This window comes from Lactuca serriola, chromosome 1, assembly GCF_051521515.1.
Source record: "Lactuca serriola cultivar US96UC23 chromosome 1, Lser_US96UC23_V15, whole genome shotgun sequence".
NCBI lineage: Eukaryota > Viridiplantae > Streptophyta > Magnoliopsida > Asterales > Asteraceae > Lactuca > Lactuca serriola.
In genome coordinates, this window is record NC_136408.1 from 54,543,620 (window position 1) to 54,603,752 (window position 60,133).

The 60,133-nt window shown below is 37.5% G+C and overlaps 2 protein-coding genes and 1 long non-coding RNA gene across 3 annotated transcripts in view; all 3 read right to left on the reverse strand.

The window, feature by feature from the left end:
• LOC145088832 (importin subunit alpha-2-like) overlaps positions 1-2,726 on the reverse strand; it is a 3,377-nt gene extending 651 nt beyond the window's left edge. Inside the window, exons 1-10 of the mRNA XM_079027247.1 lie at positions 2,574-2,726; positions 2,170-2,426; positions 1,734-1,830; positions 1,554-1,645; positions 1,337-1,468; positions 1,070-1,255; positions 826-989; positions 659-737; positions 321-577; positions 1-246 (exon numbers count right to left, since the gene is read on the reverse strand). The exon at positions 1-246 is cut by the window's left edge and continues 136 nt beyond it. Of these exons, the coding sequence (XP_078883373.1) occupies positions 1-246; positions 321-577; positions 659-737; positions 826-989; positions 1,070-1,255; positions 1,337-1,468; positions 1,554-1,645; positions 1,734-1,830; positions 2,170-2,385 (1,469 nt within the window). The 5' untranslated portion in view covers positions 2,386-2,426; positions 2,574-2,726. The remainder of the gene's footprint in view (positions 247-320; positions 578-658; positions 738-825; positions 990-1,069; positions 1,256-1,336; positions 1,469-1,553; positions 1,646-1,733; positions 1,831-2,169; positions 2,427-2,573) is intronic.
• Positions 2,727-31,087: 28,361 nt separating this feature from the next.
• LOC145055160 (UDP-URONIC ACID TRANSPORTER 1-like) lies at positions 31,088-32,522 on the reverse strand. The gene is made up of 5 exons (XM_079003460.1): positions 32,475-32,522; positions 32,355-32,375; positions 31,749-31,873; positions 31,401-31,629; positions 31,088-31,273 (listed from the first exon to the last, which is right to left on the reverse strand). Exons 1-5 carry the CDS (start codon positions 32,520-32,522, stop codon positions 31,088-31,090), a joined length of 609 nt encoding a protein of 202 aa, XP_078859586.1.
• A 353-nt stretch (positions 32,523-32,875) lies between these two features.
• Positions 32,876-33,287, reverse strand: LOC145068691 (uncharacterized). The gene is made up of 3 exons (XR_013689072.1): positions 33,227-33,287; positions 33,054-33,128; positions 32,876-32,970 (listed from the first exon to the last, which is right to left on the reverse strand). It is a non-coding gene; the product is annotated as an uncharacterized LOC145068691 (long non-coding RNA).
• Positions 33,288-60,133: the final 26,846 nt, after the last annotated feature.

Below are 60,133 nucleotides of genomic sequence, written 5' to 3' on the forward strand. Positions count from 1 at the left end.
TTAACAGCTTTCTCATAAATCTCATTATTATCATGACTTTGCAAATTCTCAATCTTTTCCAACCCTTCAGCATCATCAATCAATTGAGCATAGTAATTAACATCACCAGAATTTCCAGCATTCTTCTCAACCTCACCCACTTTCAGAATATTCTCAAGCCCTTCTAAGGAAACAGTCACAATCCTTGGATCAGGGCACACTAGAAGATCACACAATGGCTTTATACACCCTTGACTCACCAAATACCTATAAAAATATAAATCATTTTTAACATTTAACATTTCAATTCATATGACATATAAGTTTTAAAAAGAACATACTTGATTTGCTCATTGGTTCCACCAGAAGTGGCGTTTGAAATAGCCCATGCAGCTTCTTTTTTAATATCGAATTCAGCTGTTTGAAGAAGGTTGACTAATGGAGCAATTAATCCAGCTTCAATTACAGTTTGTATTTGTTCTTTGTTTCCAGCTGTGATGTTTGAAATTGTCCAGCATGCTTCTTTCTTGATGCTCTTCTTGTGGTTATGTGTCAACAAGCTTAGTAAACATGGAAGTGCACCTCGCTCGATAATATGCTACAAAATTGGAAAATTACATCATTTTTTATATACTTTTATTATGTAAGAAAATAAAAGCATGAGTACAAAATGTAATACCTGAGTTTGGATATCATCGCCTGTAACAATGTTGCCAACAGTTCGAAGTGCAGGGATGAGAACTGAAGGAGATGGATGACTAGAGAAAAGAGATATGATAATTTTTTTTTATTAAAATGTTTAAATAAGAAAAAAAAATTTAAAAATAATAATAAAGTGGGCCGTACAGGAGAAGCTCAACAAGGCGTTGACAAACACCAGCATCAATAACAGCTTGAATTTTGTCATTCGTTCCATCAGAGAGATAAGAGAGAGCCCAACATGCATCTGTTAACACCTCTTCATCATTTGAATGAACAAGTCTCTCAAGTGCTGGAAGAGCTGGCCTTGTCTACAAACAAATAAAAAGAAATCAAATATGAGAACAAAATAAAAATGTATAAAAATATATAACAATAAAGATAAAGATACCTGTTCAAATGGAGGCTGAGGTTTTCCCCTACAAAAGTTAGACAAAGTCCAGGTGGCGTTTCTAAGCATGGAGAGCTTAGCGTTCTCATTTAACTGAGAAAGCAAAGGAATCAAAGCACCTTGGCCAAGAACAAGGTCACGACATCTAGGAGAATCACCTGCAACATTTCCTAAAGCCCAAACAGCCTGCAAAAGAATGTTGTGAGAATGATTAAAGAGAAATGATATTTTTGCAGATTCTTTAAGATCCATGTGTGTTGCTTTTACCTGTTCGCGAACATCATCACTTGGAGAAGCTAGAAGCTTGACAAAGATTGGAACTGCTCCATAATCGATTACAACTTTTGTGTTTTCAGATGTTCCTGAGGCAATGTTTGTAAGTGCCCAAGCAGCTTCAAACTGTTGCGAAATGAATAATGATGTTAAAGAAGAAAGGATAAAGGAAGAAGATGAAGGAATGAGTGAAATTGAATAGCATTTTTACCTGAAGCTGTGGGAAATCTTCCCTCATTAAGAACTCGACAAAACGAGGTACAACTCCAGATTGTATAACTTCCTCAATTGGTGGGCTTCTTTCTGTGAAACCAAATTTAGGTCAAATTTAGTTCTTGCATTAGGATATAAACGTAGAGTACAGAAGATTGTATATATATGTAAAATGTACCTATGGAAAGCAGTTTACGAAACTGAGTAGTTGCCTCCAGCTGCAGATTGTTATCATTGGAGTAAACTCCAGCAACCATGGAAGGAAGACTTTCTAACTGCAATTCGATCAGAATTAAGTATTCTATTAGTCAAAAGGATCAGTTGTTTAGATTCATATGTGATAAATATATATAAAAAATTTAGATCTATTCGATTGCATACGCATGAAAGCTTGATAATCATAAACCTAGACTCATATGTAATCATGTACATATAATAATACAGGTCCCAAATGATGATATTTTCGTGTACGCAAGTATTTTAAGGGATCAACAAGTAAAGGTAATGATTAAAGGTAAACAGTTACACGAATACATCGATTCCTGAACTGGTAACAGTCAATTTACTAGAATCAAATAAGCTGCAACTCGAATTCAATCGAAAAATTAACAAACCTTTTTCTCAACGGTTGATGTTTGGACCGGAACACCACTAGACAGCGGCTGAGACGACGAAAGTACTTGACGCTTCTTAAGCAAGTTCTCTTCCCTCTTGTTCTTACGGATCTCAACCATGTTGTCCTCCCTACGCCGCCTTCCTTCCTCCGCATCGACAGCCACCTTGTAACGGTTCCGACGAACCTCGGTCCTTGCGCTTGGCCTCAGAGACATGATTGATGGCTAATTGATATTTGACACCACTAGCGAAAACCCTAGAGATGCAAAACACAGATTTAAAACAAAGTAATCAATAAAAATTCGCTGATTTATATAAAGATCCAAACAATATGATGAAAACATATGAGTGAATTAGCTAGATCAATACAAAGTCGATGATTTACGGAAAATCAGAAACATACTTGTAGAGAGAGAGGGACGAAATGGAGATGAGAGAGATAGAGAGAGAAGAGGGGGGATCGATTTGTTAAGCGAAGTTTCAAAGTTTAAACGAAAGACTTTTCATTAATTTGATGTTGCAGTCCTTGTATTTTGTTAACGTTTTCATTATCTGCGAATTATGAGATCGAGTTAGGTTAGATATTCTATGTTTCTTTTTTTCTTAAAACAATAAAATAGTGTATAAATTTATGAATATATATGTGCATAAATGTCAATAATTATATTATTATTTGTGTAATATGAATATCTACTACATTATTATAAACGTTTTAAAAACCTTTTTTGTGATTAAGCATATTGATTGTATCTATCAAAAATATTATATAACCTCTCTTTCAACTTGTTTTTTATAAAAATAAAAATAATTCATATTATTATATATAACTATAAAATATTATATCATCGTTATATGTTATAATATTAGATACTTATGTCAATTTGACAAATACTTTTAATGAGATAACTCTAAATAAAATTTTATTTTTATTTAATTATACTTATTTAAACTTCATAAATTTTTAACTTTTTTTAAAATTAATATATATTAAACTCTTTACATTCTAATTTCAATTTTAAATTTTCGTTTTTTAAGCTAATACATTTAGTTTGTTATTTCTTTTTTTATTTAAATATAGTGTTAAATTCAAAATAAAAATTAAATATACTTAATTTGTTTAATTTAAATTATCTATAACTATTATGTAATACATGTAATTTGTTAACTTAACTATGATGTCGAGTTTTTAGTTTTAGAACAAAAACTCTTTTTTCTCAAAAATATTTAACTTTTACATGTAGCCTAGAAGTAGATGTCACCATGTAAATTAATTATATTCCATAAAGACCCTATATTTTATATTTTTTTGCTTTATATCTAAATGTTTTTTTTTTCAAAATAAACATAATTTTGACTTATTCTTTTTTATTTCATTAATTGAACCCGTTAACAACAAAAAATTAGGTTTATTCCATAAAAAAATATCATTTCATCATTTCTTACATTGTTTATGCTCCTCGTGTTTAAAGATGAAACGAATTCATGAGAACAATAAGTTGTACAAGAAAAAGAATAAGCAAAAATATGGCATAGGGTTACAGAATAGTTTATTATTTTAGGTGATCAATGCTTAAAACATATGTAAGTTACAATGATATATGGTTATATGTTGATAATCATCTCTATTAAGAAATAAAAATGAATACGTTAAAATTGAGTTTATTTAAAAAAAAAATCAAACGGTAAAAATATAAAATATAGAGTCTTTATATAACAACCTCGATTTATATGTTGGTAAAGTTTGACATTTTTTGAAAATAAGTTTTAGGTATAAAACCAAGAAAATATAAAGATAATCTTACGTGGAATAAACCATAAATTCAAAATATCGAATAAACTTAAAAAATATCTAAAAGTTATTTTTAGAAAATAATTGAAAATTTTAAATATGATGTTAAATATAAACTTAAATCGAAATGTCAAATTAACATAAAAAAATTTGATCAAAAACTAGATTTTATATAATAATAATATTTTTCAAAAGAAATATTTTTTAATTAATTAAAAATAATAAAATTTTAAATATAACACTAAATATAAAATCAAAATCAAAATATCAAATTCACACGGAAATACTATTAAATGATAAGACCACGAAAATATATTAATATATATTGATTAGCTTTTGATAGTTAAAAGTAACTATAAATAAAAAATTATTTTTATTTTCTTGCATAACCCCACCTATTGAGGTAATTTGGTTTTAAAATATGTGTATATATTTAAAATAATTGAAATGTTTGAAACAAATTATTGATAGATTTATTAATTCAAATTTAATAATAACAATATAATTGCTTTTAATAATATATATTTATCAATATTTTAATTATATTATTATATTACCAGCAATTAAATTCTCCTATACGTCTAATAACACAATTTTGTACTCCATAGCTTAACATAATGGACATTTTATGCCCCATAATAACTTGACCACTCATGTACGTTTTTATCTTGGTTATTACTTAATATGTGTTCTACATAGATAACATATTTTGGATATTTTCAAAAGTATATGTCATGTGTATGTATGCAGAAATATAAAAAAGAAGAAAAAAAATCTACACGGATATAATCTCTCTTTTAGGAATAGGTTACTTTGATAGAAATAAAGTTGAATGTTGTTCGATTGATATGAATGTAAAGTACATGAATGAAAATGCAAATGGAGGCCAAATTAGAAGGACCAAAGAGTACATTCAGCTGAAACAACGAGGTATTTACGTTTGTACCCTCCCCGTGTCTATTCGAATTTGAAAATGGCAACCACTTGAAAGTAGGTCGATGCCAGGCAATGTTAACATTTGCCACCTCATTGTTATAATAAGACAGGATCCAACCCTTTTGTTGATAACAGATCACGTATCTATACCTTAACGTATTATTAATGCATTCATGATTAAAAAGGATAAACATAGATAAAATTATACAAGTGATCTATGTGGTTTTTAAATGAGGCAACATAGCTCTTAAGGAAATTCTTTTACACCTTTGGTCCTTAAGTTTGGAAAATATTACATTGTGAGTTCTTATGGCTAACCATAAATGATATTAATTGCTTGTCAAATAATATGTTTTTTATTGGGTCGGTTATGTGTTAAGTGGTTGTTCCTGACTCGATCAGATTCAAACTGTTTGATATCATACTTAGAAGTCTCTGACTCGGTCATGACTAATCTGATGTGTTTCTTAGTCTGTTTAGGACTGTTTGATTGAGTTAGATCTTTACTCAATCAACAATTATCAAACAACCTATAATTTAACATAATTTATTTATTTTTAAATTTTTTACTATGATTTTCTTTAAAGCCACACACTACACTCACCATTTCACCTTCATCCCCTTCTCGTTTCATCGGTTATATAAGAAAGAAACAAAACCTTCGACTCTATTTTTTGTATTCAAGAAAATTAATAAAGCTAAAAAGTTTGTATTGAACTCCATTTTTGTATTCAAAGAGGGAAAACCAAGTCCTTGTCTTCAACTCCACTTTGACATAATTTGGAGTTGGGTATTTGTCATTTTAATGTTGTGGGGAGTGGTTACATCTAAACCACCGAAAAAACATTGACACCTCTGCGTCACGTCAGTTTCACCATCAACTCACTAAACATTGTAAATAATTACCACTCTACAAACTCCTTTTTTTATTTATTTATTTATTTTAACATTATATTAAATAAAAAACATAATTTATAACATAAATTATTTTTTTTAAAACATAAAAAAATAAAACCTAGTTTCATTAACTAAAAACTTAGAAATTTAAAACTTAAATTACTAAAATTAAACATTACATTGTCTAAATAAAATAAAAGTTATAAAACATAGAAAAATTATACTCATCGTCATTGTCATCACCAGCATCATCCGTCTCGTCGTCACCGTCCTCATCCCCCTCGTCGTCACCGTCCTCACCTCCTTGTCTTCATTGTCATTTTGCCCTTGGAATTGTCTTTCTCATATGTATTCGATCAAATCATTTCGTAGATTGTGATGTGTTTCACGGTTTTGTATTTCCAAAACCCTTGAGAAGTATGTTGGGCTGCCAACTTGTATTACTACAGGTGGATTAAGTATATCGTTTGTGGTATATGAACAAATAACTCTACCCTCTTCTTTTATTATCATGTTATGTAAAATAGCACAAGCAGTCAACACTGTCGTCAATTTTGTCATGTCCCATGTTCGTGTCAGGTGTTTGATTATGTGTCATTTTTGTTTGAGGAATCCAAACACTCGTTCTACATCCTTCCTTGCAGATTCTTGTGCTAACTTGAATAATTTTCGTTTATGGTCGGCCGAAAATGTGTATGACTTGACAAATGTAGCGTATTTTGGATATATCCCATCACCTAGGTAATACTCATACTTATATTCATTTCCATTTGACAACGTATGGCATGTTTGATGCTTTACCTTGTAAAATATCGTTAAATATCGAAGACGCTTGGAGCACATTCATGTCATTGTTTAACCCGCCATACCAAATAATGCATGTGAAAACCATAGGTCATGTGAAACAACCACCTCCAATATAACAGTCGGCACCCCAAGATCACCTCGCGTGAATTGACCACGCCACGTGTTGGGACAATTTGCCCACTCCCAATGTGTACAATCAATGCTACCAAGCATCCATAGAAAACCATGTTTAGCTTGATGTGCGACATACAACTGTTCGACATCGCTTTTAGTCGGATGTCGCAAATATATGTCATGGTAAAGCTCTATAACATACTCACAAAATAGATACGTACACTATCGGCCCGTCCTTTTAGATATTTTCAAATACTCATATGATGTGTCTGCGGCGATGTTGTATGCCAATTGTCTAAGAGCGGCCATACATTTTTGTATTGTAGTAAAACCACGTTTACCTCTAGCATCCCATCGTAATTGGAAAAACTCATAATTACGTGTCAAATCTCTAGCTATACGTAAAAATAAATTTCTACTAATACGAAAACATTCTTCGAATTTCAATAGATCATATAAACTATCAACGACAAAATAATTACGTACCAAAAGTTCATGTGCCGCCTCTCGATCCCGGTCGATCCATTTTCTATGCTTCTTCTCGACGTTTGAACTTTTGTCTCTCTCACGTACCATGTCTTGTGTTGCGGACAACAACGTATGCAAAATCAAATCCCCATCAAAATTATCATCATTGGATGACAAAACAATTGAATCTGGAAAATTATCCATTTTTTGGTTGAATGTGTGTGTTTGTTTTGAAATAATATGGGCGTATTTTAGTGAAAATTATGTGTAAAATGAATGTATATATAGAGAGAGTTTAAAAAAATAGTAAAAATATTTTTTTAATTCATAAACGGTCGAAACAGGAGTAGCAACGGTCCGAAATTAAATTGGCCAATGACAACGTCCATCTTCACCCGTCTCCCCCCCCCCCAAGTCACGCGCAACCCACCCACCCCTGGGGCGGTGTTCACGCGTCTCTAGGAGGGTCCACGTCAGCCCCCACTCGTCCTTCTTGGACCATACCGGAAAGCCTAAGTTTGTTTTACTTTTTGTTTTTCTTTGTGTTTGGGTACCATTTTGGAGATGTTAATAATGAAGGGTTAGATGAAACTTCAATAATAAAGATTCGGAGATGAAAAATGGTGGGTATAGTTTATGAACAACTGTTTTTTTTTTCTTTTTTGCAAAACTAAAAGAACAAATGAAAGTCAATTTACTTAAAAAATGTATTCCCTCGTCCGGCTCTTTTTGCTTGATTTCTTTTAGAGCTTTGCTCGAAATCTAGAGCTCCCCTCACTATGAAGACTTTATGTGTTTTGTTTGTGTATGGCTTCATCAAAGTATGAAGCTTAGGTGTACATGGGTTTTGACCAGGGGCGGACCTTAGTGGAGCCCGGGGGTCTCGAACCACTGCTCCGATTCCGACACGTAGTGTATTTTTTTTTTTTTTATGTTTTTTTATTAGATGCATTTGCTTAAAATACGAGTGCTACTACTAATTTAGATTTTTTCTGAAATTTTTTAGTGCCACCCCTACTAAAACGTTATACGTCCGCCACTGGTTCTAACTAAGATCAATACTCGTAGAAATTTGGAACTTCAAAAACATTTAGGAAGACTTATGAAAAAACAATTAAAATTAGATTGAATTAATATACATACTAAAAGTAAGGATTCTAATGTTCCATAGACATGTCTTGAAGACGAAGCAATGAGAAAATATGTTGTTCCTCGTCTCGGTCAAATTTGTGTTTGTGTTCGTGTCTTTAGCATTAGCCATAAACCTATAACACCCACCGTGCAATTAGGTTGTACAAAACTAAATTAGAAAATTAGACAATTCCGGACTATTTAGTTTAGATTCTTGGATATTTGCATTATTTTTCAACAAAAACTGTATTATTATTATGAATTTTGGATTTTGGATTGGTTTGAGCTTATAAAATAAAAACCAAATAATGATTTATTATTTTTTTAATTAAATTAGAATATTTCATCTAATATAATATATTATTATGTATTTCTATTCAAAAAAAAATTCTTGTCTATCAAATATTAAGTTATAATATTTTATTAGAAGTTGTTTATAAATTTTAATTCAAAGATAAACAATTTGTTTTAGTTTCTATTATATAGTCGGCTAATATTCAAATTATATATTTTAAAATGTATTGGCTTTTGAAAATGGAATTGTAAAAACTGATTCAATCAAATTATAATTTAGATAGGTCAAATTGGGTTTGAATTGAGTTTTAGCTATTTAGATTAATGTTTTGAATATAAAAATCAATTTGGATTCATTTGATCGAATATAATCAAACTAGGTGTGAGGTTAGTGTAATACATAGGTTGATTAAAAAAATTATATATAAGGTGTAAATATTAAGTATATTTTAAAATAAATACAAATAAAATGCTAAATAATTAAATAATTCAATATATTAAGGTGTAAAAATTAAACATTTTTAAAGTAAATTTTCGAAATATATGCAATAAAAACTTGAATAAGTTGGTAATTGAATCTATACTAATAAAAAAACTATTGATATGTTGTAAATAATTGTTATGAATCATAAGTTTCAAAAAAATTCTTTGAATACAACATTACATGTCATGTTTCTAAGTTACTTCAATTATCTAAAATTAATATTTTTAATAAGTCTTTGTTTTTAACTATTGACAATATAACATACAGTTACCTATGATGAATATTGGTTGTCTTAAAAACAACACCCACTAACAACTGTCATTGATTCTTGTTTATTGTTATCGCAAAACATACAGTCAATGTAAATTGTCTTATTTGAAATGTGATGGGACATTTAATAGGTGTAATCTGAATAAAAAATAAAAAAATACCAAAATGACAAGTGGAAAAAAAATCTAAAATTGTTTTCTTTGAAATGTGAAATGAATCATTTTATTTGAAAAGGTCAAAGACATTATTAGAGTAAACGTGTGGTTTCCTATATATTACTTTCAGAAATCATTTATGTTTCTATAACATGATTACCAATTTTATAACATGTAACCTCATTATTTTTGGTTCATGATTATTTTTTTACGATTTGACGTAATTTTTATCAATACAATTGTTAATACTTTGAAACGTAAAAAAATAAGCATTATAACATAAAAAGAATTACGCCAAGACATAGACGGACTCAAATTTATATCAACAATACATAAATAACAAGTAAGTTTTTTGTAAGCTAATGAACGAAAGTTATAAATTTACAAAAAAACGTTAATCACCTTGAATTTATATCGATACATACATATATAATAAGCAGATAAAAATTAATTTTTTTAAGTTAACGAACGAAATTTTTTATAGGTGACCCGACTCATACAAAGGAAAAGTACATAAAATTAAGTACGGAAATGTAAAAAAAAGTTACGTCGAAACGTAGATAAACTCAAATATAATAAATTTTTTAAGTTAACAAATGAAAGTTATTATATGTGAACCACTTATACGTAAGAAACATATATAAAATTAAGCACAAAAATGTAAAAAAAAATTACATTACGTAGAGAAACTCGAATTTAAACCAACATTTGCATAAAGAAAAAGCGAGTTTTTTTAATTAACGAATGATCGTTCTAAATTCACGTCGAAACGTTGATCACATTGAATATATACCGACACACATATATAAAAATATGCACGTAAAAATAGTTTTTTGGTTAACGAACGAAAGTTATTAAAGAAAATCAAATTATAAATATCACGGAGGATAAACACGAAAGTTTAAAAAATAAATGGTGAAAGTACTATTTTACAAAGTTCAAATTGAAGGGGTCAAAATGTCATTTTAAAAAGTAAATAAATAGAAAAGACATAAACTCATAACCATGAAACATAGACAAAATTACATAATTGATCCCTATTGTTTACTCATAGTCATAAACTCAGTCTTTTTTAACATCAATAAAATTCATGAAAATTTAAAACTTTTTCAAGCATTCAAAAAGCATTATTTATTACAAAATGTTTTCAAAATAGTTTCATATCAAATTATCCCAGAAATCAAAATCATAAAATGTGAGAAGGTGCACGATCACGCCTTCGCCTTCCCACGATCATCTCAAGTACCTAAAACAAAATCCAAAACTATAAGGCCGAAGCTTAGTGGGTTCCCCCAAAATACCAACGTCGTACAAACATAGCCATATCGTAGCAAACAAACAACATGCATACTGACCCATCAACCTAATTGGACCGCCTTGCAGGGCCATCAACCTATTTGGACCACTCTCTGAGCCATCGACATGTCTGGACCGCCTCGTGGGCCTTCAGCCTATCTGAACCGCTCGTCGGGCCTCCGGTTTGACTAGTACGCCCTTACCGGTTTTGCAGTCTATCTGGTCTGCCCTAGGTTTATTGGCCTTCAGCACAAAGCAAGTCCGCCTCAACTCATCCCCAATCACACAATCAATACATAATATCAAATGCTAGCATATACAAATAGTCAGACCGCTCTAACAGATCACTAATCATATCATCATCCTATATACCAGGATACCGACCTAACAGGTCACTAACATAACATCATCTTATATTCCAGGATACCGACCTAACAGGTCCCTAAGGATATCAACATTTAATAAACCCGTATACAAATTCGAAAAGGACCAACATTGGTTCCTTCGACCCTGTTAGTATAGTGAGGACAACTCACCTCGAACGGCAGATAAATCCCACAATTGCTGCAGCTGCTACGAATCGGCTTCCACGAACTGAACCAACAACCACACCATTCTTTAATAGTTGCCCATGACAAAACCACCAAGTACTACTCCTATAAATGGTCCAACTAACCAAGCCCACAATTTTCCCAAGCCCATTAGGCCCAAAAAAGCCCAACTTTATTGGGCCCGCTAAGGCCCAATTCACTATCCAAGGCCCATTAGGTCAAGCTTAGCAAGACAAGCCCAACCATAAGTCCATTACTCTAAAATCCTTAGTCCATTATGAGCCCAAACCAAAGGATAAGTCTAAGACCAAACAAGCCAACATTCAAAGAGTCCAAAACTTGCACAGGAGGTTCTCACGTGGTGAGCACCTTATGCCCACGTCGTGTGGTCGCGACTTTGGCCCAGAAGCTTCCTCGAATACGTTCTCTCGTCGTGAGGCTTCATTCCTCACGTCGTGAGTCCACATCTGACCAAAAATGAGCATTAATCTCCTAATCCATTAAGCCTTAACATGGGACAGTCAAGAGGGTCTTCCTTGACCTCAAGGACCATAAAAATAGAAGCTTTTTAGTTACATATGTCCAATACATGACTTAAATACTAGTTAGGTCAAAAGATGAGTATAAACATCAAGATTCAAACTTGGAGCCCATAACTTGCACCAAAATCCATATCTAAGGGTTCTAGCATAGCAAACGACTCAATGGTCCATAAAGTTGTCAAATTTATGGACCTCATGCATGATAATCCAAGATCCATGCAAAGAAGGTAACCATAACCTAGATCTAGCAAGATTAGAAGATAAAGGTGGGATCTTTGAGACTTACAAGGGCTTATAAGCTCAGAAGTGCCACAAGGAGGAGCTTATCTTGCCAAAAAGGAATCACCACAAGCGCTTCATCTTCTTCTTTAAGGGAATCAAAACACCCATAGCACACCAAAACCACCAACAATAGCTCAAGAGCTCAAGAGAGTCGAATCTATGGTTTTTCAGTGACTTGGGAGTGAAAGAGGTTGAGGAGAAGCAACCCTAATCATCTCATACATGTAAATACCCAAAAATTAGGGTTTTGGTGCATCACGTGCGTCTCACGTCGTGAGCCTTAAATGAGCTTGGTCAACAAGTCAACGATTACTCGCCCGAACCACTCCAACTTAAAACGGCCATAACTTATTCGTTTCAACTTCGTTTTTGAAGTTCTTTATATCCACAGAAAGGTAGCAAAAAGATCTAAACATCTATCAACTTATCCTCACCTCAAAGCCTTCTGAACAAAAATAAAAAATTCATAAAGAGCTCGAAATGCCACTTTACCGATTTACCCCTTGGCTCCAAGACACAACCCAAACTCCCGGATCACCTTAATTATATTATATGTACCTAAATCAGTCTAGATCTATCTTTTCCAAATGCTCTACGCCTTATGATAACCTATCTCCAGGTCACGATCCTGAATTAGGAAAGCGATTCGGAAACCATAGTTACTATTTTTGTCTAAAAAATTTAATAGGGATTGAGTTTATGACATTTGTTAAACCACAAGGACCGTTTATGTAATTTTTTTAATTAATATATATACTAATAAAATTCATAAATATAATATTACTATCTATATTAATATACATATACATTAATTAATATACTAATACAAATAGCAATTCACAAATGGAAGGTTACTATGTATATTAATACACATTAATTAATATATAATTAAATTATTAATTAATATTATGTCGTATTTAATAGGTGAAACTTGAATAAAAAAGAAAAAAAAGAAAAAAATGACAAGTGAAAAAAAAAATCCAAAATTTTAAAAAAATGACATGTATCAAATTCAATAAGGAGTTGACATTATTATGGTAGATTGATCTATTCAAACGAACACCCCTAAATACAATATTTTCCAAATTAAAGAACCACCAGTATAGATCATTCATATAATTTTATCAAAAACGTATTACCTTTCAAGTAAAAAAATTTATGAGAATATCACCAAATAATAATCCAGTTTAACAATTGTTATATATATATATATATATATATATATATATATATATATATATATATATATATATATATATAAGGCTATGTTCAAATATTAATGACAGGTATTGTGTAAATGTATAACTTATTCCAAACATATGAAAAGATGTTAACTATATTTTTGGAAACTTAGTCAAATTTTGTATTTCAAAAGATTTTGTTACCAAAATTAAATCATTTAATTAGTGAACTTACCAAAGGTCAATTAAAATGATTGGTCCATAATAAGTTATACATTTACAGAATACTCAGTAATTTATATTTATCCTAACTCACACACACACACACACACACATATATATATATATATATATATATATATATATATATATATATATATATATATATCACCCGAGTCGTCAGGTATAAAGTTAACGATTCATTCTTTTCATTAAGTCGGGTAAGGTGGTGGAAGACTCCTGAGTATACTAGGCGTACATTTGGTACACACGGAGTACTCCTTGCATGCGCATCATCAGGCGGTCCCGAGTGTATGCTAGGCATACCCATGCATACGTTGGGCGTACCCTTGCCAGAGGCAAACCCTAATTGTTACGGTTTGGACCCTATTTAAAGCCCTTAATTCCCTCAATATGTTTACCCTTTTAGCCTCCATGGTCCTCGAACCCTAGCTACCTTGAGTTCATCTTTGAGCTTACCTTGGGCTTTTTGGTGATCTTTGTTGGTTTTGAAGAAGAAGGAAGTTTGGGTAGAACCAAAGGATAAGAAGGAGAATGTAGATCCAGAAGTTTTGCACCATTTCTAGCCCATTGAAAGTATAAAGTTTGAATCTTGATCATTTCAAGCTTAGATCTAGGGTTAGGGTAGAATATAGCATTTTTTGTCCCTTAGCTTGGTTTCCTGGAGTATGAGCAACTCCATGCCATTTGGGTTGTCCTTTTGGACTCTTGGAAGTGTTTTGAGTTATAAAAAGCAGACATTGGTGGTCAAGACTCCACCATGCAAGTGTCTGTAACCATCCAAGTGAGTTAATGGACTTGATTCATGGTTTGAGTCCCAACCATGCATGCAAAAGCATAAAGTTTGCAACGTTATGGCTTAAGACGTTAGTATGAACCTGGATCTAAGTCTTGGATGTTATGGCTTAATGGATTAAGTCATGGAAGTGTGCTTGGGTTGGCAGACCAGTACGCCATGCATACTCCAGTGTACGTTGCGCGTACTAGGCCAACGTCCTGACTCCGGATCAACCCCAGCGTACCATGGGCGTACAAGCCAAGTACACCACGTATACGCGGTCTGTGGGATTAAATGGTTTTTGGGATCGTTTGGTGTTAGGCTTTTGGACTTGTTTAAGTTGGTCCTCAGGCCTATCTGATTATAGCAGTTTATTTTTAGGCCTTAGGCCATGTTGAGGGTTTTTGGGCCATATTGGGCCTTAAAGGCCTTATAGTTGGGCTTGGATGCCTTTTCAGACTTCGCTTAGATTTGGTCATTGGAAGGAGGGAGGCCCAATGAGGCAAAGGTAAAGAAGCCCTTTTTGCCTTAAGTCAAGAATTAGGGTTTGGACTTTCAGGTTAGAATGTGCCCTAATTTCTAATTAGGGTTTTATGATTGTGTGATAGGGAGAGGAGCCCGTGAGGCATCCGCTGAGTGCGATTTGATACCTACAGTCTGAGGTGAGTCTTCCTTCGTAGTATCTGTGGGTCGAAGGCACTAATACCGGCCCACTAGTTTATGATGTAATGTGATGATTGTCTTTTTGACAATTGTCAGTTATGCCTGTATTTTCTTGATGAGTATGTGATTCCTGTTATGATATTATATGGTAGTAGTAGGGGTGAAATAGACCTGGTATCCGGTTGAAATAGACCAAAAGGGATTGCAAGCACCCAGATATGCTTGATAGTATCCGGTTGAAATAGACTGAAGGGGAAGGGCAAGCACCCAGATTTGCTTGGTGGCATCCAGTTGAAATAAACCGAAAGGGTAGTCCAGCACCCATATATGTTTGGCAGTATGTTTGTTTAGTATATGGTATGTTGCGGAAACTCACTTAGCTTTGTGCTTACATTTTTTAGTTTATGTTTCAGGTACTTCCAGTTCGAAGGGGAAGGGTCGACCTGATCGCACTGCATCACCATATGATTTTTGCACTTAGTGATTTTGGGAATTTGTACTCTGATAACATGTTACTATGATACTCTTTGACTATTTTGATATTAGTGTAGTGTGATTTGAATTAAATTAAAAACAAAATTTTCTTTGTATTTTTTAGATGTTTCAAATTGGTATCAGAGTCTTGGTTTGAGGGATTCGGGTATACTCTCGGGTGTGCCTGGACTCAAATGGAGGGGTTGGTAGGTTTTTCATAAAAAGAAACGTTTTAATCTAAGTATTTTAATAAAAGACTAGGGGTGTGATGCGTGCAATTATTCGAGCTCAAGTAAATCTTCTCAAAATACCCATAAAGCTATATGTTTTATGTTATGATATGAGAATTGCATGCTCGGTTAGGGGCTAAGGATCTGCTTAGAATTGCCTGATAGAATGTTATGAGAGATGCCTTTATGTGCCTATTCATATGAGCTTTTAGATTTGCATGCTAGTATCAGATTAGTTACTTATTATGATGACCTGTATAGGGTATCTTTTGAGTTTAATTGCCTGATGCTCAAATGTTGCATGCTTTGTGCTCTAGGAAATTTTGTTGGTACTAGATAACTAGTGGATGAATGTGTTGGGTTACATGTTATTGCGATTGGATAATTTTAGAAGGATAGGTTTAACTCTATTGTGCCGCTCTTGTTTGAGTCCAACCGTTGTAGTGTGGGACCTTTCATTCGAAGAATTATCCAGGACTAGTAGCATACAATTGTGTTCATGCAGTAGTTAGGTAGTATTTGTAGAAGTTACTTCTGCAACCGATAGTAGAGATGGTGAGGAAGGGAGTCTTAGGGAGTCCCTATGGGATGCTTTGGTGCATAAGATGCCATATAGTTTGAGAAATGTATCAGTTGGGAAGAGTGACTTGGAGGAGTCGGGGTAGTCCTTGAGGAGGATATAAATAGGTGTGGAAAGAAGTATTGGGCACGTACTACTGAAAGCACAGGATTTATACCCGAGACCAGGCAGACCATAATGAATCTAGGGAACTCGAGAGTGTAAACCTTCTCATGTGTATGCTAATTGTATATGTGGTTCTGTTTCAATATGGTGATGACACGTCATGGAGCGGGAGGTTCAGGATCTGGATCTGTTTCAGGCACGGGCTCTGACCCGAAAGATGAGTGATTACGCGAGTTAATTGCATCAAAGATTACTAGATGCATCCATGATGTGAACCTGATGATGTTCGGGTCGATCATGGAGGGTATCATGGAGTTGATGGAGGATCACCTTCGGAGCTTCAGGTTCGATCTGGCCGCTAGCCAGTCGGGGGCCCGTACACTCTCCTCCAAGGATTTTAGGGGATGTAGGGAACCAGATTTCTTTGGGGTGAAGGACCCATCACATCCAGGTGTTGGATAACTGACATCGAGTGTGCTCAGATGACGAGCTTCTGCCCTAAGGGGTCGAAGGTCGGGTTTGTTGCAGGGTGTTTGAGGGAACGAGCCCAAGATTGGTGGGAGGAGGTCGACTATGCTTTAGGAGACCCAACCATTGAGGCCATGACCTGGACAGATGTTGTGACCCGGTGTCGAGCAGAGTTTGCACTGGCTGTTGTGGTGTATCAGTTAGCCAGAGAGTTTATTGACATTAGGCAGACGACTGAGACTGTGGCGGAGATCACCACCAAGTTCAGAGATAGGGCATTGTTGGTACCCCAATATGAAGTTGATGAGGAGAAGAGGAAGATCTGATACCAACATATGCTATGATCTGACATCAGGGAGTTCGTTAGTTTTTTTACCTGGCCGACTCTAGATGATATGATATACAGGGTGCGGGAGCGAGAAATTGATCTGCAGCACATAGGGAAGAGGAAGGCGGAGCCAGGGTAGACAGTTGTAGTTTCAGCAAAGAAACCCAAGGGTTTCGACTCTAGGTCGAAGGGCCAGTAGGGCCAGAGCCGTTGTGGCAAATGTTGCAGGTCCCATGATGGGGTTTGCAAAGCGGGTGGTTTGGGCTGCTACAAATGCGGCAAGTCAAGGCACTTTAGCAAGGATTGCACTACTACTATCACCACCACACAGACATCATACCTGATTTGATTTCATTGCAATTAGATGGGCCACAAGAAGGCCAAATGCCCGATTCTAGCATCAGGAGGACCAGTAGTAGCACCTGTTCCAGCGACCCTATGGATTACATATTGCCGCCATTGCAAGGTGGATGCGCCTATTGTGAGGAGCAGGGCCTTCTCAACTGATTTCCGAGGAGGCACATGCTACACCAGATGTGGTGACGAGTATGTCTCTTCTTCGTAACTCTTTGTTTATGTTGATTTCTCTACTTATATTTGTGTGTTTTGTTTTAGGATCGTTCCATGTGAACGGTATCTCAACATTGATATTATTTGATTAAGGGGCTACCCAATATTTGGTGTCTATTGCACTCAGCAAGACGTTTTTGGAGCTCCGATGAGCTAGATCATCCATTAAAGGTTGAGATTGTAGATGATCGATCCATCCGGTATCGAGGGTTCATTGGGATTATGTTATAGAGATGTTCAACAAGCGGTTTCCAATCGACTTGGTTCTCATTCCTTTGCGCGGGAACAATGTTATAGTAGGGATAGATTGGTTGAGCCCCAATGGGGATATGAATTATTGTGAGTGCGAGTTGGTACATGTTCAGACCCTAAATGAGGGATAGTTGGTGGTCCATGGAGAGGGCGCTCAGCACGGGCCGATCCTATGCTCAGCTGCTAAGGCCAGACATTATCTTCATCATGGTTGTTCCGGGTTCGTCGCCTATGTTATGGATACTCGGGAGAAGGGTAAGGCGTTGGTTGATAATGTGCCCATTGTGAGGGAATTCCCAAATGTGTTTCCGGAGTATTTACCTGGGGTACCTCCAGAGAGGCAGGTGGAGTTTTGAATTGACTTGGTTCTTGGTGCAACCTCAATAACCAAAGCACCATATCGGTTAGCTCCACCAGAGATGCAAGAGTTGTATACACAGCTACAGGAGCTGTTAGATAAGGGATTCATATGACCAAGTAGTTCGCCATGGGGGTGCGTCGATCCTGTTTGTGAAGAAGAAGGATGGGTCGCATCAGATGTGTATTGATTACCAGGAGATGAATAAGCTAACAGTGAAGAACCGTTATCCACTCCCGAGGATTGATGATTTTTTAGACCAGCTTCAGGGTGCATCTTGGTTTTCCAAGATTGAGAGCCAGAGAGGAAGATTGGCTGAAGATGGCATTCCAGACTCGTTATGGTCATTACGAGTTTTGGTGATGCCCTTCAGGTTCACAAATGCTCTAGCCGCGTTCATGGACCTCATGAACCTCTTGTGTCGACCGATGTTGGATCGGTCCGTGATTGTATTCATCGATGACATTTTGGTCTATTCCAAGACCCAGAAGCTGTATGAGGAGCACTTGCGAGCGGTGTTGGAGACCATGAGGAGGGAGAGATTGTATGCAAAGTTTTCTAAGTGCGAGTTCTGGTTGCATGAGCTGCAGTTTCTAGGGCACCTTGTCAACCAGAATGGTATTCTGGTCGATCCGACCAAAGTGGAGTCGTGATGAGGTGGGAGGTTCCGAGGTCTCCACCTGAGATTCAGAGTTTCCTTGGGTTGGCAGGATATTACCGAAGATTTATTCAGGATTTCTCCAAGATAGCGGTTCCCCTGACACAACTGACGAAAAAGACTTCCACTTTTCGTTGGGGGCCTGAGCAGTAGGCAACATTTAAGACCCTGAGACAGAGATTATGCAAGGCACTGATTATGACCCTGCAAGAGGGTGTTGAGGATTTTGTGGTTTATTATGATGTGTCTATCACGGTATTAGGCGCAATGTTGATGCAGAGGGGTCATGTTATTGCTTACGCATCAAAGAAGCTGAAGCCTCATAAGTCGAACTATCCGACACATGATTTGGAGCTGGGGGCTGTGATTTTGGCCCTCAAGATTTGGAAAAATTACCTCCATGGGTACCATTGTACTGTTTATACAAATCACAAGAGCCTGATGTACTTGATGGATCAGCCGAATCTGAATATGAGGCAGCGTCGGTGGTTGGATGTGGTGAAGGATTATGATTGTGAGATCCTTTACCATCCTAGGAAGGCCAATGTGGTGGCCGATGCTCTTAGCCACAAGGCGTTCGTGGCTCCAATCATGGATATTTGTTTGAGGATGACAATGATTTCTTTGCTTTTGGAGCATACTCGAGAGGCACAAATTGAGGCTATGAAGGAAGAGCACCGGAAGAGTGAGTGCATAGTGGGTCCGGTAGCTTCCTTTGATTATGACATCCAAAGGTTATTGACTCCCCATCACAGAGTATGGGTTCCATGCTAGGGTGGTGTGCGTTAGATTCTGATGGAGGAGGCGCACTGTAACGCTTGTGTTTCCGGGCTTGCCATTTTTAGCAATGTAATAGTCTAGGTTAACCTTTGTAACCCGTTTTGAAATAATAAGAGTGTATTATTTGAGTATTATGTGTTTTGTGCTTAATTGCTTAATTATGTGGTTTGATTAATTAAGAATAAAAATAAGCGTCAAAATTTAAGTGTAAAATAAACCTGATATCTTTGGTTAATGTTGTAGTAGTTGAAACGAGGTTTCTGAATATATATAGAACGCCCAAATCCGACTTCGTATGAGGAAGTTATGATTTTCTGAAGTTTCGACTTAGCGGTATGCAGCCTGAAATACTCGATTTGAGATCGAGCGGTTTTTAGCCGAAGCAATCTAAACGAGGATCGAAGGTCTCGTTGTTGGTATCGAAGCGATGAAAAGTTCGACGAGAACAGACGTCAAACGAAGAAGTTATGAATTTATAACGAAGTTTTTATGTCCCGGCCTATTAAAAATAAATAATAAAAATAAAGTCAAAATTATCCGACGAAGTCTAAACGAAAGTTGTAGAGCGTAGTCTCACCTACGCGTGGATATAAAGAACGTCGAAAACGGAGTTCGTATGAAGAAGATATGAATTTCCGAAGTTTATTAAATAATTTGTATTTAAATTTAATTATAAAATCCGGCATTATCCGAAGAGGAGTCATCGGACTCATCCGAAGTACGCCCAGCGTACTAGCGTACGCCCCGCGGACAGCGAAGCATGACACGCCTCGCACTCGAGTTCTTCGGATACGTAAGCAATGACGATTCTGAGGCAGTACGCCCCATGTACTCCTAGGCTCCAGCCTCCTATAAATAGGATGCGAGGGCAGCCGACTCCTTTGCTATTTTTCTCTCTTCTCTCTCCCTTTTTGCATCAATTTGCGTGCCATAAGTACCCCGAAGCCCCGGTAATATTCTCGAGCCCCGAAGTAAGTCCCGAGATCCCGAAGATCCCGAGAAGTGCGATTCTCGAGCCGAAGCTCTGCCCGCGAGAAGTTCGATTTTTGTAGAGATCTTCCAGATCTGCTGAGGATTACTACTTCTGCAAGTCGTAGTGCTGTCCGATCATCTTCTGATCAAGTGAGTGTATACTACCTTTCATAAACACGATAATAATACAAGTATGGTTGAGTGTATTAAGTATATTGTAGTTTATACGTGTGAGTGTGTAGTTACTTTCTTCTAACGCATAATTATGAAGTATTTTATACGAAATACGTGTTATGTGTATAATTTTGTTGTTATATGTGTGAATGTATATTCATTCTCTTCTATCTCATAGATCTGATTTATTTTCTATGAAATATGTGTTATGTGGGTGTGCCTCATCTGTTATGTGGAATATGTATTGAATGAAAATGATATACAGGATTTAAACTATGTATGAGAATATATATTTTTATCTACTAATATGTTGGGTAGAACATGGGTAGATAGTTGGTGTGTAATAAACAGATGAGAGACCTCGATGTTGTTGTTGTTGTTGATCTAGTTATTTAGCGGAGTATGGATAACGACCACAGACTTTTTCTAGACAGTCTTGTGGAACGCTAGCAGGTTCATAACCTGTAGGTGTTGTGAACGATGTGTTCACCGGTGTACTCTATCCCCATCATGGTTGCCTTTAGGATATCTATTGTTGAGGAAACCCCTTAGCAGTAATGTCCGTCCCGATGAAAATCCTAGATTAGGTCCCTTGAGATAGATGTTGTTTTAGGGACGTAAAGTGAGGATAACGGGAATGGGTAATCGGGATAGTGATTGGTTGGTGAAATTAAATATAATTAATTTATTGTGGGTTGAAAACCCTATATGCTCACCAGGCTCCCAAGCCTGACCCACTCAGTTGGGCGTAAGATGGATGAATCATCGAGTTGTTTTGTTTACAAGTCTGTATACGTATATATTTGTTGAATGACTTGTAATGTTATCGTTTATGCTTTATGGTCTGTATCGGAACATGACATCCCGAGTTTTGATTATATAATGAAAATGCATCTCTTGATGAAATGCTTTGATAAATATTATTTTATCACGTTTTGTTTTGGGAACAAATTCCGCAACACTTTTAAATCAAAAGGATTTACTCTGAAATTATTTTAAAAAGCATAAATGAAATCGGTCTTTTCTGGCCGAGATTTTAGGGATGTCACAGTTGGTATCAGAGCATTAGTGTAAGCGAACTAGGAATTTGTAGGATTTCTAGACTTAAACGTAGAATGTAAGTGGAATTTTGAGATGTGTGTCTATTGGATTTTAGACACGAGCACTAGTTTATTTTAGGAAAGTTGCCTAAAATGCTTTTATGTGCTAAATGTTATATGTTGCCATATATGATATTAATTGTTCGGATCTACGGTCTGTTGCCGACCGGATCTGGAAACCTTATGTGTGTATGATTCTAAGCGTATGTCTATGGTATTAGAACTAGCATGTAAACGTTTTGGAGTGATAAGGGTGATTTGAATATCTATCGTGAATGAAGATCTAAATTTCACAATAGTCGCATTATGAGTCAAGTTGGGACTCAAGGAGAACGAAGGAACGATCCGGAAAGGAGAAACAACAAGGATGGGCGAATGTACAAGAACTTCTTAGGCGCCAAGCCGCCAAGTCTTTCTGGGAGCCCAAAGCCTGTTGAAATAATGGATTGGATCTCCGAGATGGAGATGGTATTTGAAAGTTGCGACTGTAGCAACAAACAGAAGACTGTCTTTGCAGTTAGACAACTGAAGACTGGAGTCTTGAGTTGGTGGAAGTTGTTGGCAGATACTATGCCACGAGGAGAAGCCCTAAAAATGTCATGGGAGGAGTTCTTGGAACAACTAAGGGTGCAGTATTGTTCAGAGATAGATCTGATTGATCTGAACAATGAGTTCCAAAACTTGAAGAAGGGGAAAATGAGCATAGATGACTATGCTACTGCATTCACTGAGAAAATGAAGTTATTTCCGTACCTAGTGCCAATGGAACTCTCCAAGATTGAGAGGTTTGCTAATGGACTGCCTGCCAACTTTGGTCCGACAGTCAAGATGGCAACTACTCTGAAAACGGCTGTTCGTGCAGCTAAGAATGTGGAGGCCCAGCAGAAGGAAAAGGGTCTGGAAAGGATAGAAGTTGGTGAAAAGAGGAAGTTCGATGGAACTTCAGGGTCCAATAAGAAAAACAAGTTCTCGAAGTCTGGTTCGAGAGGAGGAGGAGGTGAAGCGAAATGGTGCGACAAATGTAAGAAGAAGCATCATGGGAAATGTGAGGTAGTGGCCATGTGCTACAAATGTGGAAAGCCAGGGCGCTATGCAAATGAATGCACCCTCTCTAAGAAGGTTTGCTATGGTTGTGGTGAGGAGGGACACATGTCGAGGGACTACCCGAAGAAGAAAGAGGAAGCTAGACCCAACATTCCGCCAAAGCCAAAGGCGAGAGCATTCCAGATGACACTGGAAGCTGCTAAAGATGAAGCTGATGTCGCTTCAGGTACCTTTCTCGTAAACGCATTGCCTGCCCAAATTTTATTTGATTCTGGAGCCAACTACTCCTTTATATTGCATGAATTTGGTAGAAAACTAGTTTTGCCTGTTGTTAGACTAGATAATGCCTTATTAGTCGAAGTTGCTAGTGGCAAGTTTGTACCTGTTAGCCATCGTATGAAAAACATCTTAATTGATCTATATGGGAATAAGTTCCACGAGGAATTATTGCCTATCGAACTTAATGGTTTCGACATCGTGTTGGGAATGGATTGGCTTAGCGCCAATGATGCCGAAATTTTATGCAAGAAGAAAATAGTCAAAGTAAATCCCCCTGGGAAAGAGTCGTTTATGGTGTATGGAGATAAACGCAGAGTAAATTCTGGAATCATTTCATTGATGAAATCCAGAAAGTGTTTGGCTAAAGGATGTACGTCGTATCTAGCATTCATGATAGATGCTAAGAAGGAGAAAAAGGCGATGCAGAGCATTCCTGTCGTGTGTGATTATCCGGAAGTATTTCCCGAAGATCTTCCTGGATTACCACCTGATAGACAAGTGGAGTTCAGAATTGACTTGTTACCAGGAACAACGCCAATTGCAAAAGCACTTTACCAATTAGCACCGACGGAGATGAAGGAGCTAATGATGCAACTTCAGGAGTTATTGGACAAAGGTTTCATTAGACCTAGTTCATCACCCTGGGGAGATCCGGTGTTATTTGTGAAGAAGAAAGATGGAAGTATGAGAATGTGCATTGATTACAGAGAGCTGAACAAGGCAACAATAAAGAATAGATATCCGTTGCCAAGGATTGATGACCTGTATGATCAATTGCAAGGTTCGAGCTATTTCTCGAAGATCGATCTAAGGTCAGGATATCATCAGCTAAAAGTAAGAGAGCAAGATATCGAGAAGACTGCATTCAGAACCCGATATGGACACTACGAGTTTTTGGTTATGTCGTTTGGACTAACCAATGCTCTGGCAGCATTCATGGATTTAATGAATAGGGTTTGTAATCCGTTCCTAGATAAATCTGTGATAGTGTTCATAGATGACATTCTGATTTATTCAAAAAGCCAGGAGGAGCATGGCAGACACTTGCAAGAAGTGTTAGAAGTGGGATGTAGCCTGGTATGTGGATAGGTGCTTGACATGTAGGAAATTCAATGCCGAACATCAGCGACCTCATGTCTGTTGGGTTTTGAGCATTCTAACACTCCTAAGTGTACATGCAACCCTAAATACCTTGGATCTATGTTTTCTCTATTATACATACAAATAAGAACATCCAAGGTATTATCCTAATTTAGCATATAAAATAATGAATATAACAAGATAGAATACATACCTCTTTCATGTAGAAAGTCTTCATGAAGCTTGAGTGCCTAGTGCCCCAAGTGTGACACCTCAAATGGTTCACACAACACCAAATACACTTGGAATAACTTGAGAGAAATCCACAACTCATGAAATCGGCTAGCCCTTATTTTTACACACTCTAGTCGCCGATTTTGGTCAAGAATAAGATCTTTATATAGTGTTACAATTAGGGTAAACCCTAATTGTCATGACTTTCCATTTCCTTTGATCCATGGGTTCAAATACACCATGGAGCATCCATGGACCATCCTATGGGTTTTAGCCCAACTTGATTATCCATGGAGCATTAGCCCACTATACAAGTATGGATGATTTACACAATCAACCCATATATTTAATTAGTCTTCTTTTGATCACTTAATTAATCCTAGATTAATTCTTGATCAATACTAATTAAATAATCTTATTATTCTTATTATTAATATACTAGAACTTATAATATATTAATAACCATAAGTGTCTTATTTCTCTCATTATAGTCTATCCAAGTGCATGATGCCATGCAACCCAAATGGACCATGCTGGGTCGGGTTAAGTCTTACCAACTATAGTTATGGATTTAGACATTAATCCAACAGTCTCCCACTTGGATAAGTCTAAAACTATTATTGCGTATGACTTCAGGAACCAACTGGTAATCGTAGCTCTCAAAAGCTTCTGTCGAACTCTGACCTTGTAGATGAACTCTGACCTTTGTCAATGACTTGTCCATTAGATAAGGGATCATATATTCGTCCATTCTAGATATCATATGGACTGAGACATGGATTATAATCATTCTCTCTGTCCATTTGTTGTTTCCCGATTTCCGATTTATGACGACTGACTAATTGAACAAATCAAATCAGTCCTGGCCCGGCCGAGCACTTCCATTTGTCATCATCAAATCATCGAGGGGCCCATAGATATCGCTTTTATCCCGAAGGTAAAATGAATGGATAAACTTCGACTCATATGGCTTGTTCTACTACTTGTTGAATCATACACAAAGACACGTTTTATAGCACCGAGTTACCAAATGCGTTTTCGTGCAATCAATGTACAACCAACTCATAGTAACAACTCATATCTCTAGGTTTGAAGAATATAAGATATTATCGTCTCATGATCACTCGTGATAAAATCCATGAAGTGATTCCAATGAGCGCGGGTTGAATCCAATACTCAGAACTTATGAGCACTCATGAGTTTTGTAGCCCTTTGTCCAACACCTTAGATCTCTACAAGCCAACCCATGACAGTCTTAATTCATATCTACTTCCAACATATGACCGACTGTGGATGGTTTGAATAACTTAGTCATTCCGGACGAATAACCCAGTTTATTCGGGAAGTCAAAACATGCAAAGTGAAACACAATAATAATTGAATCCAATATGGTATCAAAACCTATGAACATAAATAAAACACCTTTTATTTATCACCATATGATTACACATTATTCATTATATACTGTTTCAGCTATCAACTTTATTCTTGAATTTAAAACAATAGTTGTCCCATGCTCCAAGCATGTACACTATGTTTTCTAAACACTAGTCATGCCATACACCAAGTATGCATACTATGTTTGTCTATGATCTTTACTTTGTGAACTAGATCAATTGAACATAACTTCAATGATTCTCTTTTCACACTCCCAAATCCTTACTGCAAATGCAAGAATTCCAAATTCATGCCATTTATTGAAATCTGTCAGATTCTAAACTTATATGCATTGAACCTCTTGTAATGATTATGCACAAAGTCAGAAGGATTTGACAACAACCATTACAGACCATTCCAAAGGAGATCAGCTCCTTGGGAACATTCTTCTTGCATTAAGTTTCCTAATCTTAAACAGATTGAAAATTCTAACTTTGAAACATTTCTAGATTCCATTTTGACTATCACTTCTGAACAAGAGTTGCCTCCTTACAGATTATGTAAATATGGTCCTTCCAGAATTATCACTATACTTCCAACTGTCCTTGAGCAACCAATCTTTGGTAAACCTTAGATTGTCCCCGACAATTGTTTAATCCTTTTAGTCATATCCAGTTCTAAACCTTTTCCCTTCTTAATGCCCCAGACATTTGGAAAATTTTAGAAAGGATGAATATAGCACATATAATCGATCCTATATCCGAAGCATATGGGAAACGATTCATGATGTCTCACATAAAGACTAAACCAATCTTTTGCTATACTATTACCATTTCAATTTGCCAAGTCCTCATAATTCAGATTATGAAAAGGGATGCCGTAATCATAATCGAATTTTAGAACGCAAATAATGGACCCATATACAGAATTTCCTTATGTTGAGCCATTCCAACATGAAATTCATATATATATCCTTGACTAAATGATTAAAACCTCACGATCTAAGCTTATAGATTTAAGATGAAGTATAATTTCCTCTCCCTTAATTATAGCAAAACAACCTTTTTACCAATTGAAACCTTTTGTTTTCTATAATTAACATTGCTAACTTGCAACCTTTGTCATAATTATCATGCTCCCACTAACATGATGATTATTCGCATAACACTTATGCTCCCACTAGCTTTGACATGTACTCAGAAATCAGCTGACTTTCTTACCAAAGTTCAGATTTCTGATACTAGATTGTTTTGATAAAACTTTATCAAAATCATACACCTTCCCTTAGATAGCATACTTGTGTGTCTAAACAATTATGAAGAGGGATGCCGTAATCATAATGGTTAGACCTTTTTGCCACTTCTCACAAGTCCAAGTTAGTGTGCCGGTAAACCACACACGCTCCACTAACGACTTTGAGAATGCAAATATCACAATTGCTATCTAAGCTAAAATCTACTTAGTGAAAGTGTTTCCTCACCATCATTTTCATGAATTGGAGAGAAACCTTATGACACTTAGATTTAATGGTGTATGTGTTCTTATCCATGTGAATTATCAAAACCATAGTCGCAAGACAAGGATAATGACAAATCCAAACTCATATGGACTGAACTCAATCTTAATTTCTTGCCACCTGGCAGCTTAAGGGCCTGCCATTGCTTCCAAGTTGTTGTGCAACAAATTGAGAACTCTAAGAACTCATATGCAAAGCCAACTTTAACTGGAATGGGCACAGAATATGTCAACACGATAGGTTATAAACCTCAAGTCGTGTGCTAGTGAAGAACTTCAGGCTTTATTCTTGATTAGTTCTTGAGACTTTCAAGACCTTTAAGACTCCCACTGTCCTCTTGACATATAAGACTCCCTTGTCAAACATCCAAGAGATAGTGTGGATTCTAATCAAGACAAACACTTCACACAATTGGCCTTAGTTGGTCTTTGTTTTATCCAAAACATCACAACTTACCAATTTCAAATGTACAAGAGTAGAAAACTTTTACTCTTACATTTAACAAGTGTTTTAAACCTTCTTTAAGACATGTCACTCAAGTTACAATCTTAGAGTATAACTCTAAGAATTGTTTTTGGAACGAAGTATGAATCATCTTCTTGATTTAACCACTTCAACAATTCAATTTCCTCTTCTTAGCTATAAGAAGGCTCTTAGAGGATGAATTGTGATAAGGTCTCTAAATCATTAAGATGATCACAAAACTGATACGAAAGTACTCTCTCCCATCTTTTCAGATTTGAGAAACTTTTATCCTTCTGCCTAATTTGATTCTTCTTATTCGCTCTGCCATACATTGGAACCTTTTCCAATGTCTCAGAATTACACTTAAGCTTGTAAGTATAACCATATTTACTGAGCTATAGTAAATTATGACGAATAATCTTATCGATCTTTTGTGGTGGACTTAATCAGTGCACAAGACTGTGTACTCAATCCCTTAGTCCTTCACTTGACTCACACATCCATGTGAACAAGTAATTAGTCTTAATTTTCCAATACTTGAAAGTTCTCATTCATCATGCTATACAACTTGCATGATTCCAAGTTCCGGTCCAATTCACTACTAGAAAAACAGCCTTTTACGACGCTCATTGCTCGTCGTAAAAGGCTCAAACGACGTGCAAATGCGTGTCAAGGAAGGCCCTGTCATAAAGAGTGACGACGCACATTTACGACGCGCAATTATGGCGCATGTTTACGACACGCAATGCGTATCAAGGAAGGCCCTGTCATAAAGGAAGACGACACGCATTTGCATGTCGTAACCTTACGACGCACGTGTTAATGACACGCAATGCATATCAAGAAAGCCCCTGTCAAGAAACGCCATGTCATAAATGAAGATGACACACATTTTTGAGTATCATAATTTTAAATGTTTAAAAAAATATTCTTTATAGATTTACTTATTTTTAAATTAAATTTGTATTATGTTTCATAATAGAAAATAAAATATCATATACAAAAAATAGAATCCATTGCATAAATTTAATGTCATACAATTCTATTTCTTACAATATATAAATTTGCATCTAATCTACTATATACATCAAATTCCAACCAAGCAAAGTTGCATCTTGCCTTTCATAATTCTTTAAGACTAATGCTCCAAACAGATGATTATATGGATAAGCAGTTGCACATTGGCCCATCTTACTCAATAATGACTTAGCCAAATTCAACTCCAAGTCTTTACTGCATCTTGCTGATAATGCTGCAAGATTTAAATCAAGTGGCTTCATATTCCTTTCTTCCATCAACTTTACCTGATGCACAAAATACACAGAAACAAAAAAAACATTGTAGATGAAGGGGTAATTTGGGAAAATGTGATGGGTATAATATAATAAGAATGCAAATACTTAATACCACTTTCATGCCATTGTTCCAAGAGACTCAACTAATCTTTAGTTGCACTAACTCCCAATGTTGTAGGAATTGCCTGAATAAATAAATAAATAAAATATTTTTTTTATATAAAACTCTATATGAAAATACTATTAAAGCAATCTTTCAAATGAACCTTGAATTGGAGCCTAATAAAGAACAATGGCATTATTATCGTCACCGCCATCAAGACCCATCTCAAACTAGCATCTTTCCTAACAAGATAGCTCAATAAAGAATAATGAGATAAATGTTCTAATAAAAACAAAAACCAATCAAATAAGAAAATGTATACATACCATTCTTCAAGAAGACCACCTGAATAAAGAAGTGAATGAACATCACCATGGCCATGAGGTTTTGTCTAATAAGTGAAATAAAAGGGGTTTTTAATTGGGAATATTACTAATATTATATACTTTAGTAAATTCTTCACTTGTATTATGTACTTATTATTTGGATACTTCTTTTCCTGTCAAAAGAGAGGAAGCTAACCTTTTGAAATCATAATGATGTTGTCTCTCTTTTGAAATCATAATGTCAAATATTTTCTAGATATTGCACTAAATATAGTGCAAGAGCATCCAGACCTTCGTAGTAGTGGAAGTGTGCTTGGAGTTTTAGCTAAAAAGTCTGGTGTATTTGCTGAAACATAATCTAATATCTTTATGAAAACCTTCAATTGGGGTAAGCAAAGGAACAAAATTGATGCCATAATCAGAGGCCCTCCTGATCCTTCCGTTAAGCCAGATGACAAGTCACCTTCTGACAAAATACCATTTGAAAATCAACACTCTATAAGTTTTAATATAAAAATGTAAACAAGGGAAATTAAAACATGTTCAGGGGATCCGTATCGAATGATATCTAAAGCTTCATTCCAGTCTGTAGGGCCAACTACACCACAAGATGACCGTGCAAGTGGATGTCTTTCCATTTGAGGTTCTTGAGGAACATACATTTCTCTAAACCCCAAAATTAAGCACCTCAGGAAAAATATTAAGTAACACAGAACATGAAAAAAATTTAAAAATAAATCATAACACAAGGCCAACACTACCTGCTAAAAAATGGTCCAAACATGGATTGTGTGACTTCACCACTTTGCTCAGCAACATCAGAACTGCACAACAAAATATATATAACCTAATAAATAAAAGCAATAAAAATGGTTATTTATCTTGGTGTTAGAAAAAGAGGATGTTTACCCATTTTCCCTAACAGAACGCCTTAAAGCAGCTGTTGTTTCACCTGGCTTCCCCTCCTTTCTTTTCTCCATTTCTCAAAACTATAAAAAAATTAGGGAATTAATAACAACATATAGATAAATTACTCCTATTCCCCAAATAGTCTTTATTTTTTTTACCTTCCACTTAAAATTTTCATCTAGCATGCTCCTTTGGGCTTCATTCACATATCAGCTTCACTACTCAGTATTCACTCCTCCACAAAATGAAGACTATGATTGGCATCTAATGTAATTATATATAAGAATGGGGACACTATGATTGTCATCTAACTCTTCCCAATAATAAACAGAGCTAGATCAAATTCTGTCATAAGCTCTACTCTACTGACTAAATTGCAAACATTGTTTTAATTTGTATCTCCTTTTGGCTTCTCCATAAGCAATCACACCCATAACAGTCAAGGAGTATCCAGCTATACGTAAAGGGGTAACCGGATTACGGAAAATGAGTATTAAGATAACAACCACTACAACACCTTTAGCATTCCGACCATACCATATACAATACTTCAGCTTAATTTGCAGTATAAAAAAGAAAGAATCATGGCTAAATTCACAAGCTCGATCCATGAATATGTAATGTACTAAGTTTGAACTTAGAAGTCAAAACAGAGAGCAAGAAGAAACAAGTAACCTGTAGAGTTAGAGCACTTGTGTGCTTGGTGACCAAAAAATCGGTCAAGCTAGCAACATAAGCCATGGTTGAATTCACAGAAAGCAGTAGCCACATGAATCTATGCTTTAACCCAAGAGTAATGGTGGCATCTAACACATCTGGCTCCATTATAAGTGATGTTGGAAATAAAAACACAACAACCATTGGGGACATATAAAGCAAAAGGTTCATTGAATTTAACTTCTCCCTGCAATAATAAAATCATTAAATGTACATTCACATACTTGGCTCCATTGACATACTTGAAGTGAAGAACAAATTTACATATATATACCCTTAGTAGAAAGTAGAAGTTAATTTATTTACCCCTCTAAAGAAAGTAGGATACCCTGAAGAACAGACTTGAAGGCCCTAGCAGCTGTTGCACTTATGCACATGATAAATCCATACAGCTGAAAACTTGGTTCACCCAGTAATAACAAACAATTTGACTTATTATTTTTGCCTCACTTAAACAAAATCTCAACATTACTCTCCATGGGAATGTGTAATTTGTTGTTTCTTTTTTACTTACTACAGTAACGTAGATAAAGTATAAGTTGTTATAGATGGAAGCTTTTATATACTATGTTGATTAAGATACCAATTGCATTCATAGGAATGGGTTGATATGTTTTTCAATAAAAATATGAAAATGAGCTTTAATGAAAAGCCCACTTATCTGCACCCATAATCATGGAAAGCATGAGTAAGCTTCAGCAGCTATAAGCCTACAAGGTGTGAGTGTGACACATTAATTAAATGGACTACCTCAGTGTAATGATTATCAAGCAAAAAACAAACAAGATCAGTACACTCGATTTTTGTCCTATTGTTTCTAGAGCACAGACCTTCTAAAATATATGGGAAAGTTTTAGCAGCCGACTAACTTTGTATGATCTACTTCATTAGTTCCCTCAACTTTTCTCTTACTTTCTCAATATTATAACCAGTCTGCATGCACCAAAGTACAGTTAGTACATAAGTTTTCTATGTAAAACACAATACATGATACATCTGTATAGTTTAAGCACATCTAGGGTCTGTATTAACCTTCTCAACCAAACAAGGAAGAAAGATGGAAGCTTCAGCTTCATTCATGCTTTAGTTTTCATTCGTGCTTTAATTTCAAATATATATATATATATATATATATATATATATATATATATATATATATATATATATATATATATATATATATACTACATAAGTTTACTACATAATAAACCAACTAAACTTTAATAATAATAAGTTCACCTTGAGTAGGCAAGATGTGTTGGATTCATAGAATCGCAAAACAAACCCCTTCAACAATATATCTAGGACTTCAATCATTTCATTGGCAATTGCTGGAAGTGCCTGAATAAGTTAGATGAGTGAAATCAAAAATTGGGCCCACATAGTCAGTTTTAACTTAGAAAATAAAATAAAAAAAGAATGGAAAACATACCTTCTGAAGCATCTCGATTCCATCAACTTGTTTTTTGAAGTCTGTGCTCAAAAGCCGCCTGTGCAAATCTTCCCTGAAGCACTTCATCAGATCATTCTGTTTCAACAAATTTAATTACTTTTTTGAGAATCTTAACGACAACCAAAACAATGTCATTATATAGATATCAAATTAGCAACCTCAAGATCCTGAATCTGCTCCAATCGTAACTCTTCAAATTTAAACATACGAACCACAATTCTCTCTCTTTCATCCTGCAAGTAGATTATATATTATTACTATTATAATTATAACTAAAGTATGTTTGATCCTTCTTAAATTTCCAAATGGCATAAAATCTATATCCAAATACCTTATTAGAGTCTTTGACATTTAGCAATGCTTGTGATTGTATGTTAATATCTTGAACAGACGTTAGAGGCTCTGGTTTTGAGCCCTTTGTTGGTACCCCTCTCTTAAACACAAAATCAAAACAATAAATCTGCTATCTATTTTTATAAATCAGAATGAATAAAGAATAAAAGCTATATATATCATACCGAAGATCCAACTCTGCTTCCTGGTTTTGATCCATAACCATTAGACTTTCCAACCTTTGTTTTTGCTGCTTGCCAAGATGGGGCTGTTGCCAAGATGGGTTTGACCCAAACATAATGAAACCTCCTAAAAGGATCACACATGTTTTGAATTGTCCAAGAACAACATGAGTTGTTGCCAAGATGACACCGTTGCTTGTATCGCTCTTCGGATCCCCAACCTTAATACTCCATCATCACCCCTGAAACATCAATTGCAAAATGACTAAAATGCCCTCACGTTTTTCCACACCAAATGACCAAAATTTATAATGAAAAATAGTTTTTTTGTAGCTTTCAATTTGATAGAAATATTCTGAAAAATTGGAGATAAAATATACTTTTACTTTCATTTATTTCTTTATTGTAGCAAACTTGATTTTCATTTCTTTCTATTACAACATTTCTCAGACAAAAAAAAACTACCAAATTATAGCATTGTGTTTTTTTGTTTATTATAACATACTAAAATTAACCCTATCTTTAAATTCATGGAATATGAAACAAACCTGTGATTTCTCAGAGGTCCACTGAGAAACAAGGGCTGACCACTGATCAGGTGGGACCCGATGATCAAGGTCTGCAAGTCGAGACTTGAAGGTCCTCCATTTATTTCTAATGGACAACAGCACTCATCTTCGACAATTCAGGCCAATATCAAACTTGGTCTATAATATATAATAATGTCAATAATGATGATTTAAAAAAAATGTGAAAGGTTTCTTTAGATTACACCCTACCAAAACTTTCTGCCACATGTTCTCTTTGTTTTCTGGTGGGATTTTCTTCCAGTTATAAGTAAGGGGAGCAAAGTTCACATCACGTGCTATCATACACACAAAGGTGGTTGATTGGGCTGCCCCGGGACCCACGGGCTGCCCGAGTTCATTGTTGGTGATTTTTATCCATTCCATTGTGTTGAACACCAAATCTCCTACCCAAATATCCAAATGGTCAAGTAATCAAGTGGACAATGGGTTTCAAAATCACAACAGTTTCTAAATCACAGTAGGTTCAAATAATGGGGAAGTTCTTTCTAACAGCTAAAAGATTTTTGATTTCTTATTTAAGGAAAGACCGGAGTGTGAATTACAACCTGAACAAATGAATCAGAAAAACTAATGAAGCAATATTTTCTTTTGATTCTTCATGGGCTTAATCGTTTGATTGACAAGATGGAATTTTCCTGAAACATTAATTGGTACCCCCTTTGGTCTTTCACTCGTCTCCTAATTGGTGCTCAAAAGAAATATTCATCTTGATGCTTAACAAGAAATAAACCCAGATTACACCTCTAGAAGCAAAAATCACAGCAACACCTAGAACACTTACATAGTTATGAATTTCTGTGAGAAGTTTATAGATAGGGAGTTCTTACCGATATTTAAGGTTGTCGGTTCAAGGACTACATGTATATTCAAGATGGAATGAACTGGAGATCGAGAATCAGAGCATGAGAACCTAGATCGCTTGTGCCCTGATCTTGGATTTGACAAGCTGTCGACGGGAGAGTATATACCTCCACCAAACTCCAATATTAAAGAAAAAATGTAACTCCTTAGTCCTGAATCAAAACACAAAAATATGAAAATAAATACAAGAACTCTAGAAATTTGGAAATCATAAGTCTAGAAAATGAGAAATTATAAGTTGGGCATAAAAATTATTCCTTGAGTCTTATTATCAATCAATCAGAAATTCAGAAATCCCCTCTTTACTCTTATGACTCTTTAGATTGCAGTCCTAGAAATCAGGAATCGGAGAATCCACAACCAATCCCATATCTAGAAATCAGGAAATAGAGAAATTAAAGAAAATAGAAATCAGATTATGAGGGGGTGAGTGATGAGTGAGGTCTAATGAGTTTAGATAGCAGAGACATTAACAAAGTCATAAAAATAAGGATAGGGAGGTGTATTTAGAAATCGGGAGATGAGAGAGGAGAGTTTAGGAAAATTATTGTTCTTCTTATGTTCTTAACATAAACAGTACACATGGAGAGAGTATATAGTTATTACCTATCGAGATAAGTGCCTCATGACAAATTGATGATGGGAAAAACCAATCTACTCATCGTCTTCTTCAACTTTACCTTTCGTCTTTTTAGCAACATGAAAGATGACAACCCGACTCCTAATCATAGTCTTGAACGGCGGAACTCTGTGTTGAAACCGATAGCAACTTGGAATGAGATTCAAGTAAGCCAAATTCAAGATTCATGAAATTCTAGGGCACACGAGGCTGTGCAACCTGAGATGCAGAAGAGGGAACGGGTTGTTGGTTTGGTTTCAGAGTTCGTGACCGATGGTCGGGGTCTTATGACATTTCAGGGGCGTATCTGGGTACCGTTTGTGGGGGGAACGCGCACCACTTTGATGGAGGAGGCTCATCGATCAAAATTTTCGATCCATCCGGGGGCCACCAAGATGTATTTGGATTTGAGAAAGGAGTATTGGTGGCCATGTATGAAGAGGGACATCGCATGGTTTGTTGAGAGATGCTTGACCTGCCGAAGGGTTAAGGCCGAGCACCAGAGGCCGCATGGCAAGTTGCAGCCATTAGAGGTTCCCGAGTGGAAGTGGGAACAGATCACTATGGACTTCATCACCAAATTGTCGAGGACTGCTAGAGGAGTTGATGCAATTTGGGTGATTGTGGACAGGTTGACGAAGAGCGCTCACTTCCTTGCCATTAGTGAGAGTTCTTCAGCAGAGAAATTGGCGGAGGTGTATGTGAGGGAAGTGGTATCTCGGCATGGGGTGCCGATCTCGATTGTTTCGGACCGTGATGTGCGTTTCACTTCCAGATTCTGGAAGAAATTTCATGAGGAGTTGGGTACTAGACTGCATTTTAGTACCGCATACCATCCCCAGACAGACGGTCAGAGTGAGCGGACGATCCAGACGCTTGAGGACATGCTCCGAGCATGTGTGTTGGATTTCGGGGGTAGCTGGGATGCGTATTTACCCTTGGCAGAGTTTTCCTACAACAACAGCCATTATTCGAGCATTGGTATGCCACCCTTTGAGCTGTTGTATGGGAGGAGGTGTCGGACCCCCATTTGTTGGGGAGAGGTTGGGTAGTGAGTGATGGGCAGTACAGAGATCGTGCTTCACACGACAGAGCAGATTTAGCAGGTCAGACAGAGGTTGTTGACCGCTCAGAGCCGACAGAAGAGTTATGCAGACAGACGCCGGTCCGAGCTTGAGTTTCAGGTCGGCGACTTCGTTCTCCTGACGGTCTCTCCTTGGAAAGGAGTGATTCGATTCAGGAAGAGGGGCAAGTTGGGGCCTCGGTATATTGGTCCATTTCGTGTGGTTGCGAGGGTAGGCCGGGTAGCTTATCGTTTGGAGTTGCCAGCAGAGTTGGGGCAGATTCACGACACTTTTCATGTGTCGCAGTTGAGGAAGTGTATAGCCGATGAGTCGGCGGTGGTTCCATTAGAGGATATTCAGGTGGATGCGAGCCTGAATTATGCCGAGAGACCAGTGGCCATCAGAGATCGGAAGGTCAAGGTTCTGAGGAACAAGGAGGTACCTCTGGTGTTGGTTCAGTGGCAACATCGGAAGGGATCAGAGATGACCTGGGAGCCGGAGCGTGAGATGCGTGAGCAGCATCCGGAGCTATTTTCAGAGCGAGACTTCGGGGGCGAAGTCTAGTTCTAGTGGGGGAGAGTTGTAACAGCCCGGATTTCCAGGTATCTTTTATGTTTATGTCTTTGGTGTTTTGAGAGGGGACTCGGCGAGTTGGAGCTCAGACTCGCTGAGTAGGATCGCGGTTCTGGACGCGGGTTCGCGCCTGGACTCGGCGAGTCTGCGCTGTTTAATGAAACCCTAATTCCTCGGGTTTGGGACCTATTTAAAGGGCCTTTAGGCCGTCATTTGTGCTCACCAGTCCCTTGAGTGAAACCCTAGCAAGTGTGAGCGTTTGGAGCAAAGTAGGAAGCCATTATTGACCTTGGAGGTATCTTTTTGCAAGGAAAAAGAAGAATTAGCTAAGGGAAAGCAAGGGGAGCCACTTCCTGAAGGCTTGAGGTCCAGAACATCGCATTTGAGGTATATTCTTCGAGCTATTTCTGCTATGTTGAGATTTATGTTGATTTAGGGCTTATTGAGCCCTTTTATGATAAGATCTAGTGCTTCCTTGGTCCCTTGAGTGAGTTAAGTTGTAGATATGGACCTTTGGAGGTCCAGAGTGTCCCTTTGCCCAAGCTTTTTACGAATCTATAAGGGTTTGGATTTGGGGTCCTTGTGCTTAAGGTCAAAACACCATTTATGAGTCATGGGGTGTATTATGAGCACCAAGTTATGGACTTTACGTGATGAATTAGCTTAGGAAGGCCAGATCTATGAGTTGTTGGAGAGGATCTGACCTCAGAAGCAAGTTTGAGTTGGTGCATGGCATGGACTCGCCGAGTCTGAAGAACAGACTCGGCGAGTAGCATGAAGATTGTCCCTGACCACTCAGTGAGTGGTCCAGCCGAGTTATGAGTCGACTCAGTGAGTCGGGGCGAGTTAGAAGTTGACAGGTGGACTGAGACGAACTGGAACTCGCCGAGTTGTTCTTGAGACTCGGCGAGTTGAGTCGGGGTGGCCCCGCGATTCTTACCAGGTGGAACTCGTCGAGTTAGGGGAATACTCGACGTGTCAAAAAGGGAATCCTAGAGAGTTGGTGAAAACGTCTAGACTCGCCGAGTCGCCTTAGTGCACTCGCCGAGTCCGGTCAAAGCTGACCGTTGACCGTTGACCAGAGTTGACCAGTGTTGACTTCTTAGGGGTAGTCAACCTTAGTGTTAAAAAGTGTTAATTAGAGACATATGATGTTATAGGAGGATTATAGCTCGGAGGATCGAGCACGAGGGATTTCAGGATTCGTGAGTCATCGAGATACGCGAGGTGAGTCTTCTCACTATACTTTACCTTGAGCAGGTAATCAGAGTTATGTGTCAGAGTATGTGTATGTTATGTGTTGTACTGCATGATGTCTATGTGATTTATGCTGTGCATGTTTATAGAGTTGGAACCAGAAGGTTCCCAGAGTTAGAACCTGAGGGTTCACAGAGCTTGGGTGCACGGACCCATAGAGTTATAGCCTCGAGTGGCTAATATATGTGATATGTTTATGGTATTTTGGGGAACTCACTAAGCTTTGTGCTTACAGTGTTAGTGTCGTTGTTTCAGGTACTAGCGATGACCGTGGGAAGGCGCCGGCTTGATCTGTACACATGCATGGGATTTTTGATATACATTGATCTTGGGATTTTGTATAATGTGAATTGAGATTTAAACTTGATGTTTTTATGAAAAGTTAATGAGAAATGTTTTTATAAATTGCGAAAAATTATTTTGAAATTCACGGTGTTACATTCAGCCTCCATTGTCCTTTTTGTGCAAATCTTGAACCATAGCTTTCTTTAGTGCATCTTTGAGCTTACCTTGGGTATTTTGGAGATCTTTGTTGGTTTTGAGAAGAAGGGGGTTTGTGAAGAAGCAAAGGAAAAGAATGGGCTTGTAGATCCAAAATTTTTGCACAATTTCAATCCCATCAAATGTATAAAGTTTGAATCTTGATCATTGCAAGCTTAGATCCAGGGTAGGGTAGAATATGGCATATTTTGGTCATTTAGCTTGGTTTCTTGGAGTATGATCAACTCCAGGCCATTTGAGATTTCCTTTTGAACTCTTGGAAGTGTTTTGAGTCATAATAATCGGACCTTGGTGGTTAATACTCCACTATGCAAGTGTTAGTAACCATCCAAGTGAGTTAATGGACTTAATTCATGGTTTGAGTCCTAACCATGCATGCAAAAGCATAAAGTTTGCAACTTTATGGCTTAAGATGTTATTATGAACTTGGATCTAAATTTTTGGACGTTAGTGCTTAATGGATTAAGTCATGGAAGTGTGTTTAGGTTGGTAGAGTAGTACGTCATGTGTACTCCAGTGTACGTTGCGCATACTGAGCCAACGTCCCGACTCCGGATCAACACCAACGTACGTTGGGCGTACAAGCCAAGTACATCGTGCGTACGCGGTGTGGGCTTAGATGGTTTTTGGGCTCGTTTGATGTTGGGCTTTGTACTTGTCATTATATTAGGTCATTTTTTGGCCTTAAGCCAAGTTGAGGGTTTTTGGGTGATATTGGTCCTTAAAGGCCTCATAGTTGGGCTTGGATGCCTTTTTGTTCTTCATTTGGATTTGGGCCTTGGAAGGAGGGAGGCCCAATGAGTCAAGGGTAAAGAAGCCCGTTTTGCCTTAATTCAAGAATTAGGGTTTGGACTTTCGAGTTAGAATGTGGCCTAATTTCTAACTAGGTTTTTTTGTTTGTGCGATAGGAAGAGGAGTTGGTGAGTCATCCGCTGAGTGCGATTTGATACCTACAATATGAGGTGAGTCTTCCTTCGCAGTATTTGTGGGTCAAAGGCACCAATGTCAGCTCATTAGTTTATGATGTAGTGTGATGATTGTGTTTGTGACAATTGTCTGTTATGCTTGTATTTGCTTGATGACTATATGATTCCTATTATGATATTATGTGGTAGTAGTAGGGGTGAAATAGACCCAGTATCCGATTAAAATAGACAGAAGAGAATTGCAAGCGCCCAGATATGCTTGATAATATCTGGTTGAAATAGATCGAAGGGGTAGACAAGCACCCATATATGCTTAGTGGTATCCGGTTGAAATAAACCGAAGGGGTAGGCCAGCACCTATATATTTTCGGTAGTATGTTTGTTTAGTATGTGATATATTGGAGAAACTCACTAAGCTATGTGCTTATAGTTTTCAGTTTATGTTTCAGGCAAGTCCAGTTCGAAAGGGAAGGGCCCGACCTGATCGCACGGCATCACCCTATGATTTTCGCACTTAGTGATTTTGGGAATTTGTACTCTAATAACATGTTACTATGATAATCTTTGAGTATTTTGATATTAGTGTCATGTGATTTGAAAAAAACTAAAAATAAAATTATATATGTATTTTTGGGATGTTTCAGTATATATATATATATATATATATATATATATATATATATATAGCCAAGTTTTTTTTAAAACCAAAATATTTGTGAGAACTTGCAAAATCATAATCAACTTATCATTTTTCAAAACCAAAAACATCAATCTTCTCCAAATTGTGCGTCTAAGCCATATCTAGGTTCAACAAAAAGATATGGCGATTTTTTTCTGATATTTTTGAAAATGTGGATTTATACACAATCAACAGTCGTATGGACTTTTGAAAATGTGGATTTACATGCAAATTTTCAAAATGAATAAAAAAATTGTCAAATCTTTTTTTGTTCTAGATATGGATTAGAGGCACCATTTGGAGAAGATTGATATTTTTCGTTTTGGAAAATGATGAGTGGAGTATGAGTTTGCAAGTTCTTAACCTTTTTCTATTTCGCACAATAACTTAGCCCTATATATATATGTGTGTGTGTGTGTGTGTGAGTGTATGTGTTTTTGTGTGTGTGTATTTGTGTGTTAACTTATGGTCCTTTAGAATGGCCCAGACATCAAGACTTGAAGTGTAACACCCTGTTCCGAATCGTTTACTAATTTGGGGGCGTGACCCGAAGATCGGCTATCATAAGGCTTTGGGCCTTAGGGAAAGAGAGATTTAGACCCCTTTAGGTGTGGGTGATGTAAGTTAGATGATTCAGGAGTTCGGTTTATGATTTGGAGGGCAAGGGTGTAACCATAAATTGGCAAGTTCGGACATTTATGAATTTTGGATTTTAGTTCGGGAACTTTTAAGGCAAGTAGGAGTTGTTAGAAGTGTAGAGGTTCTCATTACCTTTCCGTGGATATAAGGATCGTCGAAATCAAATTTAGAACGAAGAAGTTATGGCGTTCGGAAGTTGGTGGGTTTAAGACTAAGCCTAGTATACGTGGGCATCTATTGGAGTATGCTGAGCGTACTAGGAGTACGCATGGCGTACTCCAGTTTCATGCAACCCCTAATTTAGGGTCTTGGACCCTATTTAAGCTCCTTAAATCAACACTAAACCCTCTTATCCTCAGCTTCCATCCCATTAAACCCTAGATTCGAAACCCTAAGTGCATTTGGTGAGGTTTGAGCTTGAAAGTGAGTTTGTTGGTGTTTTGTGGTGAAGAAGAAAAAGAAGAGGAACGCTTGGAGGTATAGCTTGAGCTTGTAGATCTAGAGTTACCTTCACATTTACAAGCCTTTTGAGGTAAAAAGCTCTCACCTTGATGGTCTTGTGCTAGATCTAGTTCATGATGTTATTTATGCATTTTTGAACCTTTTGAGTTAAAGTTGAGCTTTTGATCTACTCCAGAAGCAATGGATGTTATATCTTAGCTCCATGGAGGTCCTTTGTTCATAAAAATGCAAACTTTGTGAAATATATTGGTCCATGCAAGTGTTAAGAACCTCATTAAGCATCTTTTTGTGTGTTGAGTCCCATTAAGGCATGTAAGAGAGTAAAGTTGGCAACTTTATTGTTTAAGACCTTATTTAGGGATCAGATATGTGTTTGGACAACTTGACTTAACCCAATAAGAGCTTAATGTTGGTTTTTGGCCTCTGACAAGTACGATGGGCGTACATGGGAGTACGCTCAGCGTAATGATGGAATCTTGCATCAATAGCTTGTAGATTGTGCTTCATGGCTGAATACGCGGGACGTACGTCTCTGGTATGTAAGGCGTACTCCCCAAGATGGTTATTTTGGGCCTTTTAGGGTTAGGGACTTTTCGGGCCATTGGACTTTTGACTTTGGGCCATGGATAGACTATGAGCTTTCTTGGTATTGGTCCCATGATAGTTTTTGGGCCCAATTAGGAAGTTGGGCCATATTGGACCTTGGGTTGCCATTTAGGAAATTGGCCTTTTTGAGCAAATGGGTTGGACCAAGGTTTTGGGGCAAGTAAGGAAAGGGTAAAATGGTCTTCTACCCTGGCTATGGTTAAGTGGCTTTGATTATTGTTTATGGGTCGAGATCCAATTATTAATTGAATAATTATTTGATGATGCTAGCGCGTAGGGATTCCTGGATCAGCAGACAAAGAGTTTATTGAGAGACTCAGTGGCTTGAGGTGAGTCTCTTCATGATACTCATGGGACGAAGGCACTAATATCAGGCCAATGGATTATGTTTGTAGGATGATGGTTGTCTTTGTGACACTTGCTGATATATTTGTATGCGCTTGTTGTCTTTGTGACTCATGATTATATGCATGTATGATTTATGTATTGAGCTATATGGGCTCGGAGTCATTACAGAGCTAGGGGTTAATATGGACCTGACACAGCTACAAGCTATTATATCGAGTCGTTATAGACTCGGGGTCGATACAGGCCCGGGGTTTGATACGGATCCGACACAGCCACGTGTTGTTATATTTGTATATATATACGTGGTATGTGGTATTTTGGGCAACCCACTAAGTTTCGTGCTTATAGTTTTCAGCTTTTATTTCAGGTGTGTTTGGTTCAAAAGGGAAAGGCTCGACTTAATCGTAACGCATCCACCCATAAATCCGCAATATGATGATTCCAAGATTTTCCTCTCATAAGTAGTTATTATGAAATACTTTGAATGTTTGAATAAAAGATAATTGGTGTTTTCATTGAATTAGAAATGAATTTTTTACCTCTTGATTTGTGGGATGTTTCATGATGTGCCAGCCTTGCCTGACGCTCGCCTGGCTCCCGGGCACTTTTACCCAACTCCTTGCTAGATGGGCCTAAGTTAGGCCGGACCAAGTCCTGGTCTAATCCTCCCTTGACCTAATTATCCCATATAAATATATTGTTTCCTCCTTTATGAGGAGATAGCTTCTAACAAGCTTCTAGCCACCTTCTCTAACCTATGGCCTTCATGGCCAAAATCTCACCCAACACACTAAGATGGATCTCTCCAGCTAGGGAGAACCATTTCATCTCTACCAACCGATCTAACGTGATCGTCAGAGCTTGCTCCCGGGGCACAATCCTTGGGGCAACTCTAACGACTTTGTTGTGATGGCAGCTTAGGTATCTTGCTAGAAACTCACTGTAACGGTCAGAATTGAGGTATTTACATTACTTTCCCTTGTAATGAAATTTCATTGCATAATTGGTACCTTCGTACGTTGGACGTACTTATGGGTACGCTTAGCGTACTGGGGAGGGCTGATCGCAGAGGTGTACTACGTACGTGGGGCGTACGTGGCTGATGACCAAAACCCTAATGTTCGGATTTGTGACCTATATAAACGGTCTTAAGTCAATTGGATCTTACCCTAACCATCCTCTATCACTCCCAATCGTCCCAAAAACCCAAAAACCTTTGTGTGTGCCTCAAATACCTCATTTTTGGTGTGTTAGCACAGATAAGGAAGAGGAAGCAAGCTTGATCGTGGGAAAAGCTTTTGGATCTTGCATTTGAAGTAGCTTAGGAAGCTTGTGGAGGTAAAAAGCTTTCTCCTTTCCAATCCTTGTTGTTTATTGAGCTATCATTTTCTAAGAGTCCTCTTTTAAGTTCATAAATCATCTCTTGGGAGTTTGGGCAACTCCAGAGCTTATGAAGGATAGATCTGAGGTCCTTTAGCTTGATTATGTCATAAAATGCGAACTTTATGGTTTGTATGGCTCCATGCATGAGTTAAGACCCCTGGAAAGGTCTTAATTGGTTAGAATGAGTTGTTGGGAGCATATATAGCATGCAAAGGCATAAAGTTGCCAACTTTATGCCTTAGGACTCTTTAAACGACCTAGATCTGAAATTGGAACGTAAAGTCCTCATGTATTATGCACTTAATGGAGGATGTGCTTTGTCCGCTTGTACGTTGGGCATACCAACCTGTATGCTGCTCGTACAACGGAGGAACCAAGTACGCTTAATGTACTTCTGAAGTACGTCGGGCGTATACTCTGCTACGAGAGTACTTTTTGGGCCACTTATTCACTTATCTTTGGGCCTGGACCATTTGGAGATGCCAGGCCTTGAGAATTGCTTTGGGCTATTGATGTCATGTTTGGGCTTTATTGGGCCATGTGGCCCATTATAGATTTAGACTTTAACCCCATGCCCATTAATGAAGGAAAGACTTTTAGGCCCTCATAGAGGGATTTGGACTTAGGATTGTGGGGCTTTTTTGGCTTGGTTGTGTTATAATTCCAATTAGGGTTATTTGTATAATTGTTCAGTGTGAGATTTTGTAACGCTCCAAAAATTCCAACCAATTTAAACTTTTCAAAAACAACCTACTTTCATTAAGTTATTACAAAAAGGTTTTCAGTACAATTATTATCAGAGTCTTCCTAGAACCATATCATAAAACATAATCATGAGGAGCGGTACGGTCACGCCTTTGCCTTGCCACGGTCTCCTGAAGTACCTGAAACATTTAAACCACAACTGTAAGCCTGAAATCTTAGTGAGATACCCCCAAAATACCAACCACATATACCACGCATAACATATCATAACCGAACAGAACAACCATGCACTTTGGGTCTACTGTGTGACTAGTCTGCCGCACCGGGCCTTCAGTCCACCTGGTCCACCCTCCGAGTCTAGCCATATCCATCGAGTCTGCAGTGTGGTTGGTCCGCCCGCACCGGGCCTTCAATCGACCTGGTCCACTCTCCGAGCCTCGGCACGTTTGGTCCGCCCTCGTGGGGCCTTCAGCCTATCCAGACTGCTCACTGGGCCTTCGGGATAACCGGTCCGCCCTGGATATGTTGGCCTACAGCACAAAGCAGGACCTGCCTCAACCCAGCCCCAGTCCAACAACCATGTGCACATAAACATACAATCATATAACAGTACACATCCAATCAAACCGATCTAGCAGATCACATAAGATAACATCATCCTAACCAGGATACTGACCTAACCGATCACTAGCATAGCATCATCCTATATACTAGGATACCGACCTTAACCAGGTCTCTAACATATACCATCCTAACTACCAGGATGCAAACATAGCAGAGCGATAACAGAACAACGATACTCAGATTACAATCCGATAAAGGGACGACCTTGGTGCCTTAGACCCTATTGATATAGTGAGGATAACTCACCTCGCAACTGCCGACTGAAGAGATAATATCACGCTGCTCCAACCTTTGACACGAACTTCACCACTGATCAATAACCAAAACACTGAACTCAATAAATACCAAAATACCCCTGGAAGACAACTAGTCAACATAAGACTATATTTACTCGCCGAGTCACCCCGCTGACTCGTCGAGTCCCTATGCTCTAAAACTCCCATAACACGACTCAACTCGCCGAGTCTCCCCAAGATTCGCCGAGTCCCACAACTCTGCAATCGCACTCAACTCACTGAGTCATCCCTTGACTCACCGATTCACAGCTCAACCAGGAAAGGTTAGGACCTCACGACTAGACTTGCCGAGTCCAAGAACAGACTCGCTGAGTCCAAGGCTATCTTCAACCAACTCGTCGAGTTGCTGCCTATCTTCAAGCAACTCACCGAGTACACCCATGTGACTCTCCGAGTACCACTAGCTCTTAACCCATACAGAGGCTTTCCAAGCCATGCAGATTCTCCAATCCATAGATCTACTCTAATACAAGCCATCCATCATGTAAAGTGGCAAACTTTACGTGAATCCAAGGAGATCTAAGCATAATACACTCTAGGGATAGGGTTTGGGACAAAAAGGCTTCATCAACAACTCTTGAACAGGGACTTTATGCTCTTTTGGATCATCATTACACTAGATCTGAGGTAGCAACCTCAGATCCAACCTCCAAACTCAAGATAACACTAGATATACTCCCAAAAATCCCACAAATGATAGATCTAGATGGATAACAGCTCAAACAACGAATCATTACCTCAAGAGAAGACTCCAACAGAAGAATAAGCCAAAGCCTTGCAAAGCCCCTTGCTCCAAGCCTCTTAATCTTCAAAGATCTCTGTAGCAACACTCCTTCAAGATCCAAAATCTCTCTAATTCTATCACAAACGAATATTAGGGTTTCTGGACTTCAAGGGAGGGTAAAGAGGCCGGGGAGAGGGTATTATGTCCTTTATATAGGGCTTAACCCCCAGAATTAGGATTTTCTCCACACAACACCAACTCGCCGAGTCCAGCCACCGACTCGCCGAGTTGGCTACTTAACACGCGACTAGAATCGCGACCCTACTCGTCGAGTCTACCCATGGACTCGTCGAGTTGACCATCCACATTTTCACTTTGAACCCTGAACTTGCACTCCTAAACTCGGGATGTTACAGATTTTAGACTGGTAGTCGAGCAACTATTGTTCAGCAGATTGAGGTGAGTCTTCTCACTACACTCATGGGCTAAAGGCACCAAGGTCGGACCATTAATTAATATGAGATTTTTAGTAATTGAGTATGCAATGGTTTGCTAATTGTTATATGTGTTGACTTGTGTGAAGACCATGGGGGAGCCCATGGCACTTGGCAAGACAATGGGGGGGGGGGAGCCCATGACCATTAGATACAAGACCATGGGAGTAGCCCATGGCATTCCAAATGAAGACCACAGAGAGAGTCCTTGGCAAACTTGTATATATGTGCATGGCATTATGTGGTTATGTGTTTTGGGAAAACTCACAAAGTGTATGATTACCATTTTGTTGAGTGTTTCAGGTACTTCTAGTTCTAACGGCAAAGGCCCGACTTGATGTTGCAGCGTGCACTCTCCATTATTTCACATTAGTTGTTTTGGATACTCTGATCTTTTGAACAAATGTGTTATGTAATGGAAATTTTGGGAAATCAAATATGAATGTTATTTCTAATGAAAAATTTTACCTAATTATTTGGGCTGTTACACTCACTAACGACACCACTTCCAGATCTCTAATATGGATCCAACACAGAAGACCTGGCGGCCTAAGCTCATGTCGCAACATTTGGTGCCATCCGTGGGGCCAAGAACGAATAGATATCGTCTCTTAGTCTCAACATCATTTTCGCCTCTGATTTGCTCAGATCTGTTGTTTCTTACCTCATATTTTCTCATATATGTTCTATTCAACCATTATTCTTTCAGATCTGTTCGGCTCTCACCAAGATCTGTTTAGATCTGCTTCCCAAACGTCCAAGTCTCTATATATTGTAGAGTTCAAAATGTGTTGTGAGGTATTGAAGTACTTTTAGACTTGATCAGTTTCGAAGTCTCTATTGTATATTCGAATGTATGTATTTCATAAGGGCACTTTTAGAGTTTGAAGCATATGTGTCTTAGCCCTTATGTGTTTTTTGTTAGCTTATGTTGTTCCTATAAATAGGGATATGTATACGAGTAAGAGTAACTTTGTGCACTCTTGTGAACTTTACTCTTTCATACTCGTGTACCCTTTCAGAAGTGATAATAGAGCCAAACATATCTTATTTACCTTTTGTGTTCCTAATTCAATTTGTACTCTGATTTCATTTCATATACTTGATTCATACGAACTTCATTTGGTATCAGAGCAAGATTCTTTCAATTGATTTCTGATTTTCTCGTAGTTTCAAAAGTTTTTGAATTGCTATTTTCGATTCAGAAATATTCTGCACTTTTGATCTAGAAAATCTTTTTTGGTCAACTGTTTTGATTTGATTTTGCATTTCGTTTGATAAATCGAGTGTTCCTTGATCTTTTTTCAGAAAGATTCATTCATTAGATTCTTCTTTCTGAAGCTTTTTATCATTTTTATCCGTACATCAGTGGCGAACTTCAACATGAATACGATGGCCAATTTCTGTCATCTTCTCGGTTATTCAATCAAAATCCGATGTTGATTCCTGAATATTACGAGCAATGTGCGGATAGAATGGAAGATTATTTCAATGAGATTGATGAATATCTTTGGCGTTGTATTACCAGTGGAGACTATCGTCCAAGGAGGCTAGAACAGATTGGAACTGCTGGTTCATCTGCTGATGTTTCACTACAAGAAGACAAACAAAAGGCAAATGATAAGAAATGTTTTTGTAAACTTCATGGTGCTCTTCCACCGGTGGTTTACAATTATGTATACGTGTAACATCCGGTTCCCTGGTACGTCATTTAATTAAGTATTTATTTACTTTGGAAAGAAGGACTCGACGAGTTGGTAGCCCTGACCTGTCGAGTAAAGGGCAGTTGTACGTAGGGTTTTAATAAGCTACTCGACGAGTCGTAGCCTGGACTCGATGAGTAGGACAGGCTGGATGAAACCCTAATCTCTAGGGTTTCACCGTATTTAAGCATCTTATTTGGCCTCCATTATAGCCTCCATTACCCCCAAACCCTGATATTGAAACCCTATTCTGCCATAAGTGACTTTGAGCTATTTCTTGCCATTTTGAGTGATATTTGTGCCTTTTGAAGCTTGTGGAAGAAGTATAAGATAGAAGACTCAAGAGGGAAGGAGTAGATTCAGGAACTACACTCCATTGGCTACAATTTCTGGTAATCAAGTTTCCAACTTGATCATTCTTCTCTTAGATCTACTTGTTTTCATTTTATGAAAGTTTTGGTTCAAGAACCTTGGTCTCTGGGGTTGGAACGTCCCAAGTGACTTATATCTTAGATCTAGGATCTAGAAGGGTTCCATGACATAAAGGTGCAAACTTTATGACCATGGAAGCCCCATGCAAGCTTATAAGCAAGTTTATGGTCTTTTTAGCCCTAAAAGATCATGCATGGAAGGAAAGCTCGGAGCTTTATGTGTCCAACAGGTGTTAAAACCCTAGATTTAGGTTTGTATGTGGGGATTTGAGATTCTATGGCCTTTTGGACTATATCCATGCCTTATAGGAACTAGGGTCTTATCTAAACCCTCTTAAGAGACTTATGAATGGGTAAAGTTGGAAAGTTTACCCTTAGAAAGGCCTATCCAGTGGGTAAACGAACTAATAACCTTGGATCTAGAAAATAGGGGCTTAATCCGTTAAAATGGCCAAACAGACAAAAGGACTCGTCGAGTCCATAAGGGAACTCGACGATTCGTATCATGTTGTCCCGATTTCAGTTAGTATAACTCGACGAGTCTGTAGAAGGACTCGACAAGTGGATGAGCCAAGTCGTGACTAAGCAGCCCAATAGAACTCAACGAGTCGGTGGAACGACTCAGCAAGTTGAATCACGTTTTCAGGATTTCTGAGTTATAGAACTCGACGAGTTAAAATGTTGACTCGACGAGTTGAAAGGTTGACTCGGCGAGTTGGTCAACCCAGAATGTTGACTTTGACCAGAGCGTTGACTTTGACCAGGGGTAAAATGGTCATTTTACCCTATGAAGAGTTATCAGTTTTTGATTAAGTGTTATTATGGAATTTATAGTCGGAGAGTCGTTGGAGCAGCAGACAGGGATTCCTCACTCGAGTTCAGCATTCAGTTTGAGAGATGAGTCTTCTCCTATAGGAACGAGTCTAAGGCACCAAATTCGGCCCGTTTATGTGTGATTGTATGTGTTGGGGTTAGCCTGATGTAGGTTTTATGTTCCGGAATTCGGTCTGATGCCGGGCGGGTCCTGATGTAGTTAGTATGTTTGATGTCTTCGTGATTCTTGCATGTATATGATTATGTGTTCCGGACTTTGGTCCGATGTCGGGGCAAGCCCGAGGAGTGTTAGCTTTCTTGTTATGCTTATGTATATGTTTATGTTTATACTATGTTCATGATATGTATACCAGACCTCAGTCTGATGTCGGGCGGGGCCTGTTGTAGGGGTTAGGCCCAAGTTATGTTAGACCTCGGTCCGATGCCGGGCGGGGCCCAATGCAGTGGGATAGGCCCAATATGTGATTATGTGTATAGTATGTAGTAGCTTGGGGAGACTCACTAAGCTTTGTGCTTATAGTTTTCAGTTTTGGTTTCAGGTACTTCCACTAGCAAAGGGAAGGGCTCAGGATGATCGCTTGGCACACACCACAGTTTCAGCCTAGGATTGTTTTTGACTCTGATGATTACTCATATGATTTTGATACAATGTTTGACATGATGTTTTTGAGATACACGGTTCTTGTTTTATTATGATAATGGATGATTTATGATTTAGATAATGATTTTAAAACGAAAATTTTGGACTGTATTTTTGCGACGTTCCAATGCGGTTGCAGAACAACAAAAGAGATATAAGATACTTTGAAATAGAAGCATCATGGAAGTGAGAAGACTAGAAAAAGCTCGGTGAAACAATGCTTGCTCGAATTAGGAGAATTCAATCAAAAAAAGAATGAGACTATTGAACTCTATTATGATTGTCTTAACGAGTTGATCTTCAAATGCAGTTGTTATGGAGTCAATTGTTCTACTCCCGAGTACAATCTCACTTTCTTAATGGGACTTCGAAAAGAGTGGAGAAACATTAGTTTGATGATCAAGACACAACAGAGCTTCGAAAACTATTCGCTAGGAGATCTCTACAATGTTCTAAAAGCTCATGAAAGTGAGATTAACGAAATAGGTGAAGAAGGAAAAATGAATTTGGGAGGTCCTCTTGCATTGGTTTCGAAGGTGTCAGGAAAAGAGCTGAAGTCGAATCTGCTGAGGTTGATGGTTCTGGTGATGAGGGTTTTCTCATGAATTAGGAAGATGAAGTTATGGCATACTACTCGAATAACAAAGTCAAGAAGTTCTTCAAGAAGCCGTTCAATCCAAAGTTCAAAGCAAATAGTGATTTCAATGGAAACTCATCATCTGGGAAGAATTGTAGTGGTGCTAATCTATGATGACAAATGCGGAATATGAAATGATTTAGTGAATCATCCAAGAATCATGAACATGAAGAACACAAGAGTAAATAAATCCGAGTTTAAGCACTCATTAGTTTAGAAAGAGTACAAGTGGGTTTGCAATATTTCTCTCTCTAAACTAATCTCTCATAAAATTATTCTTACATAAAATGAGTGTCACCCACTTCTTTATAAACGAAAGACAACTCATTACACACATACAAAGGAGTAAGCACACATGACATCCAAGAATGACTTTGCACCCTAACAGTATATAAAGATTTTTTTTTGGTAATTCGTGATTCATAATAGTTATTTACAATATGTCAATAGTTTTTATTAGTATAGATTCAATTACTCACTCATTCATGTTTTTGTTGTATTTATTTCAAAAGTTTACTTTAAAATATATATAGTTTTTGCACCTTGATATTCAACACAATTATTTAAAACATGTCAATAGTTTTTTATTAGTATAGATTGAATTACTTACTTATTCATCATTTCGTTTGTATTTATTTAAAAATTGACTTTAAAAAATATTTAATGTTTACACCTTATATTTAATCTTTTTTTAATCAATTTGTATACTACACGAGTCTCACACCTAATATATAATAGATTATAGATAATAGATAATTAAACTAATTTTTTTTATGAGATTATGATGTAGAAAGTTATCCAAAAGATTATTTCGAACATGGTTAACAAAATAGAGGAATAATGATACCCATAGGCATTATAGATTATAGAATCAAGTAAAGGCTTTGTCCTTAGTGCCCACCCTAAATTCGATGACTAATCGACAAGGGCTCCTAGCATGTAAGCTCCCTCGAAGTTACATAAAGTCATCCGTTTTTACCAAAACTTCTTTATTCTAAAGTAGCTTTCTTCCATGATTATGGTTTTTTTGTCTTTACTTAATCAAACAAAATTAACCATCGTATTAATAGTTTAATACACCTAATTCAATTGAAGAATCATGTATGATTTTTAACACTTATATACGTATATTTGATAACATAATATATATATATATATATATATATATATATATATATATATATATATATATATATATATATTATGTGTTATTTTCTTAGTTATAAAAGGCATCGTATTCTTGTTCAAATGTGCTTAAATATATAATATTTTCTAGGAAAGATTTAGATATAAAGGTTTGTATACGAATGTTCGGAAAAAAAAATAGTTGAAAGCTTTAAAATCCTGTAGAATTACATAAAAGAACTTATGTAAAACACGTGACTGATTTTTTTAAAGTAATTAAGTCAATTTACAAAATTATATATATATATATATATATATATATATATATATATATATATATATATTGTTAAATCGCGACTTAAAATAAATTTTAGTGTAGGAACACATTTTGACGATCGACTAAACGCGGAATAATATAATCTTGAGATTTAATGATAACAAAATATATAAAGAAAAAAACAGATGAGTAATTTGATGATTATAATAGGAAGAAAGGTTCCAACTATAACTATGAAGAACACTTCGGTGGGAGAGATCTCAACCAAGAGTTTCTCTCTAACTAAAACAAAAGACTACATTTTAGGTGCACACATAAAACAATGACCATCCCTCTCTATTTATATATAGAAAGAAAGATAACTTACAATAGAATAAAAGAGATTAAGATAACCTAACTTATTACTCATAATTTGTAGAGCATTTTCATGCTCCAATAATCTCTTATTAAATGCTTGCAAATGATGAGGGATACAAATATAGTGATAAAAGGATAAAATACATAGTAACCAACTTGCATGTGCAATAATAAAATGATACATAATGAGAACCAAATGCTGAAATGTCTCTGAAACTCTGAAGTGTATGTGATGTCTGAAACTGGGTGATGAAATCTCTATAGTCAAAGTCTTCTAAGCAACGAAGTCTATCATCTCCGGTATTGAAGAGTGAGATTCCAATCTACAGATGTGATCAGTGAACCGAGTTGATCAACTTCAAAAGTGTATCACAATAACTTCTGAACTGAACGTCCCATAATCAAGTCACACTTCGACTTCAAAAGTCTGAAACATCTCTAGTTCTCGAATCATAATATACCCAAAATTCTTCAAAAGAATAACCTGCTAAAAACATGAAAACATCATGTGGTAGAGTTGACATAATAAACGAGTTTGGATCCAGGAATAGAAGCTGCAGTGATCCGTAAGCAAGGATCACACTTTAAAATTCAATCAGACTAAACAAGTAGATGATAAGCCAAGATCAATTAGCACCTTAAAATACTAAACAATCCCTTTTTCCTAGAAATCTTCTAAATCCATACTTTGCAAAACATAACCAATAATCTGAATGCTCATAATATTTGATACCAATTGTAGGAACCTGTAATACTTGAATCCTGGTATGTTTCACTATTGACCCTTGTGAATTTATAAGTTGCTTTTTAGTCCTTGTGTAGTACGTGGGGCGTACCACATGGTACGCTTGACGTACAAGTGGTGAAGCGAGTATGCAGGGCGTACCACATGGTTCGCTTAGCATACTCATGCGTGGCCATGACGGGATTCCAGACACGTACCCGGGGCGTACATCCATGTACGTGTGATTTAATGAAAACCCTAATTTCGGGGTTGGAAACTATCTAAACAAATTTATGACTCATGAAGCCATCATTTCTCAGACTCCTATGACCTCATAACATCATATTCGAAACCCTAAACGTCTCCTTTGTGTTTTGAGATCATTGTGTCCATTTTGGTGTGTTTTGGTCGGTAATCAAGAAGTAGAAGCTTAGTGCTAGATTGTTGATCAAGGAAGAGCTTGTGGATCCTGATTCTCTACTCCATTTCCAGCTTGTTTGAGGTAAAAACCTATGAACTTGTTCATTAATGGCTTAGATATAATATATATGAGTATCGGTCCCTTTTTGGCCCCATGAATAAGATCTAGTGGTTTGATACCACTTCAGGGGCTTTGAGTTGCCACTCTTGGTGTTTCTGAGGTTCAAAGTCCCTAAAGTTGGCACCTTTAGGGTTTATAATCACCCATGCATGATATTGTGTCTCTTTAGTGAAATTAGAGTGCTATATCTTGAAGTTGGGTCCTTTTGGGGCATGTAAAGTCACAAAGTCAGTGACTTTATGGTTCTAAACACTTATTGGGATTCAGATATGTGGTTTGGACTTTTGGACTTAAGCATTATGTGCTTAAGGAAGATTTTGGCTTAATGGGTGAGTATGTTGGGCGTACAAGTCTGTACGCACAACGTACAAGCCATATAACATGTATGCTTAGCGTACAACTAAGTACGCCCCGCGTACTCGGTCAAATGGTTTTTGCATTTTGGGCTTTGAGTTTGGGCTTGGGTGTTTGATTTCTTATTGGGCCATCTGAGTGCAAGTGTTTTGGACTAGGAAATTTTTTTAGGCTTTAGGGTAAGGCCTATATAGGGGTTTGGGCCCAATTTGGAAAAGTGGGCCATAAATGGGTCGTGGATGATTAATTGGTTATGAGCCTTTTAGATTATGAGTTTGGACCTTAGTCTTGGACCAAACTAGGTGAGGGGTAAAATGGTCTTTTTACCCTAAGTATGGATTGTTGGATATGGGTCGGAACCCAAATGTTAATTGGGTGTTATTTTGTATTGATAGCTCGGGGATTTGTCAGACTAGCAACTAGGGATTTTCTATGAGATTCAGCAGTTGAGGTAAGTCTCCTCAGTGGGTTTAGCGGGTCTAAGGCACCTGTTCCATCCCTTATTGTTTATGTTAGGATGCCAGGAGTCTATGTGACCCTTGCATGTGTTATGTGCTGCTATGTATACCGGGCGGGGCTCGATGCTGAGCGAAGCCCGATGACTGAAACGTATTCTATTGTTTGATGACCATTGTATGTGTTAGCATGATTATGTGATACATATTGTATGTGTATAGTGGGCGGGGCCCGATTTCAGGCGGGGCCTAAGAATAACAGATCTATATACCGGGCGGGGTTCGATGCCGAGCGGGGGACCAGTATATGATTTATTATGTATGGTATGGGGTAGTTTGAGGAACTCACTAAGCTTTGTTCTTTAGGTTTCAGTTTATGTTTCTGGTACATATGGTTCCAAAGGGAAAAGCTCGAGATGATTGCATCGCACACACCACATAGTTCCGTTTTTGTGATTTACTCTGATTGATATGATGTTGATACACTTAGTTTCACTTGGATTATATTGATGATGTTTTTGGAATACTGTTTTATTTAAATTTAAAAAAAATGGGCCATATTTTTGGGACGTTACGGAACCCATTTGGACGATCGGCTAAATGTGGAATAAAAGTATTTTAAATTTAATGATAACAAAATATATGAAGAACAGAACAGATGAGTAGTCCGATGATTATAATAGAAATAAAGGTTACAACTATAACTATGGAGAACATTTCAGTGGGAGAGAACCCAACCAAGAGTTTCTCTCTAACTAAAACAAAAGACTACGTTTTAGGTGCATACTTAAAACAATGACCATCCCTCTCTATTTATATATAGAGATAACTTACAATACACTAAAAGGGAATAAAATAACCTAACTTATCACTCATAATTTGTAGAGCATTTTCATGCTCCAACAATCTCTCCCTAAATGCTCGCAAATGATGAGGGATACAAATTCAATGATAAAAGGCTAAAATACATAAACTAGCAAGTGCGGTAATAAAATGATACATAATGAGAACCAAATGCTGAAATGTCTCTAAAACTTTGAAGTGTCTGTGATATTTGAAACTGGGCGATCAAATCTTTATAGTCAAAGTCTTCTAAGCAACAAAGTCTATCATCTCCGGTGTTGAAGAGTGAGATTCCAATCTACAGATGTGAAAAGTGAACCAAGCTGATCAACTTCAAAAGTGCATCACAATAACTTTTGAACTGAACATCCCATAATTAAGTCGCACTTCGGCTTCAAAAGTCTGAAACATCTCCAGTTCTCGAATCATAATATACCCAAAATTATTCAAAAGAATAACCTGCTAAAAACATGAAAACATCTTATGGTAGAGTTGGAATAATAAACAAGTCTGGATCTAGGAATAGAAGGTGCAGTGATCCGCAGGCAAGGAACGGACTTCAAAATTCAATCAGAACTATCATCATGACGTCGGTTTGACTAAACAATTAGATGATAAGCCAATGTCAATTATCACCTCAAAAATACTAAATAATCTCCTTTTCCCAAATATCTTCAAGATCAATTTCCATGCTCCAACATTTAGATTTGAAGTTTTTTTGTTTTAGTTACAAGTTAGAAACTCCTAGCTATGAATGGAGTTTTGATTTTTAAAAGAAAAAACTTAAAATAGTTATTTATACATATAATTAATTTTGGTTTTTCCATTTTTTAGAGTTGTAACATCTCAAAAATCATAAGTTAAATTTTCGTTTTTAGGTCAACCAAAACCATCAACTATTCATATCAAACCATCAAAAGTATGTCAATGTGAAAACAATTATCAGATTACAATCCCAAAATCATAAAAATGTTGGACATGGGTGGATGTGCTAGGATTAGGCCAACTCTTCCCTTTTTGAACCGGAAGTACTTGAAACATAAACTTAAACCATAAGCACAAAGCTTAGTGAGTTCCCTAAAACACCACATACCATACATGTAAAGAGCCTCGCCCAAAGAGTATTACAAGCCTCATCCTAACTCGCATAACAGGCCCTACCCAATGAGTATAACGAGATTTTACCTTACTAGCATAACAGGCCACGACCAATGACTATAACGGGCCTCACCCTAACTCGTATAACTGGCCCCTCCCAACATACAAAACATGCAAGTATCACACAGACAACTAGCATTCTACAAACATAATCTAGTGTGACAAAATTAGTGCCTTCGATCCATAAGTACAGTGAAAAGACTGACCCCATTCCAACTCAGAGATCTCAAAGAATCCCAAAACCAAATTCTAACCTTCTAACTTCATATTAAGAACAACAACTCATGCATCTATGAACCAAAGACATCAGATACAATTTTTATGCACATGGGACCTCAAAAACATCAATGGATGCTAAACTAAGCTTGTGAAGTAGCTTTTACTCACAAGAATCAACCCATGGGACCAAAATGTGCCAAAACCCTAAGCAAAACTAGATCTAAGAAATGAACCATAAAGGTTGAGACTTTATACCTCCGGAAGGATGATCAAGATAAGTAAATTCTGGATCTACAAGCTCCAAGCCCATCAACACATCTCTAATGAGTTTCTTCTTCTTTAATAAGCACCAAAAACACACCAAATCACTCAAAGGCTCAAGAATCTCACAAATGGGGGATATGGTTTCGAGGGGAATGCTTTAGAGGATGGAGGCTGAAGATAAGGTCAACCTCAAGGGAGATAATGATGTTTTATAGGGTCCAAAACCCGAAAATTAGGGTTTGTCCCTGCCTCGGGTACACCCAACTTACTCTAGGTTCGCCCAACATACTCAGGGGGAACACAAGATCAAGTTTAATGAGCTACACTCAATGTATTTCACAATTATGCCCAATGTAATGACCTTTTATGCAAAAATACTAAATATAAAAGAACTTAAGGAATTTACCTGGGAACCAGACGTTATAATTCTCCCTTACTTGAATCATAATTCATCCTCGAAGTACGCCTCCACAAATAACTATGGATAATGCTCTTTCATCTCCTCCTCAGGCTCCCATGTCCATTCTGACCCTTTCCGATGCTACCATTGGACTTTCGCTAGTCCCATTACCTTGTTCCGCAAGGTTTTCGTCTTCTTGTCTAGAATCGCAATCGGTCTCTCAATGTAATTCATGAAGTCATCCACTTAAATGTCCTCCAACGACACTACTATAGAATCATCGACCAAGCACTTGAGAGACATGAAAAGTGTTGTGGATCTGAGACATGAAAAATGTTGTGGATCTGGTTGAGCTCTTCAGGTAGCTCCAAACGATACACAACCTTGCCCACCCGGGCTATAACTCTGAAAGGACCGATATATCTGGGGCCCAACTCTCCCCGCTTCATGAACCGGATGACACCTTCCCAGGGTGACCCCTTCAAGAGTACCATATCCTTACCCTGGAACTCCAAGTCTAATCAACATCTATCATCATAACTCTTTTGTCGGCTCTATGCGGTCTGCAATCTCCCGCACACCTGTTGGATCAACTTGGTAGTCCGGAGCACCACCTCCGTACTACCTATAACTTGTTGAACGACCTCAACCCATCAAATCGGGGTCTAACACTTCCTCCTGTAGAGCATCTGAAAATGAGGTCGATTAATACTTGGCATGGTAGTTGTTGTAAGAAAACTCAGCCAACAAGAGATACGTATCCCATCTACCGCCAAAATCCAGTACACATGCCCGTAACATATCCTCCAAGGTTTAGATAGTCCGCTCACTCTGACCATCGGTCTACGGATGAAAAGACATACCAAAGAGCAACCGAGTACCCAAGTCCTGATGGAACCTCTTCTAAAACCTGGAAGTGAATCGAACATACTAATCCGAAACCACTGAGTCTGGAATCCCATGTCGTGCCACAACCTCCTGGATATAGACATATGCTAACTTCTCCGCAGAGATACTCTCCTGAATAGGAATGAAATGTGAATTCCTGGTCAATCGGTCCATGATTACCCAAATCAAATATGCCCCTTGCACAGTCCATGGTAGCTTCATGATAAAATCCATCGTAATCTCTTCCCATTTCCAAACGAGAACACCCAATGGATCCATCTTGCCGTAAGGCCACTGATGCTTGGCCTTGACTTTCCTGAAAGTTAAGCACCTCTCCACATACCAGGCCACATCCTGCTTTATGTAGGGCCACCAATAATCAAGCAAGAGGTCTTTATACATCTTCGTCGCTCCTAGATGAATATAAAACATCGACTTATGCGCCTCCTCCATCAAAATCTTTCACGTACCCCCGAAGTATGGAACACAATCTCTCCGATGAAGGGTCAATAATCCCCGACTATCATAATCAAAGGAGGACACCTGACCCATTATACGCTCATTCTTATGGTGCTCTTCTTTAATAGCCTTGACACGAGCCTCTCGAATCTGCTCTAAGAGTGGGGTAATCACAGTAATCCTAAAAAATACATCCCTAATCCGTATACCAGACATCTTGCGGCTAAGAGCATCGGCCACCATGTTGGCCTTCCTAAGATGATAAAATATCTCACAATCATAATCCTTCACCAAATCTATCCACCTATGCTGCCTCATGTTTAGTTTTGGCTGATCCATCACATACCTCAAACTCGTGTGGTCCATGTAAATGATATAATGAACCCCATACAAGTAATGGCACCAAATCTCGAGGGCGAACACCTCCGCCCCCAACTCCAAATCATGAGTGAGATAATTCGCCTCATGAGGCTTCAACTGCCTCGAAGCATAAGCTATCACACGACCCCTCTACATCAAAACTACACCCAATCCCAAAATTGATGCATCACAATACACCACGAAATCATCCACACCCTTTGGCAGGGTCAAGATCGGAGCCACATATAACTTCTGCCTCAAAGAATCAAACATTGCCTGCTGCTCAGGCTCCCAACGGAAAAAAGCAAACTTCTTCGTCAACCTGGTCAACGAAACTGTGATCCTGGGGAAATTCTAGATAAACCTCAAATAATAACGAATTAGACCAAGGAAACTACGAATCTCAGATGGATACCTCGAATCCTCCCACTGCATCACGCTCTCAATCTTGTCCGGGTCGACCAATATACCCTTCTAGTTGACAAGGTGCCCCAGAAATTGCACCTCGCGCAACCAGAACTCGCACTTAGAGAATTTAGTCCTCAGAGTCTCCATAACCACTTGAAGATGATCATCATGCTACTCCTTGGTCTTAGAATAGACCAAGATGTAATCAATAAACATGATGACTGACCGATCCAACATCGGTCTGCAAACTCGATTCATGAGATCCATGAGCGTTGGGGTGCATTAGTAAGCCCAA

Coding starts and splice junctions, on each gene's coding strand:
- LOC145055160 (XM_079003460.1), bottom strand. CDS start 32,522: ATGAATGAAGCTGAAGCTTCCATCTTTCTTCCTTGTTTGGTTGAGAAG. Junction 32,376..32,474: donor TTCCTTGTTTGGTTGAGAAG/GTTAATACAGAC, acceptor TGGTGCATGCAG/ACTGGTTATAATATTGAGAA. Junction 31,630..31,748: donor ATCCTACTTTCTTTAGAGGG/GTAAATAAATTA, acceptor TTATTATTGCAG/GGAGAAGTTAAATTCAATGA.